Genomic DNA, 67,875 nt, shown 5'->3' with positions numbered 1-67,875 from the left:
GAGCCACACTATGGCTTTATAGTGGTATTGAAGCACACTGACAACTCTTGGGGCCCATTGACACATACCATATATCTGGAGCCAATCCATAAATTCTATGGCTAGTAAGGGCTAATGTTACAAACATACAATGGGGACATGCAACTGGGCCATAGTTGTTTCTGTATCATTAGGGGAGGACCACACTATATGCCCCAAGATCCATTGTATTCTATATGAAGTTAAATGTGTGCTTAGATATATTCCATTCCAAAGGAGAGAGAGAGAGAGAGAGAGAGAGACTCTACAGTGCTTAATTTGCTTTAATGTTGTGCCTAGATTTTGATGCCCCAGACACTTCATCAGCAGATGTAAATTCATGATTTTTCGTGTAGTGGCTAGAGTGTTGGACTGGGAGTCAGAAAAGGGTAGGATATAAATGCAATAAATAAATAAAAATAACAGAAGAATAACAAAGCATGACTTGCAATGACTAGTTATTAACCCACCCACCCCAATGTGACTATCTAAAATATGCAAAGTTGGATGATTCCTTGTTGGCTGAACTATCTGAGTATTTTGATGGGGTCTAAAGCAAGTCTTGATAAAGCTACATAAATCCCTCAGACAGAGTCTACCCATTCCAGGTTGTCAGATTTGGACTAAACTGAATTGCAGAGCCAATTTGGAATTCACCCTTCAGATCAAACATCTGAAACATTTCAAGTAAAGCCCAAAGTATGTACATTGTGTTGGATCAAGACTGAGAGGTTTAACTCATTGACTGGATGGGCATGTATAGGATTGCAGTGTAAATTAGTTGCCATTGGTTCACATTGAAATAAATGGAACTAAAGATATTGCTATTTTTCTTTAATGATCCTAAATGGTTTCAATAGAACCTAAGTGCAGCTAGGGATGACACGGGTGCCCAACCGGGTCTCAGAGTCCAACAGACTCCCCCATGCCATGTCCAACCCCTGGAACCAGTGGGTCAAACAAATTGCATAATTCTCCCCTCACTGTGTAAATGGGGCCTTTATGGCTGCCATTTTCTCAGCAGGGGGAATTGCCTAACTTCCAGAGCCTCCATTGTCACATGCAATAGAAGATGTGGAATGAGGCAGATGGCTGCTGGGCATTTGTCAGATACTCGCCAAGCTGCCGAAGAAGCTTATGCAAATGGTGGTGGTGGGCAAGCATTCCGTATGTCTGACTGTGGTGAGTTTGTTCATCCCAGACTCTAGCTAACTTTTCCGAGAGCCAACTCACCAAAGAGAAAGATCAAGAAATGTGTGAGTATAGTGCAAAACCCATGTCACCATGGCTGCTAGTAGCCTGAGGATGAAACATGCTGCTCCTTGGCCCCCTCTATGTCACTACAGCAGAAGCTCGTATGGAGATTATTTTCCTTCCATGCAACCAAGGACTTTTGGCCCTTGTTTCCTCACACCAGTCACTGCTGAATGACACTCACTTCTTCGCCTCAGGCCTCATGGCCGCCTCCTTCCCTCTTCCTCATATTTTTAAAACCTGGCTTTTCCTAGGGTCACTTCTTTTTCTCCTCCTCTACTGGCTTAGAGTTTTTGCTACTGCTCCGCCACCATCCCTGCCTTGAATATGGCTGCTCTGAGAGCAGATTCAACTCAAGCCCAAGGTCCTCCCTCTGTCTCCATGTTTGTGTTTTTCTCCCTACATACCTGCACAGCATTAAGCTGTGCAGGAGCTGTAGTTCTCTGACTGCCTCAAGCTCCTGACCAGGGTGTGGAAACATAATGTTTGGCAATGAAACCTCAAGCTTTGAACTTTTTCTAACTTTTTCAAAATTTTCTGCATGTCCACACTGTTCAAGCTTCCATTTAAAACAAATATGAACAAAATCAGTCTGGTAAATCTGGAGTAATAAACCTTACAATACCATATACTTATATAAGAGAGCTCCGGCTATTGGGCGGTATAGAAATGTAATAAATAAAAATAAATAAATAATAAATAAGATGTATTCATGTATGTAACTGTGTTTAATTCTTTATATTCCATGTCTTTAGCCTTCCTAAACATGTCCCTCACAACATCAAATCCCATTAGAACAATAAACAAGGAAAGGAAAGGAACAAAACCTAAACAGCAGAAGCATATCAGGTAATAACTTAAAGTAGTTCAGTCAATTAATAAAAGACAAGAAAAAAGAAAACATTTAGAGAGAAAATGTGCAACTAAACAAGGTCAGTCTCACTTCCTTCTGCTTTTGGTGGTGAAGTTCATAGTGAAAGTGTTGGTGCAGAGAAGGCGAGATCCTGTTTTCCCATTCTGTACATCTATGAATGAAATGGGGCATACAGTTAACCCTCCTCCCCAGAGAGCCAGTGTGATGTAGTGGCTGGAGTGGCTGACTTTGGCCTTAGCTAGACAAGCGGTTATCCCGGGTTGATATCCGGGATCACCCCTGTGCATCCGGATGACACACATGAGATCCCAGGGTCAGGGAGTGATCATACCTCCCTGGCCCCGGCATACAGCCCTACACTTTGGGCCTGGTTTTTCCCGTGGTCTCGGGCTGAGCCCAAGTCTGTGAGCATGTAGCCCATTTCTGCAGCTTTTCCCGGCTCCACATGATTACTTGTGCGGTGCCGGGAGCCATTCACAGGGCACAGCGGTCCTCAGGAGTGCTGTGCCCATCGAGGATAGGGTGGGGGAGCAGGGAAAGTTGGTAAAAAATTTTTAAAAAAATTACCTTTGCACAGGATCGGTGGACTGCTTCTGCCTCTTTAAGAATAATTAAAAAAATGACGGGCATGACGTCTCTCTTCTTGAGGCCATCACGACTTATGTGTAAATGAGGGTGAGATCTCATGTTATTCATTATGCGAGGTCTCCCTTCCTCTCCCCCAGAACAACAGCTATGTCTAGCTAAGGCCTGAGAATCAGGAAATCTGGGTTCTAGTTCTCACTCAACTATGGAAGCTTGCTGGGCCAGTCACAGGCTTTCAGCCCAGCCTACTTCACAGGGTTGTTGTTGTGAGGATAAAATGGAGAGGAGGAGGATTATGTACACTGCCTTAGGTTCTGTGGAGGAAGAAAGGTGGGACATAAATGTAATGAATAAATAAATAAACACTGCAAACTGTGGGAAGTTCTAAATGGCAGGAAATGGTATTTAAGATTCACATGAATCTTTTGCACCTTTTTTTTTTGGACATTATGTGTCTGGTTTCCTTGCCATCGATGCATGTAACAGGCATGACTCAATGCATGACTCTCCACAATAAACTGTTACAGCTTCTCATAACTATATTAAGCAGGTGTCAAAGCATATATGTACAAGAGAATCCATTTGGCTCCAAACTGCAAGTGTTAGACATGGGGTAGTACTCAATGTTGGTCTGATGTAGAGTAAACTCATTGAATTGAATGGGACTTCAGTTAGTTATGATTAACTCATCCCATTCATTTTAATGAGGTTCTCTACATAGGACTAACATTGGATACTGCCCAAATTGTAAGTTAAAAAGTATAAGACCCATAGTATCTCCCATGTGAATCTTCCATTCTGCCTATGGGAACACATTATTATTATTATTCTCTGAACATATCCCAAAGGAAAATGGAGGTATTTCAGGCACTGCCTCATGTACAAACATGTTTTAAATGTGATTTAACAGGCTTTTCACAATCATGAGTCACAAGAGTTTCATCAACGAAGTAAGATCAACAGAAATTTAATCTGATCCACTTTCCTGATCATGCTGTGGATTATTTTCTTCTGCAGTACTACATTTAAAGGTAAATGAGTGGAATCTGAATGGGTTAATTCTGTGATCTTAGCATATAGGAATGATCTTAAGAAGAAAGAATTTATAGCCTCACTGTATTGTGGGGATCATGTTTCTTTTCATACTAGTACCATTTTTTTTAAAAAAAAAAAAATGCTAGCCAGACAGCACATTGCCCAGAAACCATAGATCAACCAGTGATGTTTCTGGAACTAATCCAAGCATTTGTAGTCAATTCTGGCCAAGCCCATTCCTGGTTGTGAGAGAAATAGGCCACCACATAACACACTTTAAGGGTTTGCTGGGATATGGCTGTCTCTGCTAGTCCTACTAAGGCCATGGCTAGACCAGGCCGTTATCCTGGGATTGTCCCGGGGGTCATACCTGTTCATGTAAATGACACACAGGGGATCCAGGAATCAGCCAGGGAAGACCCCAGGATGATCCAAGGATATAGACCTGGTCTAGCCATGGCCTTAGAGTGGTAATAACAGGAATTTCTATAGATTTCAGTCTTACTTGTTTAATTATTACTTATTTCTATTTTACTGGCTTATGCTGATGAGGAACCAGTGCCATATCTTGTATACAATATCTGCAGATTGGAGCTTGTAATAACTGGTAAAGTGTAATGCTTCAAATTGTTGTACTTTCCTTTAGTGTAACAGAGTTGAGACAATTTAAGTGTGTGTGTGTGTGTGTGTGTGTGTGTGAGAGAGAGAGAGAGAGAGAGAGAGAGAGAGAGAGAGAGAGAGAGAGAGAGAGAGATCGTCTTGTATCATATCCTGAGAGGCTCATACTTAGGCTTGATCTATACTACTGCCTTATAGCAGTATTGAAGTGCACTGATAAATGTTGTGACACATTACACATTCTATATGCCACTTTCATAGTGTTATATCCTGCTTTTTAGTCCACATTCATAATGACTTCACACAAGGTGTAGATCTGGCCTTAGTCTCTGTTGAATAAATTTGTTACTCAAGATCAATGCGTTACCAAGATGTAGTTGGATAATGCCAAAGTCCTGATTTGGTACAACTAATACTACTAACAGTCTCAGTGATACACCATCCTAATGACAATTATATGTTGGGGATGGAAGAGAAGGGGTTGCCGTTGTTGCACTCCTATGCAATACAAAGTAGGGTACCTACATCTATTGGGATATAGCTGTGTTCTGTACTGTTAGGGTAGCACCTATTTCTCCTATATAGAAAACTGATGGAATTTTGGTAGCAAATATATCATTCACAGCACTATTACTACCAAGTACTAGTAGCAGTCATAGCAATACTAGCAGCAATGGTATGGTTGCTTTTTACCACCACATTTAAAATAGTCACTTCTAATTTACTTTTCTCCCCTGTTTAGAAATTATTCTATTTTGGAATTTGGCAAATAACTCAAAACCAGATAATTAAACACACACACACACACGCAAATCAGTTTAAATTTTAGTCATGATTTCCCCAAATACATTTATATAGTTTGATATAAATGATTTATATCCTCAGCACTAGTTCATGCTTTGGGCTAATTCCTGTCTTCATTGAGAATTTCATACTATTTTCCTTTTAGAGCACAGATTGGCTTGAATCAAGACCTAGCCTTCAATGAATGGAACCGATCCTTCCATTCGTTGAAGTATTTTGATCCAGCAGGGCATTTCTGGTAGTGTAATAGGATTGGATGCTATTTTTGCCAAAAACAAAAACAAAAAAACCCTCCCTTATGCCCTCTGAAAATCTGTTATTGAGGGTCTGTAATCCTACAGAACTTCATATGAAGTGTCACTGGGTTTGGGGGAGGGCTTTGGAAGAAAAAAAGAGGCTCCTCTCCCTTCCCACCAGCTAGAGCTACCTGAATGAAAATTTGCTTAGTAGACTTTGGATCAGACCCATTATCTTCTGGATCAGACATAGGGCTCATCTACACCAAGCAGGATATTCCACTATGAAAGAGGTATATAAGAGCCACACCAAGCAGCATATAGCAGAAAGAAAGCAGTATATAGTATGTCTCAATGGGCCCCAAAAGTTGTCAGTGCACTTCAATACTGCTATAAAGCAGTAGTGTGGCCCCTGCCTTTTATATACCGCTTTTATAATGCTTTCATAGTGGAATATCCTGCTTGGTGTAGATGAGCCCTATAGAGTGTTCTCTGAATTTAAGGGTTCTTACTCACAGGTAAGTGTGTATGGGATTGTGGTCTTGAACTGTGAGAGGAAAAGGGAAGTGGGGCATGGCCCCAGAGTTAGATGCTTGTCCACAAGAACCCAACATCTCCCCACACATTCATTGAATGCACAGAGGACGGGATGTGTGTTCCCCTCTCCAAGAATGTAGAAGCATGGTAGGATGTCATTCAATATTTTACAATAACATACAATATGTATGGTACAGCAAATGGTCATTTGTATCCTCCTAAACTTCTGCTTAATCATGCATGTTCTCTCATGTATTATAAAAGAATAAAAGAATAAAAAATAAAACAAGGAATTAATAGTAATAAAACAATACCATTTGTGTTTTGTTTTGTTTTTTACTTACACAGATATTAGCTTTGTTGAATATTTCAGTATGGATAATCAAACTGTCTTATCAGAGTTTATACTCTTGGGAATCTCCAATGACTCACAGCTGCAGGTTGCTCTCTTCCTGGTATTTTTCTTAATTTATGCCATGACATTATTAGGAAATTCTGCAATCATGCTGATAATCAGGGCTGAGGCTAGTCTGCAAACTCCCATGTTCTTCTTTCTCAGTCTCTAGCATTTCTCGACATCTGCTATTCAACAGTCACTGCCCCAAAGATGCTGGAAAACTTCATAGCGAAACAGAAAACCATTTCCTTAGTAGGATGTATTGCACAGATCTTCTTTCTCCTGCAGTGTGGTTGTACTGAGTTTTTCCTCCTCTCAGCAATGGCGTATGATCGATATATTGCAATATGTGAACCTTTGCATTATACAGCCATCATGAGAAAAGAAGTGTGCAGGCAACTAGTGGGTGGAGCTTGGGGAATGGGCATCTTGTGTGCTCTCCTCAATACAATGCCATTGCTCAACTTGTCTTTCTGTAGACAGAACACTATCAGCCACTACAGCTGTGAACTTCCATCAGTTTTGAGCTTGTCTTGCAGTGAAACTTTCACCAATTACGTGTTCCTCCTTGCCTCTGTTTTTATCTTTGGTCTATCCTCTTTTGTTCCTATTTTAGTCTCCTATATTTATATCATTTCAAGCATCATGAAGATTCACTCCTCAAGCGGTAGGAGCAAAGCCTTCTCTACATGTAGCTCCCACCTCATTGTGGTTTCTTTGTTTTATCTTTCAGCAGCTTTCCGGTACATGAAACCAAGTTCAAAATCTCTTACAGTGCTAGACAGTGTGGTTTCGATCCAGTACAGTATTTTAACTCCCATGAAAAACCCTATCATATACAGTTTAAAAAACAATGAAATTAAATGCATTATTTGGAAAAGGTTTGGAAAATATAAATAAAGTTGAACATCTATGCATATGCATACAAAAGAAAGATAAAATCTGCTCAGTTGTTATTAAAGATCTTTCTGCTGTAGGGAGACCTAAAAGAAGTAGTTGACCATGGTGTTTTCAACAATTATTGTTAGTATAATAAGGTATTTGTTCCAATGTTGTTGTTTTCTAGAAATCCTATAGCAGCCTTCCCAACCTGGTGTACTTCCTACTCCCACCATCTCCAACTACCATGACCAATGACTATGCTCACTGGGGATGGTGGGAATCTATCTAGGAGGCTCCAGGTTTGGGGAGGCTGTCCTATATTGGTGGTTCAAAAGTTAAGAATATGACTTTCAATTAGAAGTTCAAAATCACTATTTTGCATCAATAGCCATTTCATAGTGTTTGGCATATTTTCCATCAGACTAAAGTTAGAAATAGTACTTTGAAAGAATGGATGTATTATTCAGGATGTACTAATATTTGTATTCCGGTTAGAAGCAACTTACGTATTGAAATAGGAAGGAATGCTGTCCTGTTTTTTCAAGGAAGAACTGAGTCTCTCTCTTTTATTATGCCTAATGGTAGCTTTTAGACCAAGCTTTTAGACCACTTGAAATTTGCTCAATGGGAGGTATTAACAGTGAATGCTTTCTGAATGAGAAAGCTATTTTCAGTGGGCAGAGGTCTTGAAAGCAGAGTGAATTTAGTGAGAAACTAGCCCCTTCCATGCATTACTCACACAAAAGCGGGGGGATGAGGCTGTTCCTATTGCTAGTGTCCATGCATTAGATGCAGATATATGAGCCAGGGATGCCTACATGCATAGAACTCTTATCATGGAGGTTTCCATGGGAGCTGTAACCATGCACAATCAGTTTTCCAAAGCCTGTAGAAAACTATTCAAAGAGAGGTGCATAGGTTTCTCCACTCAGGCCTTAGCTAGACCTACCGGTTAGCCTGCGACGGAGGAGGGGAGATCTCACATTGTGTTTTTTGGGAGATCCCTCCTCTGTCCTCAGAAGGAGAGGCCTGCCATTTAAAAAAAAAATTAAAGGGGCAACAATGAACGAACACTCGTGCACAAACGGTAAGGATTTTTTAAACTTTAAATTACTTTCCCCACTCCCCTCACCGTACCCGATGGGCACAGCGCTCCACGTGGCTCCCAGCTCCTTGTGAAGAATTGCGCAGAGCTGGGTCAACCCACTGCGCCTGGCCACATGTTCTGTGGACTTGGGTTCAGCCCAGGACCACGGAAAAAACGGGGTCAAAGTGGAGCGCGAGATCCCAGGGCAAGGGAGGGATCATCTTTCCCTGATCCTGGGATCCCCGGTGCATCATGTGGACACACAAGAATGATCCTGTGGATCACCCCAGGATAAAGCCCCATCTAGCTATGGCCTCAGATGTCCACATTAAGGATGAGAGGCAGTGGAAACTGTGTATCATAATGACAGGAGAGGAACGAGAAGCACACTTTCATATGAGTAAGATTCAAGCAAAATCTGAAGGTGGAGCTGGCTGGAAACTGGATTTAACTATTGATCAGAAAGTTACTATGACTTTCCAAAACACAGCTTAACTTGATTATCCTTTTGTTGGTAGTGAATTTGAATAGACAAATGATGTCATGCCACGTTAGTTTCAATAAATTTCCAGTCATGGAAATAAGAATAAGAATAATAGGGCAGAATGGACCTATTAGTAAGGTTTTAGTGTAACAAGTGGGATGTAGTTATTCTTCAACATAATTATTCATATATGATTTGTATTCCAGAACTGACTGCATTAATGTTAAAGTGCTATATTTCACAGCTGTGCACATTTAACCAGCAATTCTTTTGATGTATTTCAATAAAATTGTTTGCTACCATCACTAGATCTTCTTTAAAAGGAATTATTTTAGCACAAAATACTCTTGTCCATACGCTCACCTGAAATACCTTTAAAAAACACTTTTTTAAAAAAGGGATCCCAAATTTAGGAACTTGCAAAACATTTCTAACAAAAATGCTCCTCCCACATTTACATTGGGGGTTATGAATGGGATATGTTTGCATGATTTGTGAACAGAAACCAAAGTCTAGTACATTCCTACTCTGGAGTCACTACGTTGTGGGAGTGAAGCCACACCTAGAATACGTTGAGTTCCATTATAGTACATCTATGGCCTTAGCTAGACATACCTGTTATTGCGCAACAGAGGGGTGAAGATCTCATGATGTTTTTATCAAGAGATCCCCCCTCTGTTTACATGTGATGTGTGATGACCTCAGAGGGAAAGGCATCGTGCCCACCATGTTTTTAAAAGAGGAAAATGTGCATGAGCGCTCGTGCACAAAAGGTAAGGTTTATTTGTCTGTTTGTTTTTAAAAACAACAACTTTATTTTCCCCACTACCCTACTCCACCCCCGATGGGCGCAGTGCTCCTGAGGAGCTCTGCGCCCCGTGCGCAGGTCCTGGCTCCTTGTGAGTAACCGTGAACAGCCAGGACAAACTGCAACAGCCAGCCATACATTCCACAGTCTCGGGCTCAGCCTGAGACTGCAAAAAACATGGGCCTAAAGTATAGGGTGTGATCCCGGGGCAGGGGAGGGATCATCCCTCCCTGATCCTGGAATCCCCTGTGCATCATGTGGATGCACAGGGATGATCCCAGGGATCGCCCCAGGATTTTACCCCGTCTAGTTAAGGCCTGTATTTCCTGGATTAAGCTTCTGTTTATTAGCTGTCATCTAGTTTATTATTGGTTCAGCATACCCACTGCTATATCTGACTCAGATGGAAAACAGAAATCAAACCAGGTCATCTGGGGATATTGATGGGGTGCATACTGATGGTACCATTTCCCCAAATGATCAGCTTCAGGTAGATGTTAAATAACATGGGAGTAGGGATGGGCACATCTATCTATTTCAGGTCCAGGCCACTTTCACATTTTGTTAGCCACAATTACACACCTTTCTATTTCTGTACTATTTCTCACAATAAATATTGTAATACATATTTCTATGTATATTTTCTCATAAAAAATAATATCTAAACGCATCACATCTGATGATGATGTGCAAATCCAGTGATGATCTGTACATCAGTCTAAATGGTGCAGATCAGGTCTTTTTGTATAAGGATTCCTAAAGCATCCCTATCTCGGGGGGGGGGGAATGGAAACTTGCAGGACCTCATAGCATCAATGCAAGAGGATTAAGCAGAGCTCCCAGTACCCCCTTTCTGAACAGAATCACTGTTTCCAACCAAGGCAATATATCTGCAGAGATTTCATGTTCGATGCTGAGTGGTCAAGGAGGATGAGCATTATAGGGATGACAACGGAATCCATTTGGTGGGTAGAGCTTGGCAAGTTTTTACCAGCTCACCCTGCCCCAGGATTCCAGCACATGCATCCCTGAGCTTACTCAATTTACGTGATGACTTGGGCCAGCTTGCGGGTTTCTGCTTTTGCGCAGATTTGTGAATATAGCTATTTACAGAAATCATGATTGACACAAAATCATGGCCAAAAATAGTGCAGTTAGACCATTTACAGCTGCAATTTTATGCAAATTGCATTATTTTTTAAAAATGCCCAGAGAGCTTCAGCTATTGGGCAGTATAGAAATGCAATAAATAAATAAATAAATATGGCCACAATTTTGCAGACATCACAATTTCTGTAAATAGCTATACCTGTGATTTTGTGCAAATTGCAACTCGCACAAAGTTTGAGCTGCCTCACCACTCAGCTTGCAACTGCATGCTGAGTTGAGGGCACCACAGGGTCCATCAAGCCAAAAGCAAACATGATATTCATGTGACAGCTATCCCTAGAACTTGGTTGCCTTTTCCTTGTTCACGTCTGGCAAATGCATCTATAAGCAGGGCAGGCCAAATTAAATTCTGTTCTGCATCAGCCCAAAACCAGTCTGAAATGCAGCCAGATCATCTGTGTCATCCAAGGGTGCCTAAAGGTTAGCCACCACTCAATCATCTTGCTCAAGAAGTCAACATTGGAAAATGTTGAATGGATCTTATATTCTTCAGGTTCTAGTGAGACCTTTTTCTGGAGCTTCCTCACAATCACGTGTATTAAGATTGCTAGGACTCCATCATATTTCTTCAGACTTTGGGGTGGATCATTCTAATGGGTCCAAAATAACTGTTAGACTGTAACTCAGCTGGAGCAATTTGATCATGACAAGGAAATAGAATAAACATCCTCACCATCTGATCACTGTCTTTCTGCTCAGTTCAAAATATGACAGCCAGAGTGTGACCAGCAACATGATGATGACAAGCTGAGATAGCCTCAGTGTTACCCTGGAAGTGATGAAATCCTTATCTATTCAAGACAAATCAGCCTCAATATGGATATTGATGTCCCCCAGGAGGACACCAACCCTGGACATTCTCAAACCAAATCTGGCAGCACCACTGTCACCTCAAGCCATGAGACTGTTATGATGAGATGGCTGGCATACTAACAGAATCCTCAGTCTATCCAAAGCACCCAAAACAACATACAAACATCAAGAATTGGCACCTCTCTAGATACAAAATCTAGAGACCAAGTTGGAATCCCTATAGAATTTATCCCCTTCTAAGGACAAATTTTCAGTTTCCATCCACCAAGTGAAAGTTACAGGTCACATTAAATTATTTATGGATTTCTTCATAACCAAAACAGAAAGTTATTTGTCTGTTTCTCTATATGCTAATGTATTATGCAGGTGTAAGGGGGGGATATCTCTGGTCCTGCCCCAATTATGTGTGGGTCACCAAAGCTCTGCATCCATGCATTTGCATGGACATTGGAGGGGAGGAAGCATAACTGCAGATGATTAAGGGAAAGGTTGTCGCTGCCATGCATCATTGGGGGTGGATCCAAAGGAGCAGCCCATTTGTATTTGAGTCATATGGTAGTCATGTGAGTAACATGTGAAGGTGTGTTTAAGTATCGGAAGAAAGCAAATTCTGCCCAGTAAATACTCAAACATTTTCCTTTTGTTTAAATCTTTTATTTTTACTTTTGCTGAATGAACGCTCAGAATGTGCTTGATGTTGTTTACAAATGAAAACCCTTGAGAATTTCAGGTTATCAGGGGAAATTTCTTGGGAAGATTTAAAGAAGGTTATTAATTATTTTAAATATAATTTGTTCAAGAAGAGATTCTTCAGTCCCTAGCTAGACTGGGAAGGGAACACTTTGCAACAGATATCAAGGCAACTGATGCAGGCAAACTTTCTTCAAAGTGGTATGAAACATAGAGGTGAGTGTACTTCTGTTCACGTATCACAAAATAACTATTTTGTGGATTTAATTCCAAAACCCACTGTAAAATTCATGAAAACCTCCTCCTCCTCCTCTTCTTCCTCTTCCTCTTCTTCTTCTTCTTCTTCTACTACTACCACCACCACCAAATTAAAATTATTTAAATTAATGTGTATGTGAATGACTAATTATTTAAGCTTGTATTTATTTTCTTGTGATTTTCAAGGAAGCATTTGACACGGCTGGGGCATCTGTCTGATTTATAGAATGACACAGAGTTCTGGACATTGGCTATACATTTTTTCAAGAAAGCTTCTGCATGGTGAATAGTATCCATAAATCACATGACTCAGCAAGCCAAATCCAGCAGCCAGTGCTACATAGGTGTAAATTCATTAAGAAAAAACCATTCACCTTTAGTCAGCAATTAGGATGAGTTCATTTTTCCCCACTTCACTCTCACTTCCAAATATCTATGTAGAATGTCAGCTCTTTTTTACTATGTGAGGTCTGTCCAGTTCTTCCTGCTGCCTATGCATACATGTGTTCATTTGATCAGCATGTATGTGTCCAAGACACATAGCTAAACATAGCCAGGGCATGATACTGATGCTTTGAATGTTATACTTACTCATTGAATTCAGTGGGGCTTATCTCTGGATAAACATGCAGGGATAAGAATACATACAGATGAAATGAAAATTAATGAAGCATCTCTCTGTTTCAGAGTTACCACCTGTTGCTAATTTAATTCCCCTTCAGACGTGTCACAAATGACACATTCTAAGCATGTAGGCATATTAGGCAGAGCACAATTTAAAAATGAAGGGAGCCACAGTTGAGGTTCCTTTGTTGAGGACTTTCTGTAAATAAAGATGCTGCTCCAAAGACCATAGGATTGTGCTGTCAAGGGATGGATCCAGATTTATATTGGTTTAACTATGAAGGAAGAAGTGGATTTCCTCATCAGCTGTTTTCCACAACAGCTCTTCTGACCCCCTGGTGAATCAGGTGAACTAAGGCTTGGACTTCTCTCTTTCTTCCCAACTCCTGGTTTTTTGTTTCTTGTTTAGCTACTGAATGCGATAAAGAGTTCCAGAGTCAAAAGCTTGTGCACACTTCCAAGACATTTTGATTGGTCCTAATAAAGATATTGCCCAATTGTGGATTGTGAACTTTTATCCTTAGTTCCAAAAGAAGTTTCTAATGAGGAATGGGGTACATTGATCAAGTGTAATCAAACTCCAGCTCGCTGTTCTTTGAACCCTGGCCAATGCAATCTGCATAGTATATACAATATTGGCATAGATAATATGAACTTATAATTAGCATGTGTTGCACATTAAATCACCAGTAAAAAACAAAAAACAAAAAATAACATTCTAGCCCTTCATTGAGCATCCTCTATCTCACTATTATATGACATGAAGGCCTCATCTACAACTAGCAGGATATTCCACTATGAAAGTGGTATATAAAAGGCAGGAGCCACACTAGTGCTTTATAGCAGTATTAAAGTACACTGACAACTGTTGGGGCCCATTGAGACATACTATATACCGCTTTCATACTGTTATATACTGCTCGATGTGGCTCCTGCCTTTTATATACTGCTTTCATAGTGGAATATCCTGCTTGGTGTAAATGACCCTGAAGACACTGCAATGCTGAAGTCCTATTGAACACGATGCACTGATTTCTTAATAAAAATTCACTTTGCCAGGAATGATGATGATGATGATGATGATGATGATGATGATGATGATAATAATAATAATAATAATAATAATAATAATAATAATAATTTATATTTATTCCCCATTCATATAGATCTTTGAGATTTTACATTTTCCATGGAAAATCAAACTGTGATAAAAGAGTTTATACTCTTGGGGCTTTCCAGTGATCCACGACTACAGATGATTCTCTTCTTTGTGTTTCTGATCATATATGCCGCAACATTATTAGGAAACTCTGTCATCATATTGGTAATTAGGGCTGAGCCTAGCCTTCACACACCCATGTTCTTCTTTCTCAGTCACCTAGCCTTTGTTGACATTTGCTTCTCATCTGTCACTGTCCCAAAGATGCTGGAAAACTTTCTAAGACAAGAGAAAACCATTTCTCTGGTGGGATGCATCACACAGATCTTCTTCTTTTTCCAATTTGGGTGTGTTGAAAGTTTTCTGCTTTCAACAATGGCATATGACCGATATGTCGCTATATGTGACCCACTACATTATTCAACTACTATAAATAAACAAAAGTGCAGACAGTTGGTGGTGGGAAGCTGGGTAATGGGTTTGTTGGATGCTCTGATCAACACATTGCCTTTAATGGATTTGACTTTCTGTAGACACAGTGCAATCAACCACTATACTTGTGAACTTCCATCAGTCCTAAGCTTATCTTGCAGTGAAGCTTTGACCAATTACATGTTGATACTTGCCTCTAGTTCTATCTTTGGTTTTACACCCATGCTCCTAACACTTGTGTCTTACTCTTTTATAATTTCAACTGTCTTGAAGATTCGCTCAGCAAAAGGGAGGAGCAAAGCCTTCTCCACCTGCAGCTCACACCTTATTGTGGTTTGTATATTTTATATTTCAGGGTTTTTCGGATACATGAAGTCAAGTTCCAAATCTCTTACAGGTCTGGACAGAATAACCTCTATCCAGTATCTTATTTTAACTCCTATGTTAAATCCTCTCATATACAGCCTAAAAAACAGAGAAATCAAAACTATTATTTGTAAAAGGTTTGGAGAGTTTAGGTACAGTGCACAGCTACTTTTATGTATAGAGGTAAAAATGCAAAATATTTAAGTAGTCAATGGAGGGCATGGTCAAAAAATGTTAGGTAAATTTATATATTACCATTCATTGAGCATTCTAAAAGGGGGACAGTTAGACTAGAGCTGAGCACAAGCGGCCTCTCAGAATTCCCCACCCTATTTGTGGGTAGAGAAATTGAGGGAATAATTTCACTGAATTTCTCCAGGGGAAGGAGAAATTCTCCAACAATTTCTCAGTTAGGCATCACCATTGGTAAGGGTTGTAGAACAGCTTCATTCTTTCATATCCTATGGGGGTTATTTTCGGGGAAGTTGCCCTGGCAACAGCATCAACTGTGTTGGCAGCCTGGCCCCATTTTGCATCCTCCACAATGCTCCATCTACCTAGCATCACTCCAGGGCATTGAGAGGAGGGAGTACAGCCATCACAAGCCTGCTTCCAGCCCAGCTGGAGCGGCTTGGGGGGGGGGCTTTTGCACTTCTCAGCTCCCATCCTCCCTCCCTTTAACTAGTATGGGATTAGCCAGTCACCCCATTTGAAGGGGGGTCTGAGTAGGATTTTTACCTGCCACAAATTTGTAGTTGTGTACAGGTTGCTTGCCTACTCCATACTGGAATTATGATTAGCAGAGGGTGAGTAAATACCTGGATTAGATTGAATTGACGGGTGTGCAGGAATTTGCATGATATTACAATAGGGATAGTGATCACTCTGGTACTTTTTAGTGAATGGAATATCTGGAGGTCCTGCTCCTTCGGGGTTGTGCAGCTCTCATGTTGGGATATGGTGTGGTGGGACCCGAAAGGGTGGGTCCCCGTGGTTCGCTGAGTGGTGGTCACAGACTCTGAAGACACAATTTCTCTCTCCTTAGAAGGTTTATTACAAGCAGCGCTGCAAGGTGACAGTCTCAGAAGACCTGAGGAACTGCCCAACAATTTCAGGAAAGGTTAACATATTTATAGGGTCAGTTCCCCTCAGACACAATGGCAGAACCTTCACACTAATCATAATACAGCTCTGCAATGCAATAACCAATGAGAAGCAAAGCATTTAGGCATGTACAGAGTTTAAGTACTTCTCTGACTAGAATACCATAAATGGGTATTGCAATAGTTACAGGAAATACATCTCTATCTGTTTCCTTTTGTTTTGGTTAGCTTGCCTTAAAAATGTCTCACTCCACCCTAAATCTGTCTAACCGTCTGTCTTGTGACATGACATCAGCTTAATTGTGAAAGCAATTGCAGCCTTAAAAATATGTTTTAATCAAGCAGGAAGCCATGAACTTTATGGTTTATAGAGCTAATGATTTATAGCGCCATTTTCCTATACCTGTGGGCATGGGTAAAAGAACCACCCAGCTTGATTTCCTCGACAATGGTATACCTTTGGAGACCCTCCTGCCTCATCTACTTGGAGCTGTGCAGCATTGAGTGGGGATGACGCACGGCGGTCCCCTCATACACTGAAGTGTAGCTTGAATAAGGGGACGGGTTTACCTGACCCCTGGGTTCAATGGATTGGCTTGCCCTTATTGGCAGTCCAGGTGCCTGAAGAAAGGGTCTAATAGATGCCTGCACTTTCACATGCAGATCCAGGGAGGGGTAAAGTTCCCTTATTTAAATAAAGAGGCCCTAGTTTATCCCAAGCTCTGGTGTCTGTGATTTTATTCCATGCTTCCTTCTCCACTCACAAAAAAATAATGGAGAAGAAATTGTGGAGAAAATTCTGAAAAGTATCCTTTTATGTTTAGGAGGTAAGTAAAGACAAGACTCAGGAATTTCCTGAGAGTTTTCTTTCCCCATGAAAGGGGTTTCCATTTTTCTGCCTCATTCTCAGGGCAGTTTATAGTTTATTTCAAATGTGTTTTGGTGGTGCATTCTCCCAGGCTGCCTGCATTTCCTGAGCTGAAAAGGCCCTACGGAAGGAATAAATTAAAGATGTCTTCCCCCTGGGTGGGAAATGCAGGAAACCAAGGAGACTGCAGAGGGGACTATACATTGAACGTCAAGACATTTGGGCCACAGCTAGACCTAAGGTTTATCCTGGGATCATCCAGGGTTCGCCCCTGCCTGAGCACTGGATCCCCTGTGTGTCACCTAGATGAACAGGTTTGACTACTGGACGATCCAGGGATAAACCTTAGGTCTAGCTATGTCCTCAGACACACTCCTCAGTCATCTCATAAGTAGGGTAAGCATAAGAACTCTTTACCAAACCCATGAGAATTTCTCCTAAATTTCATCTCCATTGAATTTCTCTTCCAAAGCAATTTCTCTTCTATCAAATTAAATGAGAAAGGTCAAAATTTTCATAGGACACAGTTTCAGCACAGTGCTAATTCGACCATGGACAGATATGATATATTCTTACTGATTAGCAAATTCTACTATTGATGGACAGGTTTCTTAAACATTCAGTCTCTTGAGGTGAACAAGACAGGATTATCAGATGTCTATCTTGTTGTTGTTGTTGTTTTAATGTGTTGAGCTTTTTTCAGTTTCACTCTGATTAAAGATATTCAGTTAAAGTGAAAGGTATCATCAGTTCTTTTCTGCACAGACAATATGTTACTTACCTTAACCAACCTTGAAAATTATCTGCTATCTGTTGCTTTAATATTGAAATTACCAATTGTATATGGGAGAATCATTAAAATGTCCTATTTTTCTTTAATAAATCAAGAATAATCAGTATTGGAATTGTAAGTTAATAAAACATTGCTTTGTGTTTTCATTGATTTAATATACTTTCTTGGCCATGATTTCTCTCTTTGTGTGTAAAAATCTAGTCCATATTTTCTTACTGTTTGTATTAGTGTCATTTTTAAATAAAAATAATAATTAACATTTATCCCTAAAGGGAGTTTTGTTGTCTGAGGCATGCAAGGTCTAGTTGAGTAAAGCATTTTCAGCAAAGTAATTTATCGTAAACAATGAAGATTGCCATCAGTACACCAAGTTAAAAAGTGCTGAAAAATGACACATTACTTTTTGTGTGTGCTTTTTATTGCTCACTCATGGTAGTTTGCTGGTCTTTTAGATGATATCCTCATCCTCCAGGACATCTCATGCTCTGAGAAGGAGGAGGGGGGAATAGTAGTACTCAAATCAGACCACCTTCGACTAAGAAATGTAAGCATTGATATCCCCGCTGAATTACACCCACACAGAGACACATGTTGAACTTTTCCCATTCCATAGGAACATAAGAAGTTGCCTTATACTGAGTTGGATCATTGGTCCATCTAAGGCCAGTATTGTCAACACTGACTGGCAGGGGCTCTCTAGGCTTTCAGGCAGGAGTTTTTCCATCCCTGCCTAGAGATGCCAGGGATTGAACCTTGGACATTCTGTTTGAAAAACAAGTGCTCTACCAGTGAGCTATGGCCTCTCATCACCCCCTTCATGTTCAAGAATGGAAACTGCCTTGGTCACCATGTGGGATGACCTCTGCCGGGAGAGAGACGGGGGAGTGTGACCCTGTTGATTCTCTTGGACTTCTCAGTGGCTTTGAGTACCACCGACCATGGTATCTTTCTGGATATGTTGTCTGGGTTGAGAGTTGGAGACACTGTGTTGCAGTGGTTCCACTCCTACTTGGATGCCCAATTCCAGAAGGTGGTGCTGGGGGATTATTGCTCTGTGCCATGGCACTTAGGCCATGGGGTTCCACAGGGCTCTGTTTTATCCCCTATGCTTTCAACATGTACATGAAACTGCTGGGAGAGGTCATCTGGAGATGTGGGCTGAGGTGTCATCAATATGCAGATGACACCCAGCTCTACCTTTCCTTTTCATCAAACCCAGGCAGTGGCTGTTTTGAATCAGTGCCTGGGCATGGTAATGGACTGGATGATGGCCAATAAACTGAGACTCAATCCAGACAAGACAGAGTTACTGTTAGGTTGTTTATCTGTCTGGCTAGGTGATGTTCAACCTGTTCTGGAGGGGGTTCATAGTTTGGGGGTGCTCTTGGATCTAGAGATGTCACTTAAGGCACAGGAGAATTCAGTAGCAAAGAGCATCTTTTATCAGCTTAGGCTGATATACCAACTGCACACTTAACTGGACAGAGATAGCCTGGCTACAGTTATCCATGCTCTGATAATCTCTTGTCTGGAATACTGCAATGTGTTAGGCATGGGGCTGGCTTTGAAAACAATCTGGAAATGTCAGCTGATACAAAACAGGGCAGCATGTTTGTTAACAGGGACTGGCAAGTGAGACCACATCATGCTAGTCCTTTCCAGCTTCACTGGCTGCCAGTCTAGGCCCGGGCCCAATTCAAAGTGCTGGTATTAACATTCAAAGCCCTAAATGGCTTAGGGCCAGGCTAACTGAAGGAACATCTCCCATATGTACCTGCCAGGACCCTAAGATCATCCTCAGGGATCCTTCTCCATGAGCCTCTTCCAAAGGAAGTGAGGCAGGTGGCTACCAGGAGGAGAGCCTTCTCTTCTGTGACACCCCAGCTGTGGAATGAGCTCCCTAGAGAGGTTCGCCTTGCACCTTTTTGACACCAGGTGAAGTCCTTTTTATTTTCCCAGTATTTTAACAGTTTATCATTTTAGTTTTTTAACTTTGCTGTTTTAAATGTGTACTAAACTCTGCATTGGCACTTAGGTTTACCCTCATTGTGCTTTTATGTTGTACTTTTATACTGTATTTTTATACTGTTGTTTGCTTTATACTTTGAATTGTTTTCATGGTTTTAATTTTTGTGAACCACCCAGAGAGCTTCGGCTGTTGGGCAATATAGAAAAGCAATAAATAAATACATAAGGTAGGTCTAACAGGGACAGAGGTGGTACATAATCACTCTCCCTGGCAATAAAGCTTGTGTTGTACTGAAGAAGTCATTTCACTCATTCTAAAATACTGACATTTTATGGCCACCAAAAGAAAAAAACCATGTGGTTTTTATAACCACTAGGGATGTGCAGAGCGAATCTGCTCCACTCCAAATTTTGGAGTGAAGCTCCGATGAAGTGTTCCTCCACTCTGATTTTTTGGAGAAGCTTGGTATCTGCACATTTTCAGATTATCCGTCAGAGGTCTGCTCTGTTTTTGGATAACTGCTATATTGCAGTCTATGGGAATTAACCGAAATGTTTACATCTCCATCTTTTTTAAAGCTACAGAGATGAAACTTGGCACAGTAATAGCTCTTAAGTAAAAATTTAGGCAAGCCAAGTTTGAATCAGAGAAGTTCATGCCTTGATTTTTTAAAGATTTTTTAAAAGTTGGACAATTGCCAAAATTTGACAGTCAGCCACTTCATTATAGTCCATGGGAATTAACAAAAATACTTACATCCCCAGAGGTGAAGCTTGGCACCCTGAGAGCACTTAACAAGCCATGCCAAGTTTGAATCAGATCCATTCATCCCTTGATTTTTAGGATTTTTTTTAAAAAAAACCAACAACCCTCAAACCATTCCCCCATAAAACTTCAAACTTTTTAAAAAATCCTAAAAATCAAACTATGATCAGATCTTATTCAAACTTGGCACAGCTAAAGCCCTACTTAAGATATATCACTGTGCCAAGTTTCATCTCTTTATCTTTAACAATGATAGAGTTGTAAGCATTTTGATTAATTCCTATTGACTATAATAGAGTGGTTATCCAAAAACAGAACACAGCTTCAATGAAGTGCATCTCCACTCTGTGGGTATTTCATTGTTTTAAAACCATCCCCTCTCCACTCCAAAACCTCAGAGCTTCATTGGAACTTCATTGGAGCTTCAGATTTTTGGGGTGGAGCACACACCTAATAACCACTACAAGTTACTGTTTATGTATAGGAGATTACAGTGTACTTCAGGCAACATTCTCCACATGCCACAGAGGTATTCTAGGTACATATCAAGCTGCACACAGATAATGACCTCATCCATATGATGAATGAATCTATACCAGTTGACACATCGTTTGATGACAGCCCCAGTGTGGAATGATGCAATCAGTAAAAATTATGTGCCATCAATAACTGCCCTGAGTGTTATCACTTTTAGTTAGTAGGAACAAGGAACAAAATCTTTCCAGTAAATAAAAAAGTTACTCAAATCTTTTCCGCATCTGATTAAATGTCTAAGGATACAGAGACAGCTGATAATATATGAACTCATCAAATCACAGTGAGTACAGTTTCTTTCTTTCTTTCTTTCTTGTATATAAGAATATTAACTTCAAATGTAAACAGTTTTGCTTACAAATAAGTCCTTTTGGGAATTTAGATTGTCAAGAGAAATGGCATGCAGAATATTGTTTTCTTTTTCTGTGTTATTTATATTATTTCATATATAATTTGTTCAAGAAGAGATTGCTCAGTCCTCTAGCCAGGCTGGTAAGACTTCCACTTTAAATATATTTCAGATTATATCTATTACTCTGAACACAAGGTGTTTTATATATAGCAGTTTGTGTGGAATGGCGAGAATAGCATTTCTTTTCAATAAATCTGTCAAAGACAATTAGAAGAATATAGGTCAGTATTCAAATTGTATTAATAAGTTTTATTTTAGGGGAATAAACCTATTGAAAAAATATTTAAAAGTACAAATTTATATATGCCTACTCACATGCAAGTCCCTTTGAATTTAATAGGCCTTACTACCAGGTAAGAGTGTATATGATTGTGGCTTAAATTAACTAAAATCATCAGCTTTGTCATTATTTTGAGAATTGAAATTCAATGATTATGTATATTAACGGAAAGTAAATACAAGTTGGGTTCTGCAAATGCAGATACGTAGATATAGGGCTCATCTACACCAAGCAGTATATTCCACTATGAAAGCGGTATGAAAGTGGTATATAAAAGGCAGGAGCCACAATACTGCTTTATATTGGTATTGAAGTGCACTGACAACTGTTGGGGCCCATACACCACTTTCATAGAGTTATATCCTGCTTGGTGTAGATGTGTCATGGGCCCCAACAGTTGTCAGTGTATTTCAATGCCTCTATGAAGCAGTAGTGTGGCTCCTGCATTTTATATACTGCTTTCATGGTGGAATATCCTGCTTGGTGTAGATGAGCCCATAGTTTCTATTGGAAATTACTTGACTCCAACGAAAAACCTAATAAGAGGCTACTATTGGCCCCTCCCAACCACTGAACAGAAATACAGAGGGTGTTGCAGGACCACATTGCCTGGCTCTACCCACACCTCCTATGGCACACTGCCATCATGCTCTGTTGATAAATGTCCATTTGATGTTCATTGGAAAGAGTTCTCTGAGTATAGAAATGGAGGGAGGGAGGGAGGGATTCTTGTAGGAATTCTTTCCATACATCTGTACATGCAGGGGATGTTTGCAGTTTGCCATTGCAGCAGTGGATGGGGCTTGCCTGAAAAGTGCCATGATCCTCTGCACATTCATTCAAAGCATGGAGGGACTTGTGTATCCCACTGTTAATTAAAGTGTCAATTTATTTATTTATATATCACATTTTTATACCGCCCAATAGCCGAAGCTCTCTGGGGGGTTCACAAAACAGATGACAGACCACTCAAAGCCCAATGTTTTATCCTGAAGTGTGGCTAGGCTTGCTCTGTGCTTTGCAGCTGTCCTCAGTTCTTAGGTAAATGCTGTGTTTTGAATTTTGAATGCTATGGGGGGCTGTCTATATGTGAGGAAAGCCCCACAGTGACTGTGCATCTGTGCTGCATTGGTTAGATAATGTAGGTGCAGCTTTGCAGCCCACCACAGGGCTTCTCCGTGATGCTGGGGTTTGAAAAAGTCAGGGATTTGCTCTGAGTTTTTCAGACAGGGTGACGTTAATACTGAGTGATTTCAAAAATTTCCCCTCACTTTAGTACAGCCTTGCCACATTGGTATGGGTGAAGGGGGACACAAGATTTTCTAAGGCTCCAGAAATTATGCATTTCACCATTCCCCGCTAATGGCAGCAACTACTGGTGGATAAGTGCACAATTTCCAGGTGCTTCAGAAATTGCACATTTGCCCCCTTCACATTAATGGTAGCCACCTTAGCATGGAAGGGGGAAATGCCCAATTTAGGCAGTGACTGTGGGCAGCTGCAAGTGCATGCTGAAGCCTAGCAAGCATTGCAAGCCTTGAAAATCTCGTGAGCACTAGGTAGAGGCTTGGGAGAGGGCAGCAGTAACAGCACTCTGCTCTGTAAAATGTTATTGCTGTGTTCCGCCTGGTAATAAACAAACCATATTACATTTATTAAAGGGATGATTCCTCTACAAATACACTAAGCCTCAGATGCTTCATAAGGCAATGCAGGAGTAGGACAACGTGGGGCATCTTTGTTTGTCCCAGGCACTTCATGCTCACCATCTGTTTTTGGGCCTCAAACATTAAAGAAAGTTGCAAGAAAACACAATTTTTGACATCGCACAAGATCATTACTGCTCACAAGGCACATCTGTAAGGAAAAGAATTAATGAACATCTCAGATTTTTTAATGAAAAATCAAACAATGATAACAGATTTTATACTCTTGGGACTTTCCAGTGATCCACAAATACAGATGATTCTCTTCGTTTTGTTCCTAATCATATATGCCACCACATTATTAGGAAACTCTGCCATCATATTGGTAATCAGGGCTGAGCCTGTCCTTCACACCCCCATGTCCTTTTTTCTCAGTCACTTAGCCTTGGTTGATATTTTCTACTCAACTGTCACTGTCCCAAAGATGCTGGAAAACTTCACAAAAAGGCAGACAAGAATTTCTTACTTGGGATGCATTTCACAAATCTTTTTCTTTATCCATTTTGCCTGCACTGAATTTTTTCTGCTTTCTGCAATGGCGTATGACCGATATGCAGCTATATGTGACCCATTACATTATTCAACAACTATGAAAAAACAAATGTGCAGACAACTGGTTGGAGGAGCTTGGATAAGTGGTTTCTTGGATGCTCTGATCAACACTTTGCCTTTACTGGATTTGACCTTCTGTGGACGCAATACAATCAGCCATTACACCTGTGAACTTCCAGCAGTTTTGAGTTTGTCTTGTGGTGAAACTTTCACCAATCAGAAGTTGATATTTGCCTCTATTTTTTTCTTTGGTTTAACTCCCTTCATTATGACTCTTGTCTCTTACATATATATCATATCAACCATCCTGAAGATACCATCATTGAAAGGTAGGAGCAAAGCCTTCTCCACTTGTAGCTCACACCTCATTGTGGTTTGTTTGTTATATCTTTCAGCATTTTTCAGATACATGAAGCCAAGTTCTAAGTCTCTCACAGATCTGGACAGAGTGATCTCTATCCAGTATCTTATTTTAACTCCTGTGTTAAACCCTATCATATACAGCCTAAGAAATAAAGAAATAAAAACTCTACTTTGGAAAGGGTTCAAAAAATATATGTAATGCAACACAGCTACTTAAATGTATAGAAAGGAAAGATGCAAGATATGTGGTGGTACAATGGTGCTTGTTAAATAAAATTGAAAATGGTTAGGTAAACATGTTCTGTTATCCTGTTATAGGTAATATATTGACAAAGTTAATATGAGTATTGGAACAGGGAAACAACTTAATCAAAGTGTTAGACCACTATTCATGTCATAGATAATATGGAGTCTGGACAAAGGAGAATATTAGTCATTTTTGGAGGCTGATAAAATCATTCATATGGTCAGGGGCTAATGGAATTTTATATTCGGCCATCTTGATACTGATCAGTTGGGTATTTGAAATTGTAGAAAATTCAGAGCATGAATAGATGTGATGAACTCTAATTCATTAGTAAGTTTTTGTATTAATAGATATCATTCCCTAACTTTCAATCTTTTGATGGATACAAGACAAGGTTGTCAGAAGTCTGTCTCGTTTTTCATTCTCTGCATTGACCATTTCACAGTTGCACTCTGATTAAGGGCATTAAGTTCAAAGGTATGAATAATTATTCTATGGCCATTTTTACATCCCGGGATCATCCCTGTGCATGCAAATGACACACAGGGGATCCTGAGAGCAGGCAAGGACGATCCCTACATTTCCCTGGAATAAACCTTAGGTGTACAAATGGCCTATGTGTGGTCATCCTTCATGTTGCTTATCTTAATAAACCTAAAGTATTCTATCCTATCTTTGACTGTAATATAGAAATTCTGTATTATATATAGGGGAATCAGCCATACAAGTACACACACACACACACACACACACACACACAGAGAGAGAGAGAGAGAGAGAGAGAGAGAGAGAGAGAGAGAGAGAGAGAGAGAGAGAAGTATATCAAGACTTTATTGGTGTTGGAATTAAATGTCAATAAGACATTTTTTCATTGATTTCCAGTTTCCTGTATTTTGTTAGAAATACATTTCTTATCCTTCCATGTATCCCTTTTCTCTGTATAAGTAAAAATATTGCCACTTATTTTCTTAATGGTTGTACTCATGACTTTTTAAATTAAAATATTTAAAATAATTCTTGATGATAACTTTGCCCTTTGAGACATGCATGGTGTGGAAAGACTTAGGCCACAGCTAGACCTAAGGTTTATCCTGGGATCATCCAGGGTTCACCCCTGCTTGAGCACTGGATCCCCTCTGTGTCACCTAGGTGAACAGGTTTGACCCCTGGACGATCCAGGGATAAACCTTAGGTCTAGCTATGGCCTCTGAGGAAATAGATGAGTATAGTATTTTCAAGGAAGTAATATATGAGCGACATTCTCACTATCCATTTTAAGGGGGGTGTCAAACAGCACGTAGTTATGCCCCCCAACTCAAGCATACATTAATGTTTTATCTATTTATCAGTTTTTGCAGCCCTGATGGGCCATTTCTACTTCTGTCTTTTTTCCAGGGATCATCCCAGGATCATCCCTGTGCATGCAGATGACACACAGGGGATCCTGGGAGCAGGCAGGGATGATTTCTCCATTTTCCTGGGATAATCTTTAGGTGTAGAAAGGGCCTATATGTTAGCCCTTTATGTTTCCACCATGCCTACACTTTTACACTCTGACCTTAGCCAATCATTTTATTTTTATTTTACCTTGGACACCGCTCTGAAATTTTTCAATGGGGAGTGGTATATAAATATTCTAAATAAATAAATAAAGGTTCATGACATCATGCAGCTACAGAGCCAATCACATAGACTATGCAGCACTGTGAAGAAGTTAGTTCAACCTGTTGCTTAAGTAAACATTTCATGACATGTGTTGGAAACAATTGAGCAACCCCTCTCTCTTCTAGCACTGTATTACAAGAAACTAGGGATGTGCTCCGCTTCTCCTTGGACCGGAGAAGCAGAAGCGGATTGGGGGGTTTCACCTCCCCTTAAGGCAGAGGAGAAGAGGATCGGGGGAGCAGCGGAGCATTGCGGAGTGGATCAAAGTGAAGGTGGATCCTTCACCTCAATCCAGAGCTCCGCAAAAAAGGTAAGGGGGGTTACTTGGCCCTTCCGCTGTCGCTGCCGCCCATGCGGTGACGGTGGCAGAGCCAGGTAAGGGGGAGAGGGGTCTTACCTGCATCCGTCCGCGGTCCCGTGGCTGTTTCAACTGAGCCCGAGGACTCAAACAGGAAGACTGTAGCCTGGACTTCCTGTTTGAGTCCTCGGGCTCAGATGAAGCAGCTGCGGGTCTGCAGACAGATGCAGGTAAAGGAGAGGAGGGAGGGGGTTTACCTGGCCCTGCCGCTGCTGCCCCCCATGCGGTGACAGCAGCAGAGCCAGGTAAGGGGGCAAGGGGGATGGGGATCTTACCTGCATCCATCCATGGATCGGGCACAAAGAGGATCGGGGGGTCCGTACACATCACTACAAGAAATGCATGTCCCAGTGCTGTAGGCCACTTCTTAGGTGAGCTTACCTGTCCTTGCAGTATAGTTACCTGCCTTGGCTTTTAGCTGCCATGCTGGGTTTCCCCCCCAAAAAAAATGCCCCAGGTTTGTGTGTGTGTGTGTGTGTGTGTGAGAGAGAGAGAGAGAGAGAGAGAGAGAAAGAGAGAGATATGGCTACCACTATGTTGCAGTAGAAGAGAGGGATGTTCACCTCTGAAAAAATGGCTTTGTCTCAATCAACACTTCCAGTATTTCTCTTGATGGTACTGTCCCTGTTCAAAAGAAAAACAATGGAAATGCCACAAAGCATGATGTGATAAGAAACAAGATTACAGGGTGGGGATTAGCCATAGCTCAGTGTGACAGACCAGATGTATTGTATGCAGAATGTCACAGTTTCAAATAAAATGCATGGGTTCTCCAGGTAGGGCAGGGAAGGAACCCAGCTGGAAATCCTGGAGAGCCTCTGCCAGTCAGTGTTGACAATATTGGGCTAGATGGGCCAATGATATAAGGCAGCTTGCTATGATTCTGATGGCCATGCATACAAGCAAACACAGACACTTTCAATCCTGTTTCTGGCTGCTCTCACAGATCATGCAATAAATAAATAAATAAATAAATAAAAATGGCAAGGACATTTCACACCCTCAAAAAGAGCTGAAAAGTCAGTAGTTCAGGCTCATGTCAATCCTAGTGAAAACAATGAAGTTCCTAAAATATTAAATCCATAATTATGGAATTGCCCATTGCCCTTCCATTATACTGAGGACAGGTGGGCAACTTATGGCTAGGGATGGCCTTCATGGAAAATCCAGCCCCTTTTAGGATTGCCACATTTTCCTGGAGCCCTCAACTTGGCTTGCATTTGCAAGCTGAACTGAAGGCTTTTTCCCAAAACTGAGATTCCCCCCCCCCACACACACACAGTTTTTTCTTTCTTTCTGCAATTTGTGCAGCATTGTGCACACAGTTTGTATGAATTAAGCACGATATGGTGGAGGATTGTGCAAATCACAGCTGTAGTTTGCTCAAATTACAGCCACATTTTCTGTAAATGCCCCCCTCCGCATCAAGTCAGGACAGCGAGCCATTAAGAAAGCTGAAGTTTAGGATGACAAGCTCATGAGAACTTGGTGAACATCATCCCCTGGACAGATTCCTCCAACATCCCTACTTGTGGTCTCTTGAAGTGACATGATTGGCTGTGCTGCCTGGAATGATGGGAGTTGAAACCCAGGACAACTGGAGGGCTACAAGTTGCCCACAATGCATAAAAACAATGAACAACAAGTGTTTGGGATTGCAACAGAATCCCCCTTTTTTGTCTATCCCCAAAGACCCTCTTCATCCATAGTCCCTAAAGTGAATATCATTAGGCATGAGCAATCACTAGGATTCTTCCCACATTGGCTCACCACTCAGTATGTTCATGATTCCCATTCATGTTTGAAATTGCTGCTTGCTTGCCATGTGAATGGCAAGTCTGTACAAATCGAGCAGTGATTGAATGAGAGATTTGTGTAAATTTCCCCAAATTTGCATAAATTTCCTTCATACACTAAAATGGGGCGGATTCAGTCTACTAAGGAAATTAGCACAAATTAGGAATGATGAAAATCTAACTAAGAAATGGAAACAAGACTAACATGAGCACGTTTGATAATTCATGAGTATTCCCGGTGTACACGTGGCTTTGAACGGGACATGTTCACATGCTTTGCAAACAACAATAACAACAACAACAATCATACATTCCTATCCATCATGAACACTGTGCAACCTCCTTCTTCAACATGGAAGGTAAGCTCCTTCAGTTGCAGAAATTATGGAGACCTGTTGGAGTATCTTACACATCATCTTCTAGCCTTGATGGTTGTGTGCAATCTCCAGTATTCAAGGCAATAAGCCTGTGTGCATCAGCCAGTTGCTGGGAAACATAGATGGGAGAGTGCTGTTGCAGCATGTCCAGCTTGTTCATCCCTGGCCGATGTCTGGTTGGCCACTGTGTGAACAGAATGCTGGACTAGATGGACCCTTGGTCTGATCCAGCATGGGAATTCTTATGTTCTTAAATGTGTATATATCTGGAGGGAGAACAGTGGATGTATGTAGGGGAGCTGTGGGGCCTGAAGAAGAGGTGAGACAGGAGCAGCAGCAGTAGACCTAAACCCTCAAACACATAATTATCACAGGGGGGGATTGAAGTGGTCCTGGGTGCTAGTGGTGAGGACAGTCCTGTCGGGTGCTTGTGGGTGTCTAAGGTGAAGTTGAGATGACACAGGGGGCAGGGCGTCACAGGGGGTAACAGTGTGTGTGTGTGTGTGCATGTGTGTTTGAAAGAACGTATGTGTGGGAGGAAGTGAGTGTATGTGGGGAATTAATTTTGTATGTGGGCTGGGGTGTATGTTTATATATAGGTAAGAGTGTATATGCTTGGTGTGTATGTGTAAGGAAGAGAACAGATAGTGTGTGGGAAGTGTGTGTGGAGGAGTGTGAGTTGCAGTATATGTCTGTATGTTGGGAAGAATATGTTTGTGTTGGGGGATGAGTGTGGGAGTGTGGGTGTTTATGTAAGTAGGAATGTGTCTGTATGGCTGGCGAAATACTCATTCTTCTTCTTCTTCTTCTTCTTCTTCTTCTTCTTCTTCTTCTTATTATTATTATTATTATTATTATTATTATTATTCATTATCATTTATATACTGCCCCATAGACAAACATTAAAAACAGTAAACATTAAAAATCAATATACACAATTTAAAACCATAAAAGCACAACATTTTAACACACACACACACACACACACACACACACACACACACTTAAAACCACTATAAACTCTCAGCAGATCTGAGGTCAATTACAAACTCAGCATATGCTGTTAACTGCCTGGGAGAAGAGAAAAGTCTTGACCTGGCACCAAAAATATAACAATGTTGGTGCCAGGCTGGCCTCGTCGGGGCGATCATTCCTTAATTGGGGGGGGGCACCAGTGAAAAGGCCCTCTCCCTTGTTGCCATCCTCTGAGCTTCCCTCGGAGTAGGCACCCAGAGAAGGACCTTAGATGTTGAGTGTAGTGTATGGATAGGTTCATGTCGAGAGAAGCTTTCCATCAGGTATTGTGGTCCCAAGCCATGTAAGGCTTTATGGGTTAAAACCAGCACTTTGAATTGGGCTTGGAAACATATGGGGAAATAGAGGGGCAGAAATAGAGTGTGTGTATGGGGTGAAGTGTGTGTGTGTGATATGTCTGTGTTTATGTGCATAAAAGAGTGTGTGCTTGCCAGTCTAAGTGTGTGTGTGTGTATTGCATGTGCATGTCGGAAGATGTGTGTGTAGATGAAACTGCGGGGGGGGGGGGAATGTATGTGTGTATGTAGGAAGAAGAGTTGTGTGTGCTTGGCAAAGGCCTGTATGTCTGTCAGGGGAAATGTGTGTCTCTGTGTGTCTGACTGTGTGTGTGTGTGTGTGTGTGTGTGTGTGTGTTTGTGTATTGGGGAGGAAGAGTGTGGGGATGGGTGGAGGAAGCATAGATGTGTGTGTGTGTGTATGCACAATTGCATATGGCCCCAGCCCTGCATCTGACACTGGATGTGGCCCTTCGAGACACAGAGGCCACAGCTAGACCTAAGGTGTATCCTGGGATCATCCAGGGTTCGCCCCTGCCTGAGCACTGGATCCCCTGTGTGTCACCTAGATGAACAGGTTTGACCCCTGGACGATCCAGGGATAAACCTTAGGTCTAGCTATGGCCAGAGATTGTGCACCCCTGATATACAGTCTTCCCAGGGGAATTAGCAGTGAGGACCCACTTTCTAAGAGCTCACTCACTAAGAGCTTCAGCATTGGTTTGGAACTGGAGCAGGGAGAAGTAGTAGTATTCAGATCAAAGCACCTCTAACCTGAGTCTTTTCTACACATTTAAATGTGAGAACACAGAGAAGACGTCTGGTACTATATAAACCCAGCCATGCACAGTGAGCCTGCCTGCCTGCCTTCCATCCTTCTTCTCTTCTTTCCTTTCTTGTGTGTGAGAATATTGTTAGAACATGATCAGAGCCAGATCTACATCAAGCAGGATATGACACTTTCAAAATGGTTTGAAGAATAATTATGGAGTGTGTCCTGGGTTCCAACAGTTGTTACAAACTATTTTAAAGCAGTAGTGTAGATTCTGTCCAGGTTTGGGAATTCAGATAGTCAGGGGAAATTGTATGGGGAGATTTTTTTCCTCAGAAGGCAATTAATTATTTCATTATTTTAAACATGTTTTGTACAATAAGGGTTTCTTCTGTCTTCTACTAAGACTGCTGAGACATAAGTTTGGAATGGATTGCAGAGCATATGTGACATCATAAAGGCATGTTATGTATATATGACATTTGTTTTTTGGGGGGAAAGGGGTAAATAAATAGCATTTATTTTCAACTAGTCTGTCAAAGACAAGGCCATAGGTCAGTATAGTAATTTTCAGATGGTACTGGAAGGATTATCTTGGAGTAGGTATAGACAAATCTGTCAATCTCTTATTTTTCAAATCATAAGTTCAGTTTGTTCCAAACTGCATTTTTTAAAATCTTGTATATTGTTCATCCTAAACGTGGAGAACTTAAAAAAAAAGGAAAATAAAAAGGAGAAAAGGCTTGGTATGAAATTCTGTATGCATTTTTGTTTGCAGTTCTCCAAATACTGGGAATTTTGTGCACAATTTCCTCTAATTTCCTCTACATTTATTTTGGCAGCAAATTTTCTAATATATTGAATTTTTGAACAATGTTTTCACTAATAGATGCAGTGATCTATTAGTCATTTTGTACACATTCTTCATTGGATAATTCTATTTTTTAAAATCAAAGAAGTGTGAATTTTGAAGAAAACGTAAATTATTCTGTGTATCTTCACCTCCTAGCAGGAATGAGGCTCTTCCGATTTTAAGCCAGACAGCCATGCTTGCTTTCAGTATGTTATCAGTAGGGATGTATGAGAAATCCATTTCAGTTCATTTTTTTTAAAATCAGGATTTATCTAGTTCACATTTTCCAGACTGAACAAGACTCAGATGCAACCTTTAGTTCAAATGTGATTCGTAGACCCCAAAGAATAATCTTTGACAGTATGTGCTCATTCAGATCTGCATCTATTTGTCTTGAGATATATGCTAAACATAGGCATTTAATTATAGAGAGAATTATAATATTTTAACAGCACATACAGGAGAAATGAAAATTAAAAGTTTTTTTTAGGTTACATGGTACTAGTAATTGCTTATCTGATTCATTCTCACCCATGTCAAAACACAATCTCAAGAACAACAACAACTTCTTCTTCTTCTTCTTCTTCTTCTTCTTCTTCTTCTTCTTCTTCTTCTTCTTCTTCTTCTTCTTCTTCTTCTTCTTCTTCTTCCCAATAGCCCAGCTTCCCTTTTAGCTGCTTCTTTTGCATTCAACCCCTGCATTCCCACTTTCCTCCTCCTTTCTAATTCTAATTCAATGAATTTAAATAATGCTGTTTAATATCTGTGTTAAAGTGCTCAGAGATGTTATCTAGTGACTTCAAGTGTAAAGCCATCAGTTTGCTAATGTCACCAAACTCTATCACTCCTTTTCACATGTCCCAAAGAGGCTACTGAAGTTCTGAACCTCTGTTTGAGTTTGGTAATGGAGTGAATGTGGGTGAAATATAATCCAGACAAGACAAAAATGTTCCTAGTCAGTTTGGCCAAGTTCATTCTTTTTTGAATGAGGGGTTACTCTCCTTGAAAATTCAGGTTTGAAGGCTGGGAGCTCTCTTGAACCTGGATTTGAGCCCAATTGTGACAGCCATGGCTAGGAGTGACTTTGCTTGATATGGATTGGTGAACCAGCTGCACCTGTTACTGTAAATGCAGATATGCTCATGGCTTAGTTATACCGTATCTGTACTACTACAATGCACTCTGAAGACAAATGAAACTTCCAATGGTTCCAAAACAACAACACACCTGTGGCTGGAAAGTTATTGACTGGAGCCAAGAAGTTTACCCCTAACTGGGGGAAGGGAGGTGGAACCTGCATTGTTAGGGTGACCCTATGAAAAGGAGGACAGGCCTCCTGTATCTTTAACAGTTGTATTGCAAAGGGAATTTCAGCAGGTGTCATTGGTATATACAGAGAACCTGGTGAAATTTCCTATTCATCACAATAGTTAAAGCTGCAGGTGCCCTGCCCTCTTTTAAATCTGGTCACTCCTGCAGCTTTAACTGTGGTGATGAAGATGGAATTTCATCAGGTTCTCCATATATACAAATGACACCTGCTGAAATTCCCTTTTCTATGCAACTGTTAAAGACACAGGAGCCCTGTCCTCCTTTTCATATGGTCACCCTATGCATTGTCTTTGGGATTTTTGGCAGGCCCAATTAGATGTTCTCCTTTGCTAAGGATGCCCACCTCATTCACTTCCTAGAGGTCCTGCATTTAAGTCTTGAGACCTTTTTCTTTCTTTCTTTATTTATTTATTTGGATTGAAAGGAGATTTCTGTGAATAGCTTCCCCTCCATTTTGTGGAATGGGAGCTTGCGGGAAGGAGGGACGCAGCACGCCACTTGCCGAGTGCTCGTGGATCATCTTGCAGTTTTTGTCCTGTGCATCAGCCACAGTCAGGTAAGCAGTTGGGGTCTGGTGAGCCATGCATGGTGGGTATTTGTCCATCCCTAAACCCATCCACAGAAATTTTGACATTACTCATCTGGTTTGATTTCAGGCAAGGTGAGAATGGAAGGCTTTTAATCGACAAAATCCAAAGCTTCTCTGGCTAAAAACCACACACTCAATATTAGGGGGAATTGTGATTATGATTTCCTTCAGTTTGACTTATCAATACAGTCATTTTCAAAGATATTGAACTAAATTTGTTTAGTAGTAGCAATATTTATATACTGCTTCTCATTTTAAACAGTGGGTTGGAATAGAATAAAAGAAAACAGAACAAATAGAAAACACACAGAGAGAGACGCACACAATGAGGTCAGTACAAAAATAACACATGACTAGGGTCCCATGGAAAACCCGAATTAAACAAATGAGATCCTATTCCTTCAGTTAGAGTACAACCCCATCCAGTTATGGCAATTCCCTGGATTTCCAGACCTAGGAAGGATCTACCCCAATCCTTTGTAATGGTTTATAATGGTTATTGGCAACTGTTGGATCCCATGACACATTCCATATACTGTTTCCAAACCACTTCTGAAGTGTTGTAACTTCCTTGGTGTAGATCTGGCCCTAGGAACTGCTCTCCCACAGTGTGTCCATCTTATCAGGATTTAGCTTCAGTTTACTGGCCCTCATACAACTCACTAATACATTCATGTAATGATATAGGTTGTGTATGGCCTCTCCTGATTCAGATATAATGCAGAAATTGAGTTAGGTATCATCAGCATGCTGAGGCCACCTCATCCCAATTCCCCCAAATGCACCCAATGGTTTCATAAAGGTATTAAATAGTATTGGAGACAAAGGGCTCATCTACACCCAGTAGGATATTCCACTATGAAAGCATTATGAAAGTGTTATATAAAAGACAGGAGCCACACTACTGCTTTATAGCAGTATTGATGTGCACTGACAACTATGCAGGCCCATTGAGACATACTATATACAGCTTTCATACCACTTTCATACTGTGATATCCTGCTTGGTGTAGATGTGTCATGCGCCCCATGAGTTGTTAGTGCACTTCAGTACCACTATAAAGCAGTAGTGTAAATCCTGCACTTCAATAATGCTATAAAGCAGTAGTGTGGCTCCTGCCTTCTATATACTGGTTTCATAGTGGAATATCCTGCTTGGTGTAGATGAGCCCATAATGATACCTTGAGGAACCCCTCAGCAATATTGTCAGGGGGCTTACATGCAGTCCTCCAACACTATTCTCTGGAAATTGCCCTGGAGATAGAAGTGGAACCACCATGAAACAGTGCCACAAATCCCCAGTCCAGAAAGGCAATCCAGCAGGATACCATGATCAATGTGTGAAAGAATGAAAGTAACAGTTACACTTCCTCTGTCCCCCATCCCAATAAAGTTAATTCACTGGGAAAATCAATGGTGATTCTGTTCAATTCAATAACAAGGATGGAACCCGGTTTGGATTGGGTCTAGATTGTAAATATTTTCCAAGAATACCTGCATCTGAGTTGCCACCATCTGATTGAACATCTTGACCCCAAAGGGAGTACTCACCTCTGGGCTGTAGTTATTATTAACTTCTGGATGCAGGGAGGGGGGATACAGTATATGCTAATGTATGTTCATATTTTCCCCATTCATATAGATCTTACAGACTCCATGAAGAATCAAACTGCCATAACAGAGTTTATACTCCTGGGACTTTCGACTGATCCACAAGTACAGATCTTTCTCTTCTTTTTGTTTCTAATTATATATGGCATCACAATATTAGGAAACATTGTCATCATCTTGGTAATCAGGGGTGAGGCTACCCTTCACACACCCATGTTCTTTTTTCTCAATCATCTAGCCTTGGTTGACATTTGCTGTTCATCTGTCACGGTCCCAAAGATGCTGGAAAACTTGATAGGGAAGCAGAAAACCATTTCTCGGATGGGGTGCATAGCACAGATCTTCTTCTTTATCCATTTTGCTTGTGCTGAGGTCTATCTACTTACAGCAATGGCATATGACCGGTATGTCGCTATATGTGACCCACTACATTACTCAACAATTATGAAAAAGCAAATGTGCAGACAGTTAGTGGGGGGATCCTGGGTAATGGGTGTGTTCGATGCTCTGGTCAACACATTGCCTTTAATGGATTTGAACTTTTGTGGACTAAATATAATCAGTCACTACACCTGTGAACTTCCAGCAGTTTTGAGCTCATCTTGCAGTGAAAAATTCACCAATTACGTGTTGCTACTTGCTGCTAGTTCTATATTTGGTTTAGCCCCTTTCCTTCTCACCCTTCTCTCTTATATTTATATCATTGTAGCCATCCTGAAGATTCAGTCAGCAAAAGGCAGGAGTAAAGCATTCTCCACTTGTAGCTCACACGTCATTGTGGTTTGTTTGTTTTATCTTTCAGCTTTTTTCCGATACATGAAGGCAAGTTCTAAATCTCTTACAGACCTGGACAGAGTAGTCTCTATCCAGTACCTTATTTTAACTCCCATGTTAAATCCTCTTATTTATAGCCTAAAAAACAAAGAAATCAAAACTATTATATGGAAAAGGGTTGGAAGATGTAGGTAAATCGAATAACTATTTATATGTATAGAAAGCAAAGATGCAAGCTATTTGGGCAGTCAAAGGTACTTGGTAAAGAAAATTTAGAACTGTTAGGTGAATGGATTATGTTATGTGGTAATAGGTAATATATTGATAAAGATAAATTTAGTATTGTAAAAGGAAGACAACTCATTCAAAAGCATTGGAAAACTATTAATTTAATATATAATTCAATAAATAAAAGCCATACGGTTTACAAAAAAAAAAAGTGTTCAATATGTACAGTTTTCAACAAAGTACCAAAATGCAGAGAAAGTGTGAGTTAAGGCTCACAAGCCATAGAATCACAGAATAGTTGAGTTGGAAGGGGACTATAAGGCCATCAATTCCAACCCACTGCTCAGTGCAGGAATCCACCTGCATAGCACCACATCCTCCTTAAGAGGCAGAAAGTGCAAGTGTACTGCTCATTCTCCCAAACCAGATAAACAATGTGGACAAGATGGATGGAATGTGGGAAAAGGTGATGTCAAACACCTTAGGGTCACCTACTTATTTTAGAGCTGCCTTCCCCAACCTGCTGCCTTCCAGTTATATTGGGCTTTCCAAAGGGTCGCTCTTCCAGCACAGGTACCTGTCCTTGGCTAAGCAGCTATTAACTGGCACCTGATGTCCAAAACATCAGGATAGATCTATTTTCTGTCCACATCTGTTCTAAGGTATGATATTTTCCAGCATTAAGATATGTGTTCCATCACAGAACTCCTAAAGAGCTGCATCACTTTAAATAGACTGTCTTAAACCAAATGAGGCAAAAATGAATGAATCTTGAATTCCTAATCCAGATAGTTCTTCAGATGTCAACATTAGTTTTCAACGCATGGCATGGGTTGCCTGTTTATTAAATAGTGCTGATTGCTGAGTGGAGCCAACTGCCAAGGTTCTCTCCAGCCAATTGGCAGAAGAGTGCTGTCTCCAAGCCTGTTGAGACCTTGAGGCTTGAAGACCATAAGAACTGCCCTGCCACGAGGCTGGGAAGACTTCAGAGCTGGTGAGAGAAGAGAACTGGGGGAGAGGACTGCTCTACCATCCACAGCAGCCTGCTACTTGTGCCACTGCCCCGCCCACCTCCCAGTTCCATTGATTGCTGAGTGGAGCCAACTGCCAAGGTTCTCTCCAGCCAATTGGCAGAAGAGTGCTGTCTCCAAGCCTGTTGAGACCTTGAGGCTTGAAGACCATAAGAACTGCCCTGCCACGAGGTGGCGGGCCGCCCCAGTCAGGGTGTCCCCGAAGGGGGTGACACCAAAGGGGGTGTGCCCCTTTGGTTTGCCCCTTCGGGATGCCATGAGGGTGAGGGTGATTCTCTATTTCTCTCTCTTCCCCTGGGCTGTCAACTTGCTGCTTCTTTGAACCATTACCTCAGTTGTGTGAGAAGAGTTTCCCTGAGTGAGAGCAGGGATCTCATGGGAAATGATATAATTACTTCTTGTGTCCTCCCCACCCTGAGGCAGAGGTTGGGGGCTTCAATAATTATAGTTGCTTCATCTGCCCAACGTGAGAGGCTGTGGTACTTGAAGCAGGAGGCTCCCCTGTGTGAGAGGGGGAGGAGTGTGGCCACACATCAGGTAGTATTAGAATTAGCAGTTACTAAGAGAGGGAGATTGTGGGGGCGGGGGAAAGCACTTTATCACTTAGTTGGTAGTAGCCTGATGTCCATCTGTGACCAGTGGCTGGTTACCACAAGTGAGAAATGTGACTGTGTTGTTTGTATGACTGAGTGTGGGTTTGAATGGTAAGTGAGTGCATAGGTGGTGTAGGTAAAGATGTTTTTGAGAAGCTGTGATGCAGGGACACATGGAGGGGGAGCCACTATTCCAGTGATTTGGGGCAGAAGGAGATATGGCAGGAGGAAGGGGTTGCAACATCAGCGTAGAACGGGTTTCAGGTGTCTTCACACTGTTCCCCTTCTACCCTCCTCCTCTAGTTCTCATGTACCTGGTAGCTCATCCACTGAGCCCTCCTTCCTTGTGGTGCTACTCTTTAATGCCAGGTCGGTCCGCAATAAGACCTCTCTTATTCATGATTTAATCCTGGATGAGAGGGCTGACCTGGCATTGCATTAATGATGCAATGGTTTTAAACATTTGAATTAGTTATATGTATTTTATGGTGTTTTTATTTGTGTTGTACCCCGCCTCGATCCAGAGGGAGAGGTGGGTAACAAATAAATAAAGATATTATTATTATTATTATTATTATTATTATTATTATTATCTAAGTATCTTCAGAAATGATGGTTGAAAATCTGTCTTCACCATCCACATGTTGGATCCTGGATTGGATCTGGTTTTTCTTTTTCCACTGTTTTTACAAGTACCTAGAGACCTGAAGAAAGTGAGGAGTCAGCAGAACAAGTATTCTCTTAAATGACAAGGTCTCAGCTGGACAATTATTGAATTATTGTCCGGAAGCATTTTTTGCAATTAATCAATTAGTGATTGCATCATTGTACAGGGCTATCCTATATAAGTAGCTGTGTTCTGTATGCTTCTTACTTCCCTCCATCTTGATGTATGATGCTGTATATTGATCGTCTGTGAGTATTTGTGTGTGCTAAATTATCTGAAATGCCAATAAAGGATTTTATTTTAATTACAAAAATCCTTTGCCTCTTTTGAGTCTTTGCTGCATTCTAAACTGAGAGCCACTGCTACTTCTGCTCAACTCAGGTTCAGAGTGTGGTTTTCCAACACCACAACCCCATAACTCTTCAGTTTCACCTTGACATAGAGCCCCAGAGCAGTCATCAATTTTCTTTATTGATAGTTACACTCCACACATGAAGGAGGTGTTGACGATGGTCTGGTCACAGCTAACCTGCTCCAAGCATCTTTGGTAGGTATGCTGAGCAATGATCTCCAAAATTGAATTTGGACCTCAGTCTGAAAGAGTTTCAACACCCCTGATACAATAATTAGGGCAGGCTTATTTTATTTATTTATTTATTTATTTATTTATTTATTTATTTATTTATATCTCACCATTTTTCTTCTAAGGAACCTCAAGCAGTGTACATAATCCTCCTCTCTATTTATCCTTACCACAACAACCCTGTGAGGTAGGTTGGGCTGAGAGTCTGTGACTGGCCCAAAGTCACCCAGTGGGTTTCCATGGCTGAGTGGGGACTAGAACCTGGAACTCCCAACACCTAGTCCAACACATTAGCCACTATACCAAACTGGCCCATCTTTGTAGCAAGCCACTACTGTTGCATAACAATGACCATGCAGTGGTTTTCCAGGAAGGGCATGTTGCATAAGTGCCAGCCAAAAAAAGCCTTTTACACAACATTACAGTCATGAATTCATGCCTGAATTGTTACGTAAGGGACTCTTTATGGCTGTCATTTATGCAACATGACCTTTCTGGAAACCTTCAAGCCACCCTTGTTGTGAAGCAATGGTGGCTCTCTAAGAGGAAGGCTAGCCCTGCAGCTTCCTTGGGCAGTCACCAGGCAAGGGTGAGTCCTTCCATCCCTATGATGTCTACAAAACCTGGGCATTAACTTGAGAATTTGAAAACTGTGCCAAATGTTGAAATGGTAAAAAAAGAAAGAAAAAAAAGAAAGAAAAAAGTTTCAGCAGTAAGAGGAATCATCAACATTTTCATTTCCAAAATCTCTTACATCTACAAAATATGAGGTTGGAGCCCAACCAGGGCCTCATCTACACCAAGCAGGATATTGCACTATGAAAGTGGCATATAAAAGACAGGAGCCACACAAAGCAGGATAAAGTGGTATGAAAGCAGTATATGTCATGTGTCAATGGCCCCCAACAGTTGTCAGTTCATTTCAATACTTCTATAAAGCAGTAGTGTGGCTCCTGCCTTTTATATACCGCTTTCATAGTGCAATATCCTGCTTGGTGTAGATGAGGCCCAAGTTAGTTGGAATTGGTTCCTACTGAAATAAATAGGCTTCTAAAATCATGACCAGTCCTGTTGATTTTAAAAAGGCTGCAATTATATGCATGTTTAAATATGCTGGGGAGATACAGGGAGTTATGTTACTTTTTCTGCCTAAACATGCATAGGTTTGTACCCTTAATCTCTGAAATCTAATAACTGCAAATTGTTGCACAAAATGAGTCATTTTTTTTAATGTGCAGCCCTGTCCATATTTAATTATGTTTCCAACCAATACAGTTGGGAATGGGATGAGCCCCAAAATATGGAACTTTCTTTATGGGTTAGGATGATTGCCTGGCCACAGATAATTTGTTTATAAAAGACCAAAAGACACATTAGAAGACAATGTTATATATGATGTTTAGCCAGCTCCTAGAGAAACACTCAGATTGTGGAAGCCTTCCCGAAACTGAGGGAAAATTTAATCAATCTATCCTAAAAAAAATGCTAATATTTACCAACAAATGATAAAAATGAAAGTAAAATGGTGTTCTTTTTAAAGAACATTTGATAGTTCTTGAAAAGCTATGGTAAGAGTCAAGAAAGAATGCATCAGGAGTTAATGTGCGTAGGGATGAGTGATGGTGTTGCTCATTAAGTGCCTCTAGGGATGAGCAAATGAGCAATGTTCGAGATCACCAGGATGCTTTGAACATCATCTTGCTACTCATCTTGTGCCGATTCCCATTCCCATTTGCAATCACTGTTTGTGCTGAGTGAATGGGAACATGGTGCAAATCATGTAGAAATCAAATGGAAGATTTGAGCATATTTCTGCATAGCAGCACAAATTTTCAAAACTTTCCTGGGCCTGATTCAGTCTACAAAGGAAATTTATGAAAAGTAGGAAATTTGCACAAATCAAATTGGAATTCAGGAACAAGATGAAAGCACATGTTTGGCCTTTTACATGTTTTCAATGGATATGCTCTCACTTGTACTTGCATTTTGCCTGTTCTCTCTCTCTCTCTCTCTCTCTCTCTCTCTTAATGAGAATTAAGAATTAGAATAGAATTAGAATAGATATTAGTGACATGGTCCAGTCAACATTATGAACTTTTAGACTGTAATCTATGCACATATACATGGGAGTAATTCCTACTGTGGGATGTATTTATGGGTAAACATGCATAGGCTTGTGCTGCATGGTTAATTTGTCTTCCATGGAAACAAAGACCATGTCTAATGCTGCAAACCTGTAGACACCTATCTGGTACCAAGTCCTATTGAACTCAGCCAGGCATACTTCATGCCTACAATTGCAGTGTAAATGCCCCCTAAAGAAACCAATGGCTTTTAAAACACTCACAGGTGCATGGATTTTGCCTGATGTCTAAAATAACTTGGGAATTTGAAAAGCGTGCCAAATGTTGAAATCGTGACAAAATTTTGGTTCAGAACAACATCTTCCTCGTGATGCCTCAAAGGTCTTGTTCCCAGTTGCATCTTTGCTTTATTAAATGCAACATTTCTAAGCTGGTAACAGAATCAAATCAATTATCATCAGCTATCAGCTCAACAAAAGACAATATTCTCTGACATTTTCCAGCTGCCAGACACCAAAGAAGAAAAGAATACTAACACACCAGAACAAGCGACCCTTTGCATACCAGGAAGTGAGTTTAAGGGGGGAAATGTAAACAAATCATAAAAAATCAATGGATGACCCAATTCAATTCAAATTTGGTATGCTTAAACACTCCTTAATATCTATTACTGTGCCAATTTTGGTGTCTTTGTCTTTGAAGATTACGCAGATGTAAGCATTTTTTTAAAAAATCCTGCTCTTGCGCCCCAGTGGTGGCTCAGAAGATACGGTCAGAAAGCAGGGGATAAATAGGGCAAATCGTTTGGCTTTGAAGCACAATTAAAGCAGGATGTATGAGAGTACTTCACAACCAAAGCAGATTATAAGGTGGAAAACTTCTGAATCCTTTGCATGCAATTCGCAGTGATTGCAAAGTATAACACTGGTGTGATAAAGCTCTTAGTCTATGATATTCCATCATAGTGAAAAACTTGGGAAAGTGAACTTTCATGAACTTCAAGTGGAACATCTCAACCGCTTACAACTTTTAAAATCAATTTCTCTTCTGTATAAATGAATGCCTGGAAATGCAGGAGGAACTCTGGTGGTGAGATGGAGACAGATGAATGGCTTTGGGGTGCAGAACTCACCCATGATCCACCAATTTGCCAGCCTGAATCTAGTGTTCAGGCTTACTTGCTTATTTGAAAGTTAGTCCAAATGTGTTCAACGGAGCTTACTTCTTGGTAAATATGTTTTCATAGTAAATGTGCCTGAGCAAGTTTCTTTCTTTCTTTCTTTGACAGTTCAGTATCAGTACACGTGGCTGTCTCTCACCATCACAACTATCACCACACAGAGAAACAGATATAAAGCAGTATTATCTTGAGGAGGCATTGAAGGTAGGTACAAAGACATTGTGCCTGTTTCTACTTGTCATGTATGTCTTACCTCAATGTCCATGTACAGAGAAAAATTTCAGAGTGACAGGACAGAAGGTTTTTCTCTGGGCATGATGACACTACTTCATGTCCAGTATATGTGGTTTGATCAATGTAGGCACATAATAACAGAAGGGGCCCTACGCTCGGGGAAGCTTGTGGATTGAATCCAGTGTTAGAGCATTCCTACATTAAGGGAAATCCCATTGTTTTCCCATTGCTTTTGTGCTCCCTGTGCTTTGGTGCGATCAATATGAATTGGATTACATGGGGCAACAAGGCTGAAGGTCCTGCTGCTATTTCTCAGGGCTCCTTTAAATGGCAAACACAGTTGAATCGAGGGAGCTCCTTCTTCCCTCCCTGGCATGTGTGCAAAGGAGCGGGTCTCTGCATCTTGTCTGTTTCCTCACAGCCCCCAAGAAAACAAGGCCTTACTTCTGAGTTGTTCAAGATGGCATTTTACCATTTTTGATTAAAGTTCTTCCACAGCAGGTTCACAGCTTAATGTCAGCTTTCCTTGGCACCAATTTCATGGGTTTTATTCCAGCTTATCTGTGATGTATTTTAAAATGGAATAAGGGGAGAACTATGGGAGAACGGAAATTCTTTGCCCGTTTCCTGATGACACAGTCAATGCATTAAGGTCAATGCATTCCGTTAACCATTTTGTGGTTAAGCAGCATGGTTTAGTGTGTTGTCTGAATGGGGCCAGCGTTTTTCTTGTTTGTACATTGAGAAAATGCATTGCAATTTGTATTATAAATTGTAGTATTTGCTGCAAATTTAATTGTGATGGTAAACACATGTATATCATTATGTCCCCTTTGCAGTTAGATGGGCTTTTTCTGTCAATCTAGTGAAAGTGTTTTGCAGGGGGCGGGGAGGAGGCTGGAGAGGCCTCAAGATAGTTCATTTCCAATCTTCTCCTCTCCCTACCCACCAGAATACCCTCTCTCCTCCACCTCTGAGGTAGATTTCAGGCTAGCCATTATGCATGGTTCTTTCCATGCCAGTGGGAAATCTGAACTATCTTATCCACCCTCAGATGCTTATCTAAGGGCCATAGAATTGCTGCCTTAATTGATTCAAATCCCTAACTGGTTCACATTAAAATAAAACTTAACAACTTAATAGTACAAATTAAATAAGAAACAATTAAAACATTAAAAATGTTTTAAAACATTGCAATATATTACAATACTTCAGCATGTACAGCAGTGTAGTAACAAAGTCCCTCACAGTCAGGCAATGTCTGTGTGACCAGGTGTCTTTAAGACTTCATGCACCTGATGAATTGAACAGTGTTCTCAAAAGCTTATGCCAGGATAAAATTTTAGTCTTTAAGGTCCACTGTTCTTTATTAGCACAATGTCTCTGTCTACGTCAACAGAATTGGACATATTGTAATGAAGAACCAAACTCCCACAACAGAGTTTATACTGGTTGGTCTGACCAATTCCCCCGAACTACAGACACTTCTGTTTTGGATTTTTGCACTCATCTATGCTACAGCGATGGCAGCAAATGTCCTCCTCATCTTTACCATATGCATGTGCAGGAAACTCCACACTCCCATGTACTTCCTGCTCCTTAATTTGTCCTTAGTGAATGTGTTTTTTATCTCAGTTACAATTCCCAGACTGCTCCACTCTCTTTTAACAAACAGAAAGACCATCTCATTTAATGGCTGCATCATACAGTTGTTTCTTGTCATCTGGGCTTTGGGGTCAGAACTTTTGCTTCTCTCATTCATGGCTTTTGACCGTTATGCAGCCATCTGCCACCCTCTGCAGTATACAATCATCATGAGGAAGGAAGTGTGTCTTCGCATAGCAAGTGGGGTGTGGATTTCTGGAATTATCAATGCTGCAGTTCATTCTGGACTGATGTCACAACTTTCCTTCTGCAGTACTAACATCATCAATCATTTCTACTGCGATATACCCCCACTATTAGACGTCGCCTGCTCAGATACCAGTCTCAATGAATCTATGACATTTGCGGCAGATGTGATATTTGGGATTTGTAGCTGTGGATTGACTCTAACATCATATTTGTTCATCCTGAGAGCCATTTTCAGAATCCGTTCCACTGAAGGGAAGAAGAAAGCTTTCTCCACATGTTCCTCACATCTCATTGTAGTCACTTTTTACTTTTCTGCAATTATCTACACATATATAAGGCCATCTTCAGTCTACTCTCCAGACGAAGACAAGCTTGTTTCTCTCCTTTATTCCGTGGTAACCCCAGTTGTTAATCCAGTCATATATTCCTTGAGAAATAAAGATTTTAAAGAAGCACTCAGGAGACTGATTGGAAGTGGCAGACTGCTCCCAGGAACTTGAAGTTGCTCTTCAAAAAATATCCTGCATCAATTCCATTGTGAAAAAGAAATTAAGTTTGTGTTGTGTTTGGGGGACTTCTTGAAAGCAATAAATTATAGAACTGGTTAATGTGCAGTAAAAGATGATTCTTGTTATGAGTTGGAGATGAGTTGTCCTTCAGAGATCCATTAGAGCTCAATATACATGATTTGAAAGTGATTGAGGATCCCTTCCAAATGTGTAACCCTGTACTCTTAAGATTGCTGTAAGTAAAGCTACCACAATGAATGTCTTGAGGCAGTGGTTCACACAACATGGCCAGACTACTACTAAATCTACTACTAATCAAGGGTTGTGTGAAAGTTGTTCACCCCCCAAATAACCATAACCAGGAATAATAGGTGATCAGCACAGATAGCTCATTTTTCCTCCCCTGCACAAGGAAAGGGATGGGGGCAAGTGAGGTCTGTGAGTGTCACAAACAAACAAACCTTCTGTGACAATTCTATTGTGAAAATGAAATTATTATTATTATTTGGGGGGGATTCCTGGCAACAATAAATGATAGAACTGCTTAGTTTTTTTCATGCTATGAGTTGGAGGTTGTTCTTTAAATGACCCATTAGAGCTCAGTGCCTATGAATTGAAAGTCATTAAGCTGGTGACATTCTGGCAGTGTGTTTCAGTGGAAGCTGGGATGACTCAATAAACTATAGGTGATGGGTAGTAATGGTTCATTTTTCCTTCCCTGTACAAAGAAAGGGGGCAGATGACATCTCTGAGTTTAGCAAGAAGTTCATCTGTGCTGGAACAGAGACAAAAAGGAGGCAAAGATGTGACTGTACTTTTCAAAAACCCATCTCGCACAATGGATTCTCCTAGAAATCTGATGGGGTGGAAAGGAGTCAATTGGAGTGTTAATTTTCTAAATCCTCATCTTTGAGCATTTAAAACCCACTCTGGCCCACTTGCATTGGCTGCCTATATGTTTCTGAGCCCAATTCATGGTGCTGGTTTTAACCTATAAAGCCTTAAACATCTTGAGACCAGAATGCCTTTCCCGACATGAACCTACCCGAACACTACATTCAAATCTAAGATCCTCCTCTGGGTGCCTACTCTGAGGGAAGCTCAGAGGGTGGCAATGAGAGGGCCTTCTCCATGGTGGCCTCCCAACTGTGGAACAATCTCCCAACAATGGAACCAATTACCCAGGGAAGTTGTGGGCTCTCCCACCCTAGAGATATTCAAGAGGAAGCTGGACAACCATCTGTCAGGTATCCTTTGAGTTAGATTCCTGCAAAGAGCAGGGGTTGGACCCGATGGCCTTGTAGGCCACTTCCAACTCTTCTATTCTATGATCTCTGACATGGCCTGCCTGGCACCAACATTGTCATCTTTTTTGGCACCAGGTCAAGACTTTTCTCTTCTCCCAGGCATTTAGCAACATGTAATGACCCCGGGTCTGTTTTTTGGCTCATCATTTCTAAAGTTGATATAGTGGTTTTAAATATGTGAATTTTGCATGTCTTTGTGGTTTCTAATTTTTGTATATTGTTTGTAAATGTTTAATCTGATGTGAACCTCCCAGAGAGCTATGGCTATGGGGTGGTATATAAATGCATTAAAATTATTACTACTACTACTACTACTACTACTACTAATAATAATAATAATAATATATTCAGCCTGTACATATATTTGCATACCAAGGAAGAAGTGAGGGAATAATGACACAGATGCCTGAACTTGAGATAACTAGGGCCTCTTTATTTAAATTGGGTAATTCACCCCTCCCTGGATCTGGCATGTGAGAGTGCCACTCTACCAAGCCATTGGCTGGAGGCCAGATGGCTGAGCCAACTGTGCCCCAACAGCTGCTCCAGTCCCTCCACAGCCGGCCCCATGAACCGTGCTGTACCCTGGATGGTGACCTACATACTCCAATCTCCTTCAATGATCTGCCAAAAGGAATACAGCTGTCAACCAAAGCAAGACAAATAAAATCTCATTGCTTTATTAGGGAATATAAGCCTTCATGGCCCCATAGCCATTTCCCGATGATCCAGATCCTGGCAGAATCTCTTTGCAGATCAGCAAGAAAAAAGCCATTGCCTAAGTCAGACAAGTGTACTCCATCCTGCCTGTAAAGCTCACTCTTAGTCTGGGAGATTTCAGGATGTACAGTGATCCTATCTCCATGTATACATCTGCCCAGGGTAACTTCCCTGTTCACCTTCTTGAGGGCCTTGTCCAGGGCCTATGAGTTCCAGACATCCCTACAGAGGATCCTGGGAATCAGGCAGGACCACAAGATCACAATTCTTGGCCAACAATGCCACATGATTTCCAAATCAGCCAAAGCCTGCAAGACGAGTGCTTTGTCTTTGAACAAACCTAGGTGCAACAGCAAAACCTGTGGGGGACAATGCACCAAACCTTTATGAAACAGAGTGGGGCCTGCTAGACCCACAGCTGCCACTGCCACACTTTGAAGGCCTCAAGATCTGTGAGGTCATCATCACTGCCTCACAGCATAAGGAGGGCAAAGGTGCTGGAGAAGATCTGCTGCTGCTCAACTGCACACCTCCCTAGAAACACTTCCTCAGAGGGGCTGCTCTGCCTGAGAGCAGGAGGCTCTCAGGCAGAGAAGGCCTCAACACCCTGATGCCACCACCACCACATGTGGCTCCAGAATCGACTGCAAATGTGCATCCTGTCACCTCTACAGCCATGAACCAAATGGCTGTAGAGTCCTATCAAATGTGTGTCCTGTCACCTCTACAACCATGAAATGTAGTGTGACCATATAAAAAGGAGGACAGGGCTCCTGTATCTTTAACAGTAATGTAGAAAAGGGAATTTCAGCAGGTGTCAATTGAAGTGGGTGAAATTCCCTCTTCATCACAACAGTTAAAGCTGCACTAGCTATAGTAGAGTAGCCAGATACAAAAGAGGGCAGGGCTTCTGCAGCTTTAACTGTTGTGATGAAGAGGGAATTTCACCCTCTTCAATTGACACCTGCTGAAATTCCCTTTTCTACATTACTGTTAAAGATACAGGAGCCCCGTCCTCCTTTTCATATGGTCACCCTAATGAAATGTGTGTCCTATCACCTCTACAGCCATGAACCAAATGGGGCCCCAAAAGCTAGTAATGCCTTGTAACACTCACTCTCAGCTGATGATTCCACCTTATCACCTACCAATGGCGACAAGCCATGTCTCTCTTTCTGCCCCTTAATGCACATCCCCCATGGCTAGATAAGCCAGAGGTGAGGTGTAGTGGATGGGAGTACATAATTATGGGTAAACATACGAAGGCTTCTGCTGCATGGTTAATTTGACTTCCATGGAAAATAAGCTTTGTCTAAGGCTGCAATCCTGTAGATGCCTATTGAACCCAGCCAGGCATACTTCATGCATACAATTACACTGTAAATGCCCCCTAAAGAAACAAATGACATTTAAAACACTCACATGTACATGGATTTTGCCAGATGTCTAAAATAACTTGGGAATTCAAAAAGTGTGTCAAATGTTGAAATTGTGCCAAAATCTTGCTTCAGCAGTAGAATGTTCCCAGTCGCATCATTGCTTTATTAAAAGCAAAATTTATAAGCTGGTCACTGGGTTTGCTCAGAAGGTAACAGTATCAAATCAATTAGCACCAGCTATCAGCTCAACAAAAGACAATATGCTCTGACATTTTCCAGCTGCCAGACACCAAAGAAGAAAAGAATACTAGCACACCAGAACAAGCAAACTAAGTCCAGCAAGAACACAGATAAACAATTAGGAATAGAGGTAAATATTTCCCTTTCTTTCTTTCTTTCTTTCTTTCTCTAGCTTTCTTACATCTACAAAATATGAGGTGGGATCCAGACTTTGTTAGATGGAATTAGTTCTTATTGAAAGTTTTTACACTCAAGACTAACTAGTGCTGTTGATTTTAAGTGGGACCTCAGCTCTACTAACATCATCTGGATCGAAGCCTTGGTACTTAGCCTATGATATTCCATCATAGTGAAAAACTTGGGAAAGTGAACTTTCATGAACTTCATGTGGAACATCTCAGCCTCTTATGACTTTTAAAATCAATTTCCCTTCTGTATAAATGAATACCTGGAAATGCAGGAGGAACTCTGGTGATGAGATGGAGACGGGTGAATGGCTTTGGGGTGCAGAACTCACCCATGATCTACCAATTCGCCAGCCTGAATCTAGTGTTCAGGCTTACATGCTTATTTGCAAGTAAGTCAAAAAGTGTTCAACGGAGCTTACTTCTTGGTAAATATGTTTTAATAGTAAATTTGTCTGAGCAGGTTTCTTTCTTTCTGTTTATGACAGTTCAGTATCAGTACACTTGGCTGCCCCTCTCCATGGTACCAATTTCATGCCATTTGGGTTTTATTCCAGCTTATTTGTGATGTATTTTAAAATGGAATAAGGGGGGAACTATGGGGAATGGAAATTCTTTGTCCTTTTCCTGATGACACAGCCTGTTTTTGTTTGGTTGTTGTTGTTGTTTTTGAAGAGGACAACTATTTGATTAAATTACGTACTCTGACCTATTTCCCCACTACATTCTGTTGGTTGATCCTTGTCCATTTCTTCATTAGGCAGATTTATTAAGGTGCAATCTTGTGCCTGTTTAGACAGAAAGAAATCCTGTAACTCCTAGAATGCTTGGAGTTTTAGGACCTTTCTCTCTCTAAATGAGTATAAAGTTGTGCCCTTAATAAGTCTGAATGGTACACTGATGGGAACTGCCCTATGAAAAACTTATTGAAAATGTCCAGTTTCTTTGATCTGAGCAGCAACATACACAAACAGAGTAATTCCCTTCCGAACTTGCAGAGGGTTTTCTAGTCTTGTTTGCTGTGTGGGAACAATCTGTACTAGCTCTTTCATGGCACCATTTGTGGTTCAAATGGAGCAATTTTTTGTTGTTGTAGTCTGCAAAATCTTTACCTAGATGTTTTTAGAATACAGTTCCCAGGATTCGGTCATACTGCCTGGGGCTGATGAAAGTTAAATTCAAAACTATGTATAGGACGCCAAGTTGGGGGAAGACTTATTTTTTTCATTCAGTCACTTCCGACTCTCCGTGACTTCATGGACCAGCCCATGCCAGAGCTTTCTGTCAGCCGTTGCCACCCCCAGCTCCCCCAAGGTCGAGTCTGATACCTCCAGAATATCATCCATCCATCTTGCCCTTGGTCGGCCCCTTCCTTTTGCCTTCCACTTTCCCTACCATCAGCATCTTCTCCAGGGTATCTTGTCTTCTGGGGGAAGACTGGTCTATAATTATTCATTAAATTCAAAACATGGCCCAGTTGGCAGATAATGTGTAATTTTTGAAGAGAGTCAGATATGGTAATATGAAAACCAACTCATTATTCCAGAGGCAGGCCTTAAGGAGGTATTGGCCTGGTTCAGACAACCCACTAAACCATGCTGCTTAACCACAAAATAGTTAATGAAATGTATTAAGGTCAATGCATTCCGTTAACCATTTTGTGGTTAAGCAGCATGGTTTTAGCATGTTGTCTGAACCAGGCCAGTGTTTTTCTTGTTTGTACATTGTGAAAATGTATTGTAATATGTACTACAAGTTGTAGTATTTGCTGCTAATTTAATTGTGATAGATTGTGCTTTGGGATCTTGTGTAATGACCAACTCTTAGCAGAAGCAATATAAAACTGACCCAAAGATAGTACTGGTGTTAGAAATCTGAGATGTCACAAGTGCAGTTTATTAGAAATTAGTATTGTGACTTTCTAATATTGGTTCAGAATCATATTAATTCTTTCTGATCTGGGTTGAAGCTTCTTCTGGGTAGACAACCAAATTTATGAAACAGTACAATAAGGTTTGGGGAAAAGATAGGGGTTTCTGTTTGTACATTGAGAAAATGTATTGTAATGTGTACCACAAATCGTAGTATTTGCTGCTAATTTAATTGTGATGGTAAACATGCATGTATCAATTTGCCCCCTTTGCAGTCAGATGGGCTTTTTCTTTCCATCTAGTGAAAGAGTTTTGAAGGGGGAGGGAAGGAGGCTGGAGAGGCCTCGGAATAATCTCCAGTCTTGTCCCCTCCCTGCCCATGGGAACACCCTCTTTCCTCCACCTCTACGGTAGGTTTCAGAATAGCCAGTATGGATGATTCATTCCATGCCAGTGGGGAGGTGGGATTAGATATCAGATACCATACTCTGAGGTTGGAGCATGGTCTCTGAGTTTAGAGTGGGGAATCCGATCTATCGTGTCCATCCTCACATGTTTTCTAAGGGCCATAGGATTCCTGCCTAATATATTCAAATCCCTAATTTGTTCACAATAAATACAACTTTAAAATGTAATAGTCCAACTAAAATAAGAAAAATGAAAACATTAGAAATATTTTTTAAACATTACAATTTATTACAATACTTCAACAAGGACAACAGTGTAGTAACACAGTCTTTCACAGTCAGGGAATGCCTGTGTGAACAGGTGTCCTCAAAAGCTTAAGCCAGAATAAAATCTTAGTCTTTAAGGTCCACAAGTCTCTTGACTGTGTTTTTTTTTTAATGCAATGTCTGTATCTACATCAACAGAATTGGACGTATTGAAATGAAGAACCAAACTCCCACAACTGAGTTTATACTGGTTGGTCTGACCAATTCCCCCAAACTACAGACACTTCTGTTTTGGATTTTTGCATTCATCTATGCTACAGCGATGGTGGCAAATGTCCTCCTCATCTTTACCATATGCATGTGCAGGAAACTCCACACTCCCATGTACTTCCTGCTCCTTAATTTGTCCTTAGTGAATGTGTTTTTAATCTCAGTTACAATTCCCAGACTGCTCCACTCTCTTTTGACACACGGAAAGACCATCTCATTTAATGGCTGTATCATACAGGTGTTTCTCGTCATTTCGGCTTTGGGGTCAGAACTTTTGCTTCTCTCATTCATGGCTTTTGACCGTTATGCAGCCATCTGCCATCCTCTGCAGTATACAATCATCATGAGGAAGGAAGTGTGTGTTCTCATAGCAAGTGGGGTGTGGATTGCTGGAATGATCGATGCTGCAGTTCATTCTGGACTGATGTTGCAACTTTCCTTCTGCAGCTCCAACATCATCAATCATTTCTACTGCGATATACCCCCACTATTAGACGTCGCCTGCTCAGATACCAGTCTCAATGAGTCTATGGCATTTGCGGCAGATGTGATATTTGGGATTTGCAGCTGTGGGTTGACTCTAACATCATATTTGTTCATCCTGAGAGCCATCTTCAGAATCCGTTCCACTGAAGGGAAGAAGAAAGCTTTCTCCACATGTTCCTCGCATCTCATTGTAGTCACCTTTTACTTTTCTGCAGTTATCTACACATATATCAGGCCATCTTCAGTGTACTCTCTAGAGAAAGACAAGCTTGTTTCTCTCCTTTATTCCGTGGTAACCCCAGTTGTTAATCCAGTCATATATTCCCTGAGAAATAAAGATTTTAAAGAAGCACTCAAGAGACTGACTGGAAGTGGCAGACTGCTCCCAGGACCTTGAAGTTGATCTTCCAAAAAAATAATAATAATCTGTGACAATTCTATTATGAAAATGAAATTAAGTTTGTGGTGGTAGTGGTGGTGGGGACTTCAATAACTTATACAACAGGCCAACATGTTGGAGGTTGTTCTTTCAAGGATTCATTAGAGTTCAATGCCTACGATTTGAAAATGATTAAGCTTGTCACATTCTCAGGGCTGGTTCCAGATTATTTTGTGCCCTAGGCAAGGCAAGCTACTTTCAAACCCACCCACCCCAAATTGCCGACTTTGATTCAGCTGTTCAAGAAGAGTTTCTGAACTATTATATTTTCCTTTTATTATGGCCACAGCTAGACCTAAGGCTTATCCTGGGATCATCCAGGGTTCGCCCCTGCCTGAGCACTGGATCCCCTGTGTGTCACCTAGATGAACAGGTTTGAGCCCTGGATGATCCAGGGATAAACCTTAGGTCTAGCTATGGCCTATGTGTGTTTTTTTCTTAAAAGAGCTAACTTGTATAAAACTGTGACCTTTAAAGGGCAGTACTGCGCCCCTCTGAGGTCTGCGCCGTAGGCAGCTGCCTAGTTGGCCTAATGGTAGCACCGGCCCTGCACATTCTGGCAGTTTGTTTCAGAGGGAGCTGGGATGACTCAAGAAACCAAAGGTGATGGGCAGGAATGGTTCATTTTTCCTCCCCTGCACAAGGAAAGGGCTACATGTGAGTGAGTTGGTGAGATGGGAAGGTCATTTCTGGGCATTGTACCAAGCTGCTTTGTTTACTGTTCACTATCTCATTGCCTCTTTTCATTATCTTCTCTCTCTCCCACACTCATTTTTTTCTCTCCTTCTTAATATTTCCCCCTATATTCCAATGTATTTTAAGTATCTTATAAACACCGGTGAACATTTTAAAAAACCACGTTGTAAGTAATATATATATATATATATATATATATATATATATATATATATATATATATTTGCTTCCGTTTCATTGCTGTTGGTATTTTACTATACCATCTACATACTCATTTATTAAACCTTTAGCTAATTACAAGTGATGTATTTAACATAGGTTTAAATATCAATGGACATATTGTAATTATTATTATTTTAAATGACTGGTTTGCTGCTGCTGTTTTATCATTATTTTCTTTTCCTTCTAAAACCGTCTGCTTATTCTTCAATATTGATTGCTAAATTCACAGTAAAAGTGGGGGGGATTGAGGGCTTCCTAATAAAATGAGGAAAATACTTGTTGTGAGGTTGTTCTCAAGCTACCTCCTCATTCATCCCTTATACACCCCTTCTCCCAAATTTTGGAAGACGGTCCCCCAAGCTGCACCAGGGTGGCAGGGTACTTAATCCTGTCATAGCCACTGACTATTTAGGTTATCTGTTGAGCCCCTCTTCCCAGGACAGACAAGCAGAGATTCAAACTCATACTGTAGACTACAGCCTTAGCTAGACTTACTTTATAGTCCGCAATAGAGGAGGGAAGTTCTTGCATTGTGATTAATGCAAGATCCCTCCTCCGTTTACATGTGAGGCACAATGACCTCAGGAAGAGAGGCGTTGCACCTGCCATTTTTTATTTTTAAAGAGGATGGAGCGCACAAATGTTCGTGTGCTAAAAGTAAGATTTTATTTTTTAAAAAATACTTTCCCCGCTCCCCCCATCCTAATCCTGAAGGGCGCAGTGCTCCTGAGGAGCACTGTGCACCATGTGTGGCTCCCGGCTCTACTCAAGTAATCACGCGGAGCCAGGTCAAACCATGGCAATGGGCCACACATTCTGCAGTCTCGGGCTCAGCCTGGGACCATAGAAAAAGTGGGCCCAAAGGTGAGGGCTCTATCCTGGGGCAAGGGAGGGATGATTCCTCCCTGATTCCAGGATCCCCTGTGCATCATGTGGACGCACAGGGATAATCCTGGGGTTTGCCCCCTGATAAAGCCCAGTCTAGCTAAGGCCTTTGGCTCTGCAGCCAGGTGCCTTTACCTATTGTATTATATGAGCTGTTGAAACAAGCCCCTATTTGAAGGCTTGCAACCTAGGGACAAAGGAAGATGCCTTATACTAAGTCAGGCCATTGGTCCATTTAGCCCAGTATTCCTACACTGACTGGCCAGAGCTCTGCAAGGTTTCAGGCAAGATTCTTTCTTTGCCCTACCTAGAGAAGCCGGAGATTAAATCAGGGACCTTTGGCATGCAAAGCAGGTGCTCTATCACCCTGAGTTATACAGGTCCTCTTGACCACTCTTGGGATGTGTTCAGATTTATTTATTTAATATAGAACATTTATATCCCACCCTATATCAATAAGATCTCAGGGCAGAGTACAGATAAAAGCATACAGTATAAAATAGTAAATATACACAGCTAAAAACAAATTAAACCTATGCAGATTTAAATACCCTGAATACTGAACAAACACATATAGAACTGACTTTTTATAGTGTAGTCACTCAGAATCTTTTTTTTTTTAAGTCCAAAGCAGCAAACTGGAAAGAAGTGCTCTGCAACTCTATGTTTACTTCTGAGGTCTTACTTCTGTTTACTCAGAAGTAAGTCTCTCTCTGTCCAATGGGGTTTACTCAAAGGTAAGCATGCATGCAATTTTATTTATTTATTTATCTAGAATATTTATATACTGCTCCCCATTGAAAAATTTCAGAGTGGTGTACAAGATAAAATGAAAATAAAAACAGAATAAAACACTTAAAATTTTTTTTAAAAGAAGCAAATACAGAGATTCAAGGCTGCATATTAAGAAAAGGCCTCCTGGAGTGATGATGTTTTCAGGAGGTGCAGAAAGGAGTACAAGGTTGGAGCCTGCCTGACCTCCAGAGGCAGGGAATTCCATTGGAGGGAGCCACCATGCTGAAGGCTCTTCCCCTGGTGGACTCCAATCGGAGGATGGATCTATGTTGAACCACCAGGAGCAGACCCTCGGATGACCTCAGTGACCGGGTATTTTAGTATGATTGGATGTAAATGCAGTTGAAATCAATGGGATATACTCTTGAGTAAGGGAACTAGCATATCTCTGTTTTATGAACTTGAAGATGCACAGTTTGATCAAAGGAAAGGAAAATGACCCTTTGCACTGGTGGACTACCAAAAAAATGGGTTGGGGGGAGATTTAAAAAATCCTAAAATATCAAGGGAGGAACCAATCTGTTTCAATTTTGGCAAGCATAAATTGCTCCTTAAGTGCTATCACAGTCCCAGGTTTGATCTCTTTATCTTTAAAAAAATTAAAACAATATAACAATTTTTGTTAATTTCTATTTTAAAATTCCTCTGTAGCCTCATTCCTTTCCCTCTGCTTCCCCCACCCCTGCTCACGGTTTGTGTGTGATATGAATCTGCGGAGCTCCACACACAAAATTTAGAGCTTTGCTCCTCTCTCCTCTGTAGCTTCTTATATATGATAATGCGATAATGCACATGTGCGCATTTATAATTCACTATAAAAATAAATTCAGGATATAAATTGGTGCTGCTGCTGCACTGTGACGCTCTTTACCTACATTGGAATCAATGAAAATTCAGGTTTATATTTAATGAGGAGCAATCCCATTGTCGTATAGATAGGGCCCAGCAATATTTTCAAACAAGCACTGAGATAGAAGGCTCTATCATCTGAAGAGATGTGTGGAAAGCAAATTTCTAAAATGTTAACATTTAAGCTCTCTCAATTTCAATCAAATAGCTCCAAGGCACTGCATCACAGCCTGGAGGCTCTTTTGTTTGGAACTCTGATACCTGTCTCAAATTCATTCAGTTCTCTTTTTTGGGAGGGACAACTTTACAAGGTTAAAAAAAAAACAACCACCCAAAACTTCAATTATTGGCTTCATACTTCCCTCCTCTGTGCAAGAAAGAAAAATAACCAAAGATTGATCCATGATTGTACTGCAGAGTAAACAAAAAACATCATGCAATGGCAAAATGTAATAGTTGTTTAAGTTAACTGGCTAGTCCCATTGCTTTCCCCCCTCCTCTTCCAACACTACCTCCTTGTCAGAAACATTCAGGAAGTGATTAAAGGATTAGCAAAAGCAGGTTTCTCAGGTAACCAATCAAAAACAAGGCAGAGCTGGCAGTCTTAGTTTTGGATTAGGTAGGGTGACCATATTTGGGAAACCAAAAAAGAGGACACCTAGTGTGTGTGTGGGGAAGCAGCTTTCTGAGTCCTGCAGAAAGTACGTTATTCCCCCGCCACCTTAAAGAACCCGATTGGAGCACCACCACCATCCACTCCAATTGGGGCCTTTTCTATAATGTCCACGAATGACCCACTTTCCCCTTTAAGACCTCAGTTGGAGCTCGGGGTGGGGGAATGATGTGCCTCAAGAAAGCATGTCACTCCCTCCTGCCATGCTAATGGCAGCCTTAAAGAGGAAGGTGTGTCATTCCAGGACATTATTGAAAATTATAGAAAATCCCCCGACACCATGGAAAGAACAAAAACCAGGACAAATCCGGGGAAATCCTGACAGTTGGTCACCCTAGATTAGGGTGTTCTTCAATGAGAGTTAAAGTGGTTCATCAAGCACCCCTGTTCCATATCCTAGACCATGGAAGATAACATCAATGGAATTGCTTGTGATGCCATGTTCCCAATTATAAAATGACTGGCAAACTCCTTCAAGCAATCTCAGAGATGATCCATCCAATTGTTTGCTCTGATTCTCTTAAATGTTTCTAAGGTATGCATTCATGTACTAGAATCTTAGTCACTGAACCATGTGTTGGGGTGTGTGTGTGTGTGTGTGTGTGTTTTCCTATATAATTTTTTCCCCTATTTATTAAAATATTTATACTTTGCTATATTGTAAGACATTGTGTGAAAGCTTTTTCAACAAATAAATCATTCTTTTTAAAACAAAATAAAAAAAATATATCCTCAATCAATCAGTGAAGTTAAGGTTATTGATTACAGAGTTTTAAAATTACAGTGACAATTTTGAAAGATGTGATTTGACTAAGGATGCTCAAGGAATATGTTCGTTGTGAATTCTGATGTGAACACACTTGATATACAACTCCCACCAGACAAGCAGGAATCAGGCACAATTGTGGGTAGAATAAGGGTGAATAAAGAGATGAGACACAGCTGTATGGTATAAAAATTGGGCCACATTTATACAATCAGATCTGCACAGTAATAAATAAGCCAGCAACTAAGTTCCACCATCATCCAGCTAGGCAATATTGGTCAAAAACATGCCATTCCTACTGGGTAGCTTCTGTCACTATCCCTTTGGGAGGGTAGGCCTTCCTGTGTCACCCCCATTTTTGGTTCAAAACAACAGGTGGGTGAGATTAATTGGCTTCACAGGTAACCCATTGTGGCCTCAAAACCATCAGCAGGAGGCCTCAGAAATTACCTGTCACTGATCAGAAAGAAAAAAGTCATTACCTAAGTCAGACAAATGGACTCCATCCTGCCTGTAAACTCACTCCTAGTCTGGGAGATCTCAGGATGCACAATGATCCTGTCTCTATGTACAGATATGCCCAGGGTGATTTCCCTGTTAACCTTCTTGAGGGCCTGGTCCAGGGCCTGTGAGTTCCAGACATTCCTTCAGATGATTCTGGGAATCAGGCAGGACCACAATATCACAATTCCTGGCCAACAGCACCATACAATCTGCAAATTGGCCAAAGCCTACAAGACGAGTGCTTTGCCTTTCAACAAACCTAGGTGCAACACAAAAACCTGTGTGGGGAAAGCACACCAAACCTTTTTGAAATAAAGTGGGAGGAGGTGATCTCACTGCATGCCTCGCCTGCCCAGCTACAGAACATTGGCACAACAGCTGAGTACCAGATGTAATCTGTACCTTGATCTGCCAGCCAGAATCTTATTCTTCAGTGGCAAAAACTTGTTTCCTGGCAGATGGCTACACTGGTTCGTGGTGCTCAGCTCAATGCCTAGAAACATTAGAACAGGTAAGGGGCCCTTGGTCTTCTCATGAGCCAGAGAGACACTGAGATCCTCAGTGTTCCCTGCACTCACCCTTGGGATAGAGGCAGGGTGTTGCCTGCCCAGAATGTGAGCTCTGTCAGACCTGTCCCCACAACCTGGATTGGTGGGGGTCATGAACTGCAGCCAGAGATCCTGGTCCTTAAGATCCCATAGTAAGGAGAGGCCAAAAGCTGCTCTCTTGCAGAATGCCTCATCATAGGCCAACCAAGCCCTACTCTCATACTGTGTGTATGCCCTATAAATGATATCCAGATATTTGGTGAGAATCAAACTGTGTTCCAGGAATCTCTTCTGCAAAACACCAAGGAATATGAGAAACAGTGGAAACCAGTTGGCCCATTTGTGCAGCATCTCCTTACACCTGATCCTGTCCAAGACTTTATCATTTTATGACTGGATTTGTCCTTATCTGTAGTCTCTGATTCCCTAAAAAGAAGGGGGAAAGCATTGACAAATTCCTTCCAAATGCTTGTCTCCCGAGTATTTGGTAATAAGTGGTATCAAAAAGGTAACCAGGGGTCTACCTGACAAACTGCCACTGCCCCTATCCATGCACTGGATGCACTGGAGGGAAGCATGGCCACAACCTCACTCACAAAAAAGGAAGGCCCTACTGGCCTTCCAAGAAAATCTGGGCCTGCTTGGCCCACACCTGCCACTGCCTCATGAAGGCCTCAAGATCCATGCTGTCATCATCGCCACCTCACAGCATAAGGAGGGCAAAGATGTGGGAGAGGATCTGCTGCTACTCAGATGCATGCCTTAGCAGAAACGTTTCCTCAGAGGGGCTGCTGCAGAACTGACTGAAGCCACAAACTGAAGAGGCTGAGGGTGGGGCCCCAAAAGCTAGTAATGCCAGATAGCACTCACCCCCAGCCAATGATACCACCTTATTGCCTACCAGCGCTGACCAGCCATGTTTCTCTTTTCACCAATTACATTTAAAACTCTTTACAGGTGCATGGATTTTGTGTGATGTCTAAACTGACTTGGGAATTTGAAAAGTGTGCCAAATGTTGAAATTGTGCCAAAATGTAGTAGAATGAATCATCAACATCTTCCTGGTGATGCCTCAAAGGTCCTGTTCCAAGTTGCATCATTGCTTTATTAAAAGCAAGATTTCTAAGCTTCGGTTTGCTCCGAAGGTAACACAATCCATTCAATTATCACCAGCTATCAGTCCAGCAAAAGACAATATGCTCTGACATTTTCCAGCTGCAAGACACCAAAAACAGGAAAGAATACTTGCACACCAGAACAAGCAAACTAAGTTCAGCACAAACACAGATGAACAATTAGGAATAAAGGTAAATATTTCCATTCTCTTCCCTCCTTCTTCCCTTCCCTTCTTTCTTTCCCTAGTGCTCTTACATCTATAATGCATGAGGTTGGATCCATGCGAAGTTAGTTGGAATTAGTTCCTATTGAAAGAAATTGGTTTTTTAAACTCATAACTAACTAATCCTATCAATTTTAAATGGGATCTAAGCTCAACTAACGTCATCTCGATCAAACCCTTGGTACTTAGTCCGTGATATTCCACTATTTGTCTGTTCATTTAAATCAGTTACTAACAAGAATGGACATTCCTTCCTTCATTTTTACCATTAATATGGAGCTGAACACAAAAGCTAAAGAGTGGAAAACTTAGGAAAGTGAACTTTAGGGGGACCATATGGAAAGGAGGACAGGGCTCCTGAATCTTTAACAGCTGCACAGAAAGGTGAATTTCATCAGGTGTTATTTGTATGCATGTAACACCTGGTGACATTCCCACTTCATCAAAAAAAGTTAAAGCTGCAGGAGCCCGTCCTGTGTGGGACACTCTCCAACCACAAATAGGAATGAACCAAACAATTATAAAATATATTTGAATATATGTATATATTATTGTTCTTATTCTTATTGACATGTTGTTACACTGCCTCAAACTATGTGAACATATTATTTATAAGTCATAACCAATCACATCAGTATACAAATGCATGTCATATCACAAATTTAAACAAAATACTTATAGACAATTATTTTATTTCAAAAGTATATGTATTGGTGGTATGTAACATATACATTAGTAGTAATCAAAATAAAGTACATTCATATGATGAAAGCAATTATGCAGCGTGTGGTAAGTCAATGAACAGGAGTCTGGTATACATGACCTGTTTCACTGGCAATGCTTCCTCAGGACACGCTATATGGAACATAAAAGCATATATAATAACCATTACTTGCATGGTATTTGAAAACAGCAATTCTGCTTAACATTCCTATTGAAAACAAGTGAACTAACAGAAATATCAAGCGTTGTTTTCTACCTTATTTAGGACAAATAGCCAATAATAATACTATTATTATTGTCAAATACTGATGTGATTGGCTATGACTTATAAATAATATGTTCACATAGTTTTAGGCAGTGTAACATAACTTGTCAATAACAACAACAACAACAACAAGAACATATATTAAAAAAGTTTTTATAATTGTTTGGTTCATTTCTATTTGTAGTTGGAGGGTGTCCCACCCCAGCTTTTGTCGCATTATTCCCAACCACTGCCTCCCTTCATTTAGGTGCTTTTGTATTTGGCCATTCTAGCTTTAACTGTTGTGATGAAAATGGAATTTCACCAGGTTCTGTAAATAGGGTGACCATATGAAAAGGAGGACGGGGCTCCTGTATCTTTGACAGTTGTATTGAAAAGGGAATTTCAGCAGGTGTCATTTGTGTATATGGAGAACTTGCTGAAATTTCCTCTTCATCACAACAGTTAAAGCTGCAGGTGCCCTGCCCTCTTTTAAATCTGGTCACTCTAGTATAGCTCCTGCAGCCTTAACTGTTGTGATGAAGAGGGAATTTCACCAGGCTCTCCATATATATAAATGACACCTGCTGAAATTCCCTTTTCTATGCAACTGTTAAAGATACAGGATCCCTGTCCTGCTTTTCATATGGTCACCCTATGTATGCATACAAATGACAACAGTGTTGTGCTTTAGGATCTTTTTGATAACAACTCTTAGCAGAAGCAATTTAAAACTGTTCCAAAAATAGTGCTGGCATCGGAAATGTTATATGTCACAAGTGCAGTTCTTTGGAAATTAATGTTGTGAACCAAAAACAAAACATAACTTTGCTTTGTAATATTGGTTCAGAATCATATTAATTATATGTGGCTGAAAACTTTTCTGGGTACACAGCAATACAATAAGGTTTGGGGAAAGATAGAATATTCACTACTGTTGTGAAATTTGGATGCCACTCAAGCATAGTACATACTGAAATGAAAATGCACTGGAAAGTTGACAGCAGCTCAGAGACAGTTATTAAAATGAAGAGAAGTAGAATTTGGAAATTTAATGATATGAGGGGGATAAATGCATCCTTAAAGCTGAGCCATTGATATCCATAATATGTGGATTAACGTAAGTGATGTGATTAATTGGAGGAACTTGGAGAGAATTTTTCTTGTCTAAACACACATAGGATAGCAATCTAAATCTGGATACAACCCATAGCTCACACTACATATGTTATTTGTTTCACTATTGCAATTGTATCTGCATTATCATCCATCATAGTTTTGCAAATGAGAAATGCTAAGGAATTCATCACTGCCAGTACTTTCTGCATTTTAATACTCACTGACAACACAATTTACATCTCTCTCCCACTCCCCAGGTATGTGTATATTGAACTGACTGTTTGAGGTTTGTTTATTTATTTAAATACTTTTAATATAACTTAAGGTGCAAACATTTGAGTGACCATATGAAAAGGAGGACAGGGCTCCTGTACCTTTAACAGTTGTATTGAAAATGAAATTTCAGCAGGTGTCATTTGTATTATGGAGAACCTGGTGAAATTTCCTCTTCATTGCAACACTTAAAGCTGCAGGTGCCCTGCCCTCTTTTAAATCTGGTCACTCTAGTATAGCTCCTCTTCATAACTATTGTGATGAAGAGGGAATTTCACCAGGTTCTCCATATATACAAATGACACCTGCTGAAATTCCCTTTTCTGTGCAACTGTTAAAGGTACAGGAGCCCTGTCCTCCTTTTCATATGGTCACCCTAGATATATACACTTGATATTTGTAAGCTCACACCCAGAGGCTTACAATCATCCAATGCAGAGTGGGAGGAGCGACAGAGGCCTCACTGTACTTCCACTCTACATGTTCCTCTAGATGGGCTTTTTTGGAGGCAGAGGGAAGGAGGCTGGAGAGGCCTCAGGATAGCTCAACTCCTGTCTTTTTTCCCTCCCTGCCCATAGAAACACCCTCTTTCTTCCACCTCCAAGGTAGATTTCAGGATAGCCAGTATCCACGGTTCTTTTCATGCTGGTGGGGAGTGGGAGTGGGATCAGCTATTCCATTTCACATTCTGAAGTTGGAGCGTGGTCTCCGGGTTTAGAGCAGGGAATCCAAACTATGCTATCCACCCTCAGATGCTTTCTAAGGGACATAGGATTCCTGCCTTAAGTATTCAAATCCCTAATTGGTTCACATTAAAAAAACACAACTTAATTTAATAGTACAACTTAAATAAGAAACAATTAAAATATTAAAAATGTTTTAAAACATGACAATACATTCCAATACTTCAACATGAACAACAGTGTAGTAACGGAGCCCCTCACAGTCAGGGAATGCCTGTGTGAACAGGTGTCCTCAAAACCTAATGCCAGAATAAAATTTTAGTCTTTAAGGTCCATAAGTCTCTTTGCTATTTTTTATTAACACAATTTCTCAGTCTAGGTCAACAGAACTGGACATATTGAAATGAAGAACCAATCTGCCACAACAGAGTTTATACTGGTTGGTCTGACCAATTCCCCCGAACTACAGACACTTCTGTTTTGGATTTTTGCATTCATCTATGCTACAGCAATGGCGGCAAATGTCCTCCTCATCTTTACCATATGCACATGTAAGAAACTCCACACTCCCATGTACTTCCTGCTCCTTAATTTGTCCTGTGTGAATGTATTTTTTATATCAGTTACAATTCCCAGACTGCTTCATTCTCTTTTGACACGCAGAAAAACCATCACATTTCATGGATGCATCATACAGGTGTTTCTTGTCGTTTGGGCTTTGGGGTCAGAACTTTTGCTTCTCTCATTCATGGCTTTTGACCGTTATGCAGCTATCTGCCAACCTTTGCAGTATACAATCATCATGAGGAAGGAAGTGTGTCTTCTTATAGCAAGTGTGGTTTGGATCGCTGGAATGATCGATGCTGCAATTCATTCTGGATTGATGTTGAGGATTTCTTTCTGCAGCTCCAACATCATCAATCACTTCTTCTGTGATGTACCCCCACTTTTAAAGCTTTCATGCTCTGACACCAGTCTCAATGAAATTATGGCTTTTGTGGCAGATACGATGTTTGGGGTTTGTGGCTGTGGGTTGACTCTAACATCATATTTGTTCATCCTGAGAGCCATCTTCCGAATCCGTTCCACTGAAGGGAAGAAGAAAGCTTTCTCCACATGTTCCTCACATCTCATTGTAGTCACCTTTTACTTTTCTGCAGTTATCTACACATATATCAGGCCATCTTCAGACTACTCTCTAGACAAAGACAAGCTTGTTTCACTCCTTTATTCTGTGGTAACTCCAATTGTTAATCCAGTCATATATTCCCTGAGAAATAAAGATTTTAAAGAAGCACTCAAGAGACTGATTGGAAGTGGCAGACTGCTCCCAGGAACTTGAAGTTGCTCTTCAAAGAAAAAAAAATCTGCATCAATTCCATGGTGAAAAAGAAATTAAGTTTGTGTTGTGTTTGGGCGACTTCTTGAAAGCAATAAATTATAGAACTGGTTAATGTGCAGTAAAAGATGCTTCTTGTTATGAGTTGGAGGTTGGTCTTTCAGAGATCCGTTAGAGCTCAATATACATGATTTGAAAGTGATTGAGGATCCCTTCCAAATATGTGATCCTGTACTCTTAAGATTGCTGTAAGTAAAGCTATCACCATGAATGTCTTGAGACAGTGGGCCGGTTCACACAACATGGCCAGACTACTACTAAACTTACTACTAATCAAGGGTTGTGTGAAAGTTGTTCACCCCCCCAAATAACCATAGATGGCCAGGAAATGATAGGTGATCAGCACAGATGGCTCATTTTTCCTCCCCTGCACAAGGAAAGGGAAGGGGGCAAGTGAGGTCTCTGTGTGTAGCAAGAAGTTCGTCTGTGCTGGAACAGAGACAGAAAGGAGGCAGAGATCTGACTGTTCTTTACAAATTATCATCTTGCACTATGGGCTCTCCAAGAAATCTGAGGGGGAAAGGAATCTATTAGAGTGTTAATCCTCTAAATCCTTATCGTATATTCAGCCTGTCCAAATATTTATAGACAGAGGAGGAAGCAAGGAAACAAAACAGCTCAGACACCAAAGCTGGGGATAACTAGGGTCTTTTTATTTAAATTAGGTTATTCACCCCTCTTTGGATATATTCATGTGACAGTGCAGGAATCTAATCAATCCTTTTTCCAGGCCACTAGCCTACTTCATGCATGAGATGTTCTGCCAAGCCAGGAGTCAGGTTAAACCCAGCTCCTACCTGGTGCCTCACAGCTCCAAGTAGGTGAGACAGGAAGGTCCCCAAAGGCAAGCCATACTCTGTCTCGAGAGCTGGGCAGCCCCTGAGCAGCAGGCCTCCAAATTTGCCAATAAAGGTGCCAGTGAATACTGACCACACCTATTCTAATAGCCTAAGATTCCTGCTCAATCTGCCAATGGAAGGAGTTAAGCCTCAGCTTTGATGCTGTAACTCCATCTGCTTAGGATGAGATCCTGCAGGCCCACATGAAGATGCTGCAGGAAAATATTATTACCAGCATTGGACAGTTGAATTCCATCAGCCCAAAGAGCTCCACTCCTAATGGGGGAAAAATCAGGGTGAGGTATTACACCTCCCTTATGATCCTGTAAAGCTAAATGGATTTCCTTATTAACTTACTTTCCGGCCTATGGGCATCCCTGTCCCCAAGCCAATGGTGCAGAAGGGCATATTGAACTGTATGATGCAGGTGTCCTGCCATCATCTCCAAATGACAATATCTAACCTATCCTGTAAGTTTGGGGCTTTTCATTTAAGGAAGTCTAATTCATCCCCCCACCCAGGTGCAACACCAACACCTGTGGCAGGGCAAAATCAAAACCCAGCTGCCACACGTACCAATCCATTGACTGGAGGCCAGCTGGCCAGATGGGGAACTACAGTTCCTCCACAGCTGGCCCCAGAACCATTCTGTGACACCGATGGGGACCTACATACTCTAATCTCCTCCAACAATATGCCAAAAGGAATACAGTTGTCAACCAAAGCAGAACAAATAACAAGTTATTGCTTTTTTTTTAATATAAGCCTGAACAGCCCCATAGTCATTTCCCGATGGACCAGATCCTCGTAGCATCAAACCCAACCAATGCTGCAGTTCAAGCAGCCAAGGTCTTAAAGTGTGAGTCACCCAGGCTAATAGCTGGAGGGATTTCTTTGCCATTATACATAACTGATATCAGGTGGGAAAGGCAGCCAATCCATATGTCAAAATGAAACCCATGCAGCCTCCTGCAAAAGGCTGGCTGGCTGACAGTGCCTCCAATAGGAGAATATCCCTCTGGGAGGTGGCCACCCATAATACACTGGAACTATGAGGTGCATGATCTGTTTTGGACCACCGGAGGTGTGATTCAATTCTTCCTGGTTTAGCACAGATATCAGAAAATGAAAGGCCATAGCACATTTATCAGAACTTACACTAGCAAAGACCTTATCTATCCTAAAGTCACTGGTTCCTCTCTATTCGGTCCTGGTTAGGCATCGTCTAGAGTATTGCGTCCAGTTTTGGGCTCCACAATTCAAGAAGGACGCAGACAAGCTGGAGTGTGTTCAGAGGAGGGCAATCTGGATGGTCAGGGGTCTGGAAACAAAGCCCTATGAAGAGAGACTGAAAGAACTGGGCATGTTTAGCCTGGAGAAGAGAAGATTGAGGGGAGACATAAGAGCACTCTTCAAATACTTAAAAGGTTGTCACACAGAGGAGGGCCAGGATCTCTTCTCGATCCTCCCAGAGTGCAGGCCACGGAATAACAGGCTCAAGTTAAAGGAAGCCAGATTCCAGCTGGACATCAGGAAAAACTTCCTGACTGTTAGAGCAGTACGACAATGGAATCAGTTACCTAGGGAGGTTGTCATCCCATCTGTCAAGGATGCTTTAGGGTGGATTCCTGCATTGAGCAGGGGGTTGGACTTGATGGCCTTGTAGGCCCCTTCCAACTCTGCTATTCTATGAAATAGTCAGAAGAACCACGATGAAGAGCAGCTTCTCATGTGTAGAAGAGCATGGCATCACCTGTGCTTCCTCAATCCCACCAAGATATCTGGGTAATAAGATGACACCTATTTGGCTCAGGTGAGGGTGTCCTTGCCCCATCTTTCAGGCATCCTATATGTTCAGAAATGTGCTGTGGTGTCTGAGAACACAATCTGTTTGGCCGGGAATGCTAAATCTGCTAACTTCGCAGGTACATATGGACAGCAATTTATGCTGCAAAGCCAAGCAAGTCCATCAGTTGGTTGACTAGAATAAGCCACAAGGCTGAGAGACCTGACCCAGCTCCAAAAATGTTGAGTTCCCTTCTTGCTCTCTCATAGCAGATGCATGTGCTTGGTGGCATGAAGTGCATTATGTCTTCCACCACCTCACCCCTCCAAATTCCATAACTGCACTAGGAATTGGATCTGGATGCTGCCTGGCCATAGAGGCCAACACCTGGAATACGGTTGGGCGACAGCGCATCACGGATTCCATTGCCCAGTCTAGGGACATGACTTGCACTTGGGTGTCATTGAGGGCTTCCTCATGAATACTTGCAGGGGGAGTGCTTTGTGGGCAGACACTGTGCCCAGCAGTTGCCCTAAACCTTCCTCCTTACACATCCCTTACACACTACTTATTCTCTCCCCAATTTTGGAGGAGGGTGCCCCTAGGCACTCAGACCCCTGAAGCCTACCCCATGCTTCACCAGGGTGGCAGGGTACTTAATCTCATCTTAGTCACTGACTATTTAGGTGATCTAGCCAGCCCCTCTCCCAGGACATACAAGCGGAGTTTCAAACTCACAGACTATGGCTCCAGAGCCAGGTGCCCTTACCCACTGTGCTATACCAGCTGTTGAAACAAGCCCCTGTTCGCATGCTTACAATCTAGGAACATAGGAAAT

At 41.1% G+C, this 67,875-nt stretch overlaps 6 protein-coding genes and 1 pseudogene across 6 annotated transcripts; all 7 read left to right on the top strand.

Annotated features, from left to right (window-relative positions):
- The first annotated feature begins 6,335 nt into the window (after positions 1-6,335).
- On the top strand, positions 6,336-7,258 carry LOC134405356 (olfactory receptor 8S1-like; annotated as a pseudogene).
- Positions 7,259-14,342: 7,084 nt separating this feature from the next.
- LOC134405355 (olfactory receptor 5J3-like) lies at positions 14,343-15,335 on the top strand. Its single transcript, XM_063136602.1, has one exon. The coding sequence runs from the start codon at positions 14,364-14,366 to the stop codon at positions 15,333-15,335; it is 972 nt and encodes a 323-aa protein (XP_062992672.1). The 5' UTR covers positions 14,343-14,363.
- An 8,398-nt stretch (positions 15,336-23,733) lies between these two features.
- LOC134406049 (olfactory receptor 5A1-like) lies at positions 23,734-24,675 on the top strand. Its single transcript, XM_063137287.1, has one exon. The coding sequence runs from the start codon at positions 23,752-23,754 to the stop codon at positions 24,673-24,675; it is 924 nt and encodes a 307-aa protein (XP_062993357.1). The 5' UTR covers positions 23,734-23,751.
- A 10,750-nt stretch (positions 24,676-35,425) lies between these two features.
- On the top strand, positions 35,426-36,355 carry LOC134406050 (olfactory receptor 8S1-like). Its single transcript, XM_063137288.1, has one exon. It carries the CDS (start codon positions 35,432-35,434, stop codon positions 36,353-36,355), a length of 924 nt encoding a protein of 307 aa, XP_062993358.1. The 5' UTR covers positions 35,426-35,431.
- A 7,820-nt stretch (positions 36,356-44,175) lies between these two features.
- On the top strand, positions 44,176-45,114 carry LOC134405354 (olfactory receptor 13G1-like). Its single transcript, XM_063136601.1, has one exon. The coding sequence runs from the start codon at positions 44,176-44,178 to the stop codon at positions 45,112-45,114; it is 939 nt and encodes a 312-aa protein (XP_062992671.1).
- A 6,599-nt stretch (positions 45,115-51,713) lies between these two features.
- LOC134405353 (olfactory receptor 5AP2-like) lies at positions 51,714-52,652 on the top strand. Its single transcript, XM_063136600.1, has one exon. The coding sequence runs from the start codon at positions 51,714-51,716 to the stop codon at positions 52,650-52,652; it is 939 nt and encodes a 312-aa protein (XP_062992670.1).
- Positions 52,653-63,416: 10,764 nt separating this feature from the next.
- On the top strand, positions 63,417-64,355 carry LOC134405352 (olfactory receptor 13G1-like). The gene has a single exon (XM_063136599.1). It carries the CDS (start codon positions 63,417-63,419, stop codon positions 64,353-64,355), a length of 939 nt encoding a protein of 312 aa, XP_062992669.1.
- Positions 64,356-67,875: the final 3,520 nt, after the last annotated feature.

This window comes from Elgaria multicarinata, chromosome 11 (genome assembly GCF_023053635.1).
Source record: "Elgaria multicarinata webbii isolate HBS135686 ecotype San Diego chromosome 11, rElgMul1.1.pri, whole genome shotgun sequence".
Taxonomy (NCBI): Eukaryota; Metazoa; Chordata; class Lepidosauria; order Squamata; family Anguidae; genus Elgaria; species Elgaria multicarinata.
The sequence above is the reverse complement of the archived record's forward strand: the minus strand, read 5'-3'. Positions and strand labels throughout refer to the sequence as shown.

Coding starts and splice junctions, on each gene's coding strand:
- LOC134406050 (XM_063137288.1), top strand. CDS start 35,432: ATGAAGAATCAAACTGCCATAACAGAGTTTATACTCCTGGGACTTTCG.
- LOC134405354 (XM_063136601.1), top strand. CDS start 44,176: ATGAAGAACCAAACTCCCACAACAGAGTTTATACTGGTTGGTCTGACC.
- LOC134405355 (XM_063136602.1), top strand. CDS start 14,364: ATGGAAAATCAAACTGTGATAAAAGAGTTTATACTCTTGGGGCTTTCC.
- LOC134405352 (XM_063136599.1), top strand. CDS start 63,417: ATGAAGAACCAATCTGCCACAACAGAGTTTATACTGGTTGGTCTGACC.
- LOC134405353 (XM_063136600.1), top strand. CDS start 51,714: ATGAAGAACCAAACTCCCACAACTGAGTTTATACTGGTTGGTCTGACC.
- LOC134406049 (XM_063137287.1), top strand. CDS start 23,752: ATGAAAAATCAAACAATGATAACAGATTTTATACTCTTGGGACTTTCC.